Below are 72,089 nucleotides of genomic sequence, written 5' to 3'. Positions count from 1 at the left end.
TTTTGCTCTCCTGGAGGCCTTGTTTCGCATACCTTCCCTCATGATATAGAAATAATTTGCTCCGCTTCACATTGTCCTCTTCCAGTAGCTGTGTTGTATAGAAGTTTAAAAATAGCCCAGCCCGGCACAGCTCAGCTCAGCTTGGTTCAGTTCATTTTGTAATAGCAATGTGAATCATCCTCTACTTTCATCTCCAAGATTCAGCCAAGCATGGCAATCTTCATTTTCCTCCCCACACTCTTTCTTTTTTTTTCTCTCATAGATGTGCTGATGTTTGATATGGAGGAAGGAGCTAAAATGGAAGGGAAATTAAGACTGGAAGGTTAAGTAACCTTGGCCGGGTTTGACAGGCACAATACTGCCGACATCTGATTAGAATCCATACTCTCAGACAGTAGCGCGCTGAGGTCATTTACTGTATATATGTGTGGGTGGTAGCAGTTGGGGGGGGGGACGACTCGCTATGTAGAAATGTGTGTGTGTCTGTATTTGTGTGTGTGCAAATAGGCGTCAGTCCTTGTAAACAGTTGGAGGTTTATAAAGAAAAAGCTGTGAAGATGAAAGACACCCCCCCTCCGTCCTCGTCACCTACCTCCTCCTGCAAATTCGCACACATGCAAACACACACACATACACACACACACACACACTCTTTCTTTTCTCTGGCTCCATGTCTCTGTGTCTCTCCCACGTCCTCATACAGATTTACTGTCCCCTCTGTGACCAATTACCAGGGCCCAGTGTGTCGCAGAGATGGGGAAGAAGCACCGTGAAGCCGAGCCACATAACGGTGCCGTTGCTCATTACCGGAGGGCCGAGACAAGTCGCCGCGATGCTCGCAACACGAATTAACGCTCGCATCTGACGTGCCGCATGCCTTAGCACGCCACTAATCAGCCCATACACACACCCACACACTGATTGGTTTCATGCTGGATGTCAGCTCTGCCGTAGATTGGAGAGCAACATGTACACACTCTCACAAATACGGGGTGCTTGAAAAGGAGACAGTGCGTTAGCATGGTGGGGTGGGGAGGGGGATACCAAGGACTTACATGGCTAAAGTTGAACAACAATGTCCAACTATATGAATCAAAATCTCTCTTTTCCGAAAGTGTATAGATATTGATTGCTAAATAACACAAATTGTCATTTTTAATGGTTTTTGACATTTGGCAGGCTGCTACAGAAAGCCTCTGACAAGCAGCTACGCCAATTAAATCTGACACTGATACATGGAGAGAACCAGAGGACATACAGGACTAAGAAAAAAGAGGAGTTTTAGAGAGAGGCAAGGGTAACCTATAACATGGAGCCCTGGGAAGGGACTTTACCTGGACTATGTTTTGGATCTGTGTTTAAAAACTCAAGGGCGGCAGAGAACGAGGGCTGAGGGACACGGGGTCTGTGGAGAAGTCCGTATTGATTCGTCATGATGACAATTGTCAAAGAGCGCTGTGGTTCTACTAGGAATAAAAGTGGGACTGAAGTGAAAAGGGAGCGAGTGTTATGGCTCGAGGCTCAGCTGACCTTCTAGCGTTGTGAAGGAGACGGGAATGCGGGGCTGGAAATACATACTCTCTCTCGCTCTTGTCATAACTGCTCTCCCTTGTGCTCACTCTACCGCCATCTGTGGTGCCTCAGCTCACCTCCCTGCTTTTACTGTTGACCAGAGACAGTATTGCACAATATGGAAATCCCACCGCCATCCTTAATGACAGCGTGCAGTTTACAATATGCACGCTGTCATTAAGGATGGCCCATAAGAAGATAAAATGGTAATTTCACCCAAATGTAGACATTTTTTCCTCTCTGTGGTGAATGTCGTCACCAGTGGTTTTAGTGTTATTTAACCAGATTCATCTCCACCGCAATCAGTGTCCCCACTTTCCTTGATAATCAACAGACCTCGATGTGGACTATGCACATTTTCTTTTTAACAATCTGAACACTTTAAGTTAAAATTTTGTTGAGGTTAAAGACTTTTAAGCTTCAAACTTCCTAGCAGGAGCTGTAAAAGGAGTGAGATTTATGTGAGCTGCAAAATACAAGTTAAACAAGGATAAATGTTTTCTAAATAACTAGTTTATTTATAGTCAGGGAGCTTCATATCTCAGGCCAGTTATGACTCGTATTGAAACAGAATCTGGAAGCATCATGTCTTGCTGTTAAAAGAGCATGTGTCACATGTATATGAATCGGGGGCTCATTAAGTTAAATTGTAGATGATGTCATCAATTTTTAGTTTGTGCTTATTCTAATATTGCTACACTAAATCAACGTTTGAAATGAACTCAATTATGATTAGGTTTATATCATCAATAGTCCCAGCCCTAGACGGACGAATGATATCTTAAAACCTGAGAATATTAAAAAAACCTAACTACACTGTGACTGACCATGAAAGGTATGAGGGAAGTATCCCTCTTTGTAATTTCACTGTACGAAGTCTTTTACTGTGTGCGTGTGTGGTACAGTAACAACTCTTCTAATTGGTAACTATGACTGACAGCAGTTTTTTTCTATTCCTTCTGCTGCCTGATACAATGAGTTTTCAAAGAATATTATAGAAGGGTGTCATTACTGTGCTCCACTTTCACTGAGACCTTATACACACAAACACACAAGCAGAAAAAAACACGGCAAAAATATAAACACACATACGTTGCTCTCCCACCCCACCTGCCATGCCCACAGGGTAGGTTTGTGTGTGTGTGTGTGTGTGTGTGTGTGTGTGTGTGTGTGTGTGTGTGTGTGTGTGTGTGTGTGTGTGTGTTTATAGCAGTGTGGCAGCAGTCTTTGAGCAGCGACATCTCTGATTCCCAGAGGACTTTGAGACTCGAGCTGACTGTGACTAGAGCGGCTGTAGGAATATAATAGCACTATTTAGCCTGCAGCACTGTGGTCACACACACACACACACACGCTCAGACACACAAACAGCCACCCTTGCTGTCTGTGATAGACAGATCATATATTTACCATCTTCATCCCTTGTGCTCCTTCAGGAGTCTTTCCCCTCTTGTCTCCCCAACAGATTACACAAACCAAACACAGACACACACACACACATACACCGTGACTAAGTGATAATAGAAAAACCTGAAGATAAAGTATTAACTACGCAGTTTCTGCCACTGTCTTCCACCTTGAGTTGATGAATATGGTACAGTTTGTGTTGTTCATTCTCGCTGGGTAAATGATAAACCCTTCTGGGGTAAGATGGTGTTCGTTAAAAACACCAGACTGTTACGATAAGGTTGTTTTATTTGCTTCATCATCATATTTGGTATTAAATACAAGCGTGTGCTATTAGCTGCAGTGCTCTGATATTTACTTTTTAGACGTTGCATTTTGAAAAAGTATTACACTAACTGGATTTTATGTTTTTAGTCTAACTGTACAGGCCCGATGAATGTTGTGTCCTGTCTTCCTCCCCTCATCTTCAGGCTTGGCAGGTGGCCGCCTCTCTCTGAGCCTGGTTCTCCTGGAGGTTTCTTCCTGTTAAAAGGGAGTTTTTCTTTCCTACTGTCGCCAAGTACGTGCTCATAGGGGGTCATCTGATTGTTTCTCTGTATCATTGTAGGGTCTTTACCTTGCAATATAAAGCACCTTGAGGCGACTGTTGTTGTGATTTGGCGCTGTATAAATAAAATCGAACTGAATGTGGTTTGACTATAGTAACTAATTGGAAAGCTGGATTTAACTTGTCGAAGGAGAAAATGTGTATCTGGGGCTTTTATGAACTCTACACTGAAAAATAATTCAGAAATGAGAAAAACATACTCGCTGCAGTCTCATATTCTTAGAGGTGATGTTAGGTCCCATTTTTAAAAGGCAGATTTTTTTCGGACTTTAAAAAGTTATCCTACAATGTTATGTACTACCTGTACAGGGGAGAAGTACTGCTGACCTCTGGTAAAACCAGTGTAAGAACATCTTCTGTCGTTACTGTAACAGCAACGTACTTGCACACAGTATCAAGTTTGGCAGAAACACTGTCAAAGCCTGAAGTAGAAACACAATCACACGCAAACAAACATGCATTTTCATTCACATACACTCACTCACTTTGGCCCAAGGTGGATTTCTAGAGGTGCATATATGTACATATATTTGCATGTTTAATGAGTTTTGGGAGATCAAGCGATCCAAGCGGCCCTTTGTGGGTATTTCTTTCTTTCTTTCTTTCTTCCCTTCGTTTTTTTTTTTTTTTTTAATTTGTGTGTGTGTGTGTGATTGTGGTAGGAAGGGGAGTAATGGAGGGGGGTCTCCATGTAAATATCACCCACTGTGTGTTGGCACCCGTCGCAGATGGTCGGGGGCGAGGGCACCCTGTGGGCACAGGATACCTATTTCTGTTTATCTGTTTTGTGTGAGACTGGGAGGCACAGAGAGTGTGACTCTAGTTTGTGTGTGTGTCTGTGTGAATTCATTGCACTCTAGGTGTTTGTATGTGTGTGCTTTTGCAGCATATTATTCTGTATATTCGTGTGTCTCTTCTGTTGAGAAGCTGGCCGTGTGCGAGGGTGCAGTACATGCGCGTGTTTGCAATTCACTGAATATTTGTTTACTCTATGTGTGTGTGCGCAGTTTTATGTCTGTGTTGATGGAAGCAGTGTTTGTGTGTTTGTGCAGACATTTGCATGTAAGCTTGCTGCAGTGTGTGTGTGTGTCTGTGCATGTGTGTCTCCCAGCATGCAGCGTGGCTATGATGGCCCTGTTTTGGATGATTGATGTGTTGGAGGGAGCAGTGAGGAGCCCAGGTTGGGCCAGAGCCTCAGTCTGACACACTGCTGCTTCCCTGCTGCTTTACATATGTAGACGCAGCAAGACTCCTCCTCCCCTCCCATCTGACACTGCTTCACTCTCTAACACTGCCAACAATCGCAGGTTTCTTTTTTTGGAGGTTTTATTTTGAAGCTTCTGTTTATTCCATGAGAGTAGACTGAGCCCTGTGTGCCGTTGTCTAGCAACTTCCTGTTGCACATTTTACACCTGTTAGTACAACTGCAGACTGAACTGTTGGGTGGGAAACCTTATTATTTAATATTCTGTTATCTGTGAAAAGAAAATAACATTTAACAGACAATGCAGCAGTTTTGTTTTTTAAATTACAGATTTAATTTTTCTGTTATATAAAATTATATGAAGTTAGACTTGATAAGTCTTTTAAAATGGGACCTCATTTCTCGCTTGATAGTTTTTATTCTTAGAGTCTACTACGGTAGCTTTGCATAAATCAAAGCTTAGAATAATCTTCATTGTTCTTGTACTGGGCACTGGCCCCTCAGTTTATACGTCTGTCAATTTAGCTTGTCAGTCTTCAAGCCAACTTTTTCTTGATTGGCTTCCCCTCCTAAAGTGAGTGAGTGAGTTAATATGTTAATGTACTTATTATGATCACATACTATTTTAACAGTAAATATACAGTGGTGGAAATAAACCATTTCTCGTTTTTATGCTAGTATCATTTTAATTGTGAGAGACAGAATATTAAACAGAAATCCAGAAAAAAAACACATTACATAAAAGTCATAAAGTGATTTGCATTACATTGAGTGCAATAAGTATTTGATCTCCTACAACCCATCTCCAATTCTGATTCCCACAGATTGACTGTGTGCCCATGTGATACACAGATTACATCAATCAGTTGCTTAATTTCAGATACTCCTGATTAGGGCTGTTCGATATAACGATGATATAAAAGCCATTTATCGTTTCATCGCTATCGTTTGTTTCGTGGTGTCGCAAAATAAACTGTTTATGGCAATATTTTTTCATCATTTTGATGGTCACTGTAGTGGCTATATTTATTTCTTAAAGTTCTCTCTTTCTCTTATATTCAATATAACCACACTACAGACCGACATGCGCCTGTTTTCATGCGTTGTCGTTAGCAACAACGACGATAAAACCATGGCGTGTCCGCTTGTTTATTTTCCACATACGCCTTTCACAATAAAGCTCAAGATCCTGTTGAGACTTTTCAAAATAAACGGAATCACGTGAAACAGTATGAAGAGTGTTTACGGATGAGAAGCAAAAAAGAGCCGTTATGTGCTAAAAAATAAACCTTAGATGCAAACGTTGGAACGGGCTTTCCCCCGCAGCACACCGTGTAATAAATACAACGAAAACTGCGGCCGTTACAACTTATGTAGAAAAATATATAGTTTCATGGATTGGGTCAAACACTCGACTCCGGGTACATGACGCCCAGCTGGAAACACTTCACGCAAGTCGAGCTGCCCGAGATTCACAGAATTTACAGAAAATGTTCAATTTTTGTGATTTATATCGTTATAAATAAGACGATAGATGTCTTATATCCTGATCTCAACTCATTACGTGAATAAAATGCTAGCCTGTCCACAGAATCTGCTTCTTCCACCACCATGGTCAAGACCTGGTCAAGACAAGATTGTACACCTGCAGAAGGCTGGAATGTGAAGTCCATCAGCAAGAAGTTTGGTGAGAAGGTAGCAACTGTTTTAGTTGCCACCTTCTGCTAAAGAAGAACCACATTAAGGTCATGGAGTGGTCTAGCAGGTCTCCAGACCTCAGTCCTATAGAAAATCTGTGGAGGGAGCTGAAGCTTGTGAAGCAGCAGCCAAGAAACCTAAAATATTTAGAGTTTCTGTAAAGAGGAGTGAAAAAATCCCTCCTGAGATGTGCAAACCTGGTGACTAACCACAAGAAACGTGTTACTAGTGTACTTGCCAACAAGGGTTTCTCCACCAAATACCAAGTCAAGTTTTTTGTGGGGGATCAACTACTTTTTTCATAATAATACTAATAAATAAAATAATACTATTTTCACTCAGTGACATGCAAATCAATTTATAACTTCAGATTTTTGGTTGATATCCTGTCTCTCTCTCCACTAAAATAAAACTAGCACAAAATTACAGACTGTTCATTTCTTTGGTAGTGAGCAAACTTACAAAATTAGCAGGCGATTAAATCGTTATTACAAGTATTTCCCCCACTGCATGAGAGAAAAAAGAGTGAAGGCATAATTGGTTCAGATTAAAGTGAATCTATATTTAAAAAATGTGGAAACACATCTCAGGAAAGTATTTTATATCATCACAAACTGACCATTTCTTGGCAGAATTAACAAAGCCATTTATTTAGAATTAACACCCATAGTAACAGTGACTAAACAAACATCTGCCACCTGCAAAACAATCAGTACGTATTTGTAAAAAGGTGTCAACTTTTAAGAAGGAGAGGATGGTGTAGAAATGGTTGGAGAAATGACACAGCAGTGATGCCTAATGTAGCTGCTAGCGAGCTTTGCTTTGATTCAGAAATTTAACACGGTGCAAAGTCACGTCCTTTCTCAGAGGAGCTGTACTTTTAAGAATTATGGACTTGTGGTGAAAGTATCTTCCAGGTGTATGATTGTATAAATGTGGAGCGGGGTGTCCTGGAAAGGAGTTGATACTTCCTCTGGGAAGAAGCACTGAAAACATCATAAAGTACAGTTTTCTTGTCTTTTCTTTGCATGTCTCCATTTAATTGTCTTTCTCAGTGATGCTCTCCGCTAAATGCATAATTTGTCCTCTGTTTTTGTTCTTTTCATCTCATTTTGTCTATCATCCTCCCACTCTCACCATCTCTCACTGTTCCTATGTTGTTTTTTTTCACAATTCCACTACCTGTGTATCAGCATCTCTTTCTGAACTCCTTCCTCATCATTCCCAGTCACCGGGTCTCGCTCCCATCACCCTGACACTCACCCGTTTCGATATCCTGCCATCTCTGGCCCATCACTAATCCCCCTCTCCAACTTCTTTTTGTCTCTGTAGTTTCACTCTCTCTCTCTGGCTTTTGAAATCCTTCCACTTTCCCCTCTGTTCCTCTACTTCTGCTAATCCTTTCATGTTCTTTGTCTCCCTTTTGTCTAAAAGTCAGTTTAACATCTTTCTATCCTCTATGCCCCGATTTTGTCTCCACATGTAGTTCTCACATTTTTTATAACATTGTAGTTAAATATCATTTTCATCACGCCTTCAGTGTAATAGCTGGATGACTGCTTCTTAATTTTTGCCTTATCTTCAGTTATAATGAAGATAAGGTGCACTTATAGTTGACCCCAAATATGTGCTTTACAAAATGATTACAAAGTTATGGAACTCACAAGCATATTTTATGAATTCAGGAACATAACTTTATGTGTAAAACGAACTTCAGCTCAATTAGAAACAATCTGGAATTTGAAATATTTGACTCGTGAGGTTTCCCGGTGACAGCAGGGTTGCAGCTCTTCAGAGAGCCATGTCAACCTAGTAGAAAGTCCTGCTGGGAGGCGGGGAGGCGTGCAAGGCATATCGATCCACCTGTAGCATCCAGCTGTTTGTTTACCAACAACAAATCAATGCAGCACTCAGCTGGGGGCTGCCATGCCTGGCCTCCGATCTGCTCTGAGCACTCTCTCACACACACACACACACACACACACACACACACACACACACACACACACACACACAAACACTGCGTAGAATATACAGGCAGAGAGGCAGACTGGACAGTTTCTTTTAATTATCTGTGGGCTGAGCTACAGAAAAGATTTCGTTTTTCCATTTTTTATCCAAATACTGTCCTGATTTATGAATAAAATAATGATTTGATGTAATTGAAAGTGGAAGTCAGAGAACTGACATGACAGAGTGAAAAAGATATTTTTCACCACCCTTTGTAGCCATAACTTGAAGTCATAGTTTTCCGTATGACTTTATCAGTCTCTCACATTGTTGTTGAAGACTTCACTCTTCTTTGCAGCATTGCTTCAGTTCATTGAATTTTGCAGGCATTCGTTTATGCACAGATCTGTTAAGGTCCTGCCAGGCATTTTAGTCGGGTTAAGGCTGGACTTTGACTGCGCCATTGCAACTCTGTTGCTGTTGTAGATTTGCCGGTGCACTTGTGATCCTTGTCCGGTTACTTGACCACATATGGGACAAGCTTTAGCTGTCAGACAGATGGCCTCATGATTAAATCTAGATCTAGGTCTGTATGGCAGTAGTCGACAGTTGGTTGACCAAATGACTGCAAGGTATCCAGGTCCTGTGACTGAAAACGAGACCCAATCATCACACCTCCACCACCATGCTTGACAGTTGGACAAAACATCACATCAAACATCTCCATTTTGGTCTCGTCTGTCCAAAGGACATAGTTCCAAAAGTCTTGCGGTTTGTTCAGATTCAATTTTAAAAACTTAAGATGCGCTGCCATGTTTTGTTTTGCTTTTTAATAGAAAGAAGAAGCTCTTTCCTGGCAACCCTTTCAAACAGGCTATATTTGTTCAGCCTTTTTCTAATTGCAAGTCATGATTAGCATTTAACATGCTAAGTGAGCTCTGTAGAGTATGAGATGTAGCTTTTGGATCTTTTTGGACTTTCTCTGCGCATTGCACGGACTGATGCTGAGGTGAATTTCACTGACAGCTGTCTAGAATGTTTTCCACTAATGAATACTGTTTCTGTTTTTGGAATGGTGACTTCAGATTGTTAAAGAAAATGTTCTTATACCACTTGCCATATTGACAGGCAGCAACAGTTGCTTCTCTAAGATCACTGTTGAATGCTCTTGACCAGCTCTTGTAGGGATGAAGTTAATTTTTGCCTTGAAAATTACGGAATGATTCATCTTGTACCTTTGGAGATTACAGACCTCAACTTGCACTTTTGCTGCAACACGCTGCATTTGCTGCTGTGACAGTCAAAGGCTTTTCGTTGTAAATTAAAGGTCACAAGTCTTTTGTGTTGTTGTGTACAAGTTTTAAGTACTAAGTCATCAGATTGAGCTGTCACATGATCTCACCCCCACCCACCTCTAGCCAAAAACATCCCTCAAAACAGCTGAACAGTTGGCATGTCGATACTCTTTGTGGTTGTTTAGAGTAAATGAATAACTTCTGTCCTTCACTTAAACTCTTAAACTCAATTAAAAAATAATAAATAAATAAACTAAAAACTGTGGATGTGAAATTCTGGGCTGAGACTGATGCTTACAGTAACAGTATTCCTTATTCCTTCTTTCCAGAAGATATCTTCATTATAAAAAACACATTACTGAATATCCATCCACATTATACACTCAAGGTTGCCATCGAGTTTATTTTTGTATTGTTGTATGAAGACTTTATGATTTTGTAATCTACACTTTGGTTTTAACACATAAGCTCTTCCTGCCTTAAAAATGTGGGTTGATTAAACAAAGTAAGAAGCGTTAGTTCACAGTTTTTATGCTTTAATAAATGTAAAAGTAACGGACAGAGACTCTGGGGAGTTTTATCTCTGTAACAATGCATGCTGGGAAGTCTGCTACTATGTTTATTCTCTTTCTTAACCTCTTGAGACCAGAGCTTCTGTTGGGACGCATGTGCAAAATCCGATGTAAGCATCTGGGATTAATTCAGCTGATATGAACTAAAGTTAGATATTTAAATTATGCCAGAATGGATCGGTGTATTCCACTAAATTCCTGCATGATAATTTACGATCAAAATCCATTTCATGTTTATGTATACCATTACTTCATCACCTTTTTATAAGAGAAGTCTGGCGCTTTCCTAAAAAAAACTTTTTCCATCATGAAAAGGTTCATCCAATAGTTTACTGTAAGATAAATTCTCAGTTTAACGATTACATGCTTTATTCACATACTGCCAGATCTTCTCATTCTTTGCCTTTGGTTTTAGTATTGCTGTGTTTGGACATTTTCACATAAAATATTGATTGACTTGTTGATCGATTGATCGGTTTTTTGGTGAAATGGTGTCTTTGTCATGGTGATTGTTTCCAGGTGACTGACCGCAAGGGCACAGTGAGGAGCTGCGCGAGGCCAAGTGAAGAGGAGGCAGCCGGAGCTCTACACAGCGTTACACTCATCCTCTATGGCACCTACCACCCACACAGGACCACGCACGGTATGTGAAAACGGCAACCGGTACACTCTGAGGTGGGCACGGAGGCTGAGTTACTGTAGAGGTGTGACATGTGTGCTGGACGTACTGCAAACGATGCACAGAGTTAATATAAAAAACAGGACAAGGAAAAAATAATACACGAGCTAATTAAACAATAGAAATCTGAAAATAGATATAACATGTGCTATCCTTATTATTCCAAGTTTCCTACAACCATCCACTCCCACCACCACCTGCCATCCCTGCTCGTGTGGCTGAGGCACCGCAGTCAGAGGAAGTCAGTGGACTGACCACAGGGACTATGATGTGTAATTACAGCGTGACCCCTGGCTGCCCCTTCTCAATCCCACCCGTTCCTCCACAGTGTGTGTCAGCTTCCCTGTTGCACACAACTTACACACACACACACACACACACACACACACACACACACACACACACACACACACACACACACACACACACATCTTGTTAGCCACACACAGCATAAAGCCACAGCGCCTTCCTCTGTGTCCCTGTCGGGGGTTTCAGGTTTGTTAGACTCACCGAGGCATGCTGGGAGAGAGAGACGTACCCAGACTTTCTTGTTGATCTCTGTCAACAGGGGTTCACACTGGTCATGGAGGTCCTGGAATATCACTTTTTACTGATAGTCAGGCAAAGTCAGGAACCTTAACCAAAGTGCTGTCAAAGTTTAGATTTATTTTAGATTTATTTTTTTCCTCGCATTACATCCCTGTTTCAGCCCAAATTAGGAAGAAGGTGTGTTTTTAGGACATAAAAGTACTCAAGCTCAGTTATGGAAAAGTCATGGAATTTCACCCGAGGGCCGCAGTGGGTATCTCCTCTCTTTTTCTGTGTGTGTGTGTCTTGCTCCGTTGCTCACTCGTCTCTTTCTGTCAAGATGCTGATCTCTCTGTTGAGAAATCAATGGCTCCCCCCCTCTTCCCTCCTCCCTCTCTCTTCATCCATCCATGTATCCCTCCCCATGCTCCTGGATCTAACCCAAGTTCAAGCTGTTAGTCAATCTGCTGTCCACACACACACTCACTTCATTCACAGGTTCTTACAGTGTTGCTATTCCTCAGTCGTATCCCCAGTGACATCATTCTGTAGTGGGCCAGTTAGCCACACTGTGCCCTGAGCATCACCCTCAGTCATGACTTTGGATGATTCTAATTTCCAGACTAGCTTGTATTACGCTGTGTGCAGAATAGATTAGAGTGCGTTTTCATATTTTTTATAAATAGCTTTCCAAATCTGTCTGCTAAATATGAAGTTTGTCATAGAAACAGTAAACTTAAACTTAGTAAGATATGAATTTGTATGTTTCAGACTTGATTGTACTTAATATGTGTACTTTTTAAAGTAATTAATGAGTTCCCTGTAGAAAGTGATATGTTACACTATTACATCATCACAATACTGACTGCAAAGTTGATGAAAACTAGCTGCACAAGAAAATTATCATTGAAACAGCACTTCAACTGTAGATTTGTCCCAAAAATGTCTCTCCTCTGCGTGATCCTATAAGCCTGTTGATCTCTGCTTTTTGTTACCTTTTAAAAATTAATCTTTGGCAGATGGCATCAGCATCACCCTGGGTCATGTGGTCTTTAGCTGCTATGTTTGTGTTAGTGTATAACAGACTTCTGCAGATTTTAAATGCCTTTAAGTCAGCGTCACTACTACCTAGGCTTGTTACTTTTTACAGGGAGGGATTTGCTCTTGTTCTGACACAGAAGAATTATTTAGGTTGCATGCTGATGATGGGTGAAACCATGGCTCACATTTGGCATTCTCACTCATCCTGAACATGTATGGATGGAGTTTGAAGACACAAAATGTGTCTGATTTCTTGGAACGATAAAATAACAAATCTTTATGCCACTCACAGAAAAAGAATATCAGAAGCAAGGCCCAATAGCAAACAGGACCATTGTGGAAAGGTTATTTCACTCTTAGTTAATGATGATGATAATTATAGCAACTTACTGATGATTTTGAGATCCCTGGTGTCATAAAGAATGTGCAAGAAGTGATTAAGATGAACAGATTTGGGTCACAAATGATTTCTGTTACTTACTTACAGCGCGTACCCTTAAATATACCGAGCTACATTTGCTAGACAGAAGCTGTGCTATTTATAGTGGTGGCAGTACTGTAATGGACATGTTGGGAAGTGCTGTTGCTGTTCATCACATATTTAGTGAATAAGCATTTCACTTAAATTGTTCTCTGCCGTCGTCCTCCGTGTCTGTTTGATGCTGGTTAGCCTGCGGATGCCTCCAGATGAGCTTCACATTAATGATGTGTAGAATGAAGCCAGTCTGGTCAGTCTTTGTGATGCGGCTGTGTCTCTGCTGGCGTTTGTGAGGGGAAACCGCCTCTGTATGTGCGCCTGTGCCTCTGTGTGTGTTTGTTTGGTGGCTGTGCAGCAAGTGAAGGTAAATTGCTGTGATTATGTGGCAGTAATTGAACAGGGATGGTGTGCTTAATTGAGTTGTTGTTTCTTGATGTTTCTCTGTAGTAGCAGGAACCACCGAGCTGACAGGTGCCTCGTCTCGTCTCGCCTCGCCGGGATGAGGGCTTTTTTTTTCCTTCCATACTATAGGCTTTGTTGTGTCTTCTTTAAAAAATATGTGTGTGTGCATTTGTGTGTTTGTGTTTAAATGTTCAAGCAGGTAGAAGAAATTATGGGGTTTGTGAGATGGTTCTGTGAGCTTCTACAGGTTATTTACATAATATTTGTACAGATTTATGGCTTTAAATGTATGCCTCTGTATATGAGTCTGTGCATGCGTGTCTTTCATGTATGGGCTCTATGGAAGAGGGATGGTGTGCATGCATCCTTGTTTCTTTGCATGTGCTGATTCTGTGTGTGCATGTAGCTCTATCTGATCTGCCTCCTGGGCTCTGTGGCCCAAATCAAATGGTAGGAAACATCAATTTCACCATTCCGTTTTCCTCCTCCCCCTTCCTCTCCTCCTATCTCCTTGTATAATTTCTCCTCTCTTCTTCCCTTCCTCCCCCCTCTTCAGCCTCTCCTTCTCTCCTCCCCTTTTCGATGTCTTTCTCTCTGCGGAAGTGTGATTACGTTGCTCCTCTGAGCACCAGTGATCTGAGGGTTCAGCATGTTTATATGTGTGCGCGTGTGCGTGTGTGCACGCGTGCTTGGTGACTGCTTGGTGATCTGAGCAGCCCGGCGCTGGGTATTGTGCAGTGCAATTCACGGACGATGTCTCCAGATGAATGCCTCCATTCACAATTACAGCCTCTCCATTAGCTGCAGCCCTCACCGCCTTGTTGTTGTCTTTTCTTCCTTCGCTGCAAAAGGGAAAAAAAAAAAAGAAAAAGCAATTAAAGCAGGACAAAAACAAGCTAGAAGAACACAAGTGATGTACCTGGAAGAGAAAAAAAACAGCAAAGGCAGGGGGAGTTGGGAGTGTTTGAGAGGTGGGGGGCTGATTCTTCAGTCGGGATTCACACTACACACTATCTCTGTTTTATTCTCAAGGAAAGCTTGTGGATTTATTTGAACATTTGTGCATGAACTCAGTCCCCTCAACTACAAATACTCTGTCAGATATATATTTTTCATTTTGCTGTTTGTGCTGTAAGTGACTCTGTCCTGCAGTTTCATCCTTACAGGGATCTTTTAATACACAGAAAGCTGAGAAGCATCCTCTAAGTTGAGGACAGACTAGTGCTTTTTATGTGTGTGTGCCTCTATTACTACAATATTATACTCTGTAATATGATAGAATACATGCTTCCTGCTTTTTTTCTTTCTTTTTTTAATTCTGCAAAATGATTCTTACACATTCTTTGATATTATTAATGCAAGGAACAGATGGATATGTTGTGTCACTGCGCTTACTTATTCTAACTAAAGAGGATGATGTCAGTGAGATAAATGGAAAGGCTGGATTGCATCTTCATGCAGGGAATCCCTTTTGAAGGGTAGACAGTTTGAGTCTGACACTGAAATGGCAGAGTCTGCCGCTAACAATGAAAACTCCTGCATGACTCTCTTGGCTCACAGTGACCCCTTGGTGGGGTGAAGGCAGTGAGTCTGTGTTGCAGTATCTCACCGAAAACAAAAAAGTACTGTAAATTTTCTTGTTGAGTAACAGAAGTATAAATTCAAAAATCTGGTTTTAAATCAGCTGCTGCTGATTTTAATATCAATCTAAATAAGGGCTCTTTGGAAGAACAAGAACTCCTCCTGCAAGTAAAACCCTGCATATAAAAATATTGCACAACAATGGATGAAAATAACAGTTTGTAAACTGTAACAAAACAGGATTGACTCGATAAAATCTTCTGATGTATGTGCAAAATGAAATTGCAAGGCAAATATCACCCAATATTATTTTAGCAAAACTGCCTGAATAACATTTTTCTGCTACTAACCTCAGAAATGGTAAATGGACTGGTTCTTATATAGCGCTTTTCTACTCTATCTGAGCACTCGAAGCGCTTTATACAACTTTTTCATTCACCCAATCACAATTTTCTAGGTTTTCAGTGCTACCTAACTAGCATTCATACACATTCACACTCCGATGAATGCATCCTTGGGCAAGATATTTGGCATGCAGACTGGAGCACTTAGTAGGTGACCCGCTCTACTACCTGAGCTAGAGCCACTCCAGCACACTTTATGTATTTACAGACCACAGAACCGTTCCTGTCTTATTTTAAAAATGAAATAGAAACATGTTTGGCATGTACTGTAGATAGAAACATAGGTAGTGAGGCATACAGCAATCTAATTGTGCTTCTATTTTTAACTTCAGAGGGACCCCTGCAGAGTGTTGTGTCCATGGGGTTGAATCACCCTATCCCTCATGGGTGGTTGTTCCAGAGGGACCAGTCCCCTCCTATGGACCTGCTGCAGTGGATCTACCAAATGGAGAGGGAGAAGAAGGTGCGAGCTGCTGATATCGCCATGTCACTAAGAGGAAAGGTACAGTATGGCGCACAGAGCTGGAACACAGACTCTCCACACATCACAGGCACCATGATTTACTGTTCCAATAAATCACTTGCGTCGCCTAATTTCCTATGGATTTCAATTTCCCCCTGGACATATCTGCATTGATCAACTTCAGGTATAAGGATGTGCCAGGCGTCGCTCACTGTGACACTGAAGAATGGCTCACAGATCTCTGTCAAGGGTGTTTCTGTGTGTGTGTGTGTGTGTGTGTGTGTGTGTGTGTGTGTGTGTGTGTGTGTGTGTGTGTGTGTGCGTGTGTGTGTGCGTGTGCGTGTGTGTGTGTGTGTGTGGATAGGGGGTAGAGCCGTGGGATTTGTGCACATGCAGCATTTCTATTGAGCGCCGTCGTCGTCACTGTCGAGGCTTTAGGATACAAATCCTTGAGTGTGAGTAATAACATCTGAAAATGTCAGAATCATACAGGCAGAGATAAGGATCAGACAGTTGAATCGGGACTCCAGATATTGTTATTCCCATCATATCTGCTCGTAGTCTAGGCCTGATTATGAGGAACAATTAAATATCATTCTGGCTTCTCCAACAGTTGTTACTGCAGAAAAAACACCAGGGTATAACGCTCCTTAGAAAATTAGACGACATTTTGCGGTCTACTTAATCATTGCTCCAGCCCCAGCGTTTGAGCTGAAACAAATTCACAAGCCCCTGTCACTGTCCTTTATGCTGCATTATCAGGCCAATTACAGCCTTGACAGAAGTGTGCCGCCGGACGACAGGTAGCTGTTTGCATGCACACATTGCTGCCCGACGTGTCCTTGCAGGGGTACACGGTCCCCGGGCCTGTAGATGAGTTTTGAGCCGGTGTTAGGAGGCAACGGCAAGGCCTGACAACGTCTTTACCCCGAGTTCCTCCCCTAGAGGCAGATCTGAATGGATTGCAGAGGCAAGGAGGAGAAATAAATTGGAGAAAAGGATAAATCGATGCTTGGCGGAGAGGCAAACAGACCTTCCAACCCCCGGCCCAGAGACACACACACACATGCACGCACACACACACGCACACTCGTACCACAGCGTGGCTTTTTTTCCTTGGGCTGTATTGGATTGGTATGCAGAGCTGAGGAGAGAGACGCTCAGAAAAAGACTTGGCCTACAAATGATGTCCTTTGTTTGATCCATTAGGTTGGGGGGGGGATTGGTTGGTTGGGGGTGGATGGGGAGGGTCGTCCCACGGAAGACGGTGGAAGGGCTGGGAAACAAACGTCTCTGTCTGTGAGCCTCTCCCTCTCTCTACTCACCAGCATCTTCTCATCTCAGAGAAGAGAGAAAGATCAGCTCGAGGAAAAGCTAGTTGTCGTCTGTCTGCGGTGATGTGTTGGAGGGCAGAAAGGATGCAGTGTAGGTGTGTGCGCCTATTCGCTTGAATATGCTAAATTTACCAATCTGAAGCTTTTCATCTGGAGGTTGTTTTTATTCTTTTTTTTGTGGTCGTGGATTTTTCTATTTGTTCATCGTAGTTGTCGTCCTTGCTCTTGGATAACAGTAACACTGTGTTCACCACCATCATTTCTGATCTGAACTGGGAACTCTGTGACACAATTACAAAACAAACAGTCTGACAGATATCTTTGGGTTTTCATTTTAATATGTATATATTTTTTTTTAAATAAAGCAATCAAGGTTGATGCCAAAAAATTTTTTGTTAATTGAACAATGAATGATGTTAATACACAGCAAACAACATAAACCCGAAGTTGCTGTTGCTGTTGAATCGTATTACCTCTGCCAACAGGTAATGTGATCGGTTGAGTTGGTCTGTTTTCACGCAAAGTTATTGCAATTTTATTTTTTTGTTTGGTGTTGTCAAGAAAATATCACAATCTGGTCTCTGTTCTAAGTTCTTACTTTGGAACGGGTTTTAGCCTTAGCTGAGGTTTGCAGCATCACACTGCGCTTGTGTGATAAGTTATCAAGGCATATAAATACTGCAAGACTGTAATATAACATGGCAGTGCAGAGAGAAACACTCTGATGTAAGAAACAGCATCATGAGTTTGGACTGGGTGCTTCATTTGTTTTCACCCATGTTAGCAGCATAGCGGTATGAGCTGAAAGGTCAGTAGGGCTGGGAGTCAGTCCACTGCTTTGATCCAGACCCCAAAAATATATGCGATCAACTACAGGACGGATTGATGATGATTATGTGCCGAAATGTTTGTATTCTGTCTGTTTTTCTATAGCATTATCATCAAGCCAATAATTTAAGGTGGCAGGTTCACAAACAATAACCTACAGTAGAAAATTAGCCATATTCCCGTTAGCCTCATTTGTGCTTAGCAAATGTTAACGAATTAGCATGCTAACAGCGCAAACTTAAAAAGCAGGTGTTCTCCTTTCTGAAACCCATGTAAGTTGCAGCAAGTTTCCATCAAGCCTTCATATTTAATATTATGAATGGATCTGCGTGTATGAGAGGCTCTTTGATGCCCACTACTTAGAGCATCAGGCCAACATAACTCTAAAAACCGATTCATAAGATGCTCTCAAATCCAAACTTCAACCTCCTTCCAGTTATTTATGCATCCATTTTGCTCCATCACCCCTACTCTGGTCTGTACTCTACGCTATTTCTGACTCTTTTTGGGAGGCATGCATTTTTCTGAGCTCTCCACCAAGCAACGGCACACAACGCCATTTATTTTAGCTTGGGAGTTCTCTTTTCACTCCGTGTCTTTTTATAGTTTTGTCGTTCATACTGTACTCCCCGCTGTGCTTCTATTTTCATGAATGCTGTGAGAAATAATTGAAAGCACCGTGTATGGTGCCGTCTGTTGCAGCGCTCCCACTTCCTCATGCCTTGTAAATACTGTATCACTAAAACCCCCGCTGTAAGCTGCCGGCTCGGGATTCCTCACAACTCTGAGACGTCAACACTCACTGAAAACTTGAGCCAAGATCAAATCGTAACCAGAGCCTGAACGTTGCTCCTGTGGACAGAGCCAGCGTTTGATTGATTTCAAATTCAGCTGTTTGTCCTTGCCTTTTTTCTTGCAAAAACAGAGTTGAATTGGATTCCTCTGAACAGCTCGTGGCCCATTTCCTCTGTGTGTTTTCTCAGCTTTTTGACTTCCATAAGGAGGGGGAAAAGGATGTCAAAGGAGTCGCGACTCCTGCTGCAAGTGGTGGTGGTGAGAAGTGCAGCAGATGGAAGCCCACAAGGAGCCTTAACAAGAATAAATAACGTACCATAGCTACTAAAAATAAAATATTGCTTATTAGAAATTAGAGTTTCTCTACTGGTTTTGCACATGAATGCAGCTTGCTAGTGTAGCCGAGTGCTGCTCAGCCTGTAAAGACATTGGTGTCACGGTGAGGAATAACTTTAAGAAGCTGAAAAATATGGTTCATTACCAGGTTGGAAGAAATCTGCATTATGGGAAATGCAGGAATCAGTGTATTTTCGCTTCCCTCACACAACAGAGCCATATTTTGTACATATTTTGTTTGTCTTTAACATGAAACATCTGTTTCATTAACCAGATGGGAAAAACTCGAGGAGACAGACCGGTTAAGTCGAGCCTGACATCTAGTTTGGCTTTCAAGGTAAGCTGCAACCCCCACCAGTCCTAAAACACAGGTTATTTTTATAGTTTGGGTTTTTTGTGCTTTTTCTGTTAGGGGGGGTGAAGACTGAGGAGTGGAATAGATGAAGGGAAAATGATTTGATTTAATGAATTCGAGGAATGTGAGTTTGCACGCTAGACACATGGCACTCTGCCCATTTGGCCACCAGAATGCTTTATTTTTTTTTTTCATAATAGATATGTGGTTGGTCTTTTTGTTTTTGTTTTTGTTTGTTTTTTAACAGCTGAAACAATTATTTAATTGAATTGGCAACTATTGTGATATTCAGTTAATTAATTAAAGAGATTTTTCCCTATTGAAATGTAACCCACTCAGGTACAGCGTTTTCGATTGTAGGAGAATTTTCATATTATAAAATTACCCAATAAGTGAACTGAAGAGCAAAATCAGACCCTAGACTGCTATCTTATGACTATTTACACTGTCCCACAGATACTTGACACACATGTTGCCCAGAAAACAAGACCTACTGTTGAGAGGGAGCCTCCTGAAACCGAGACCTTCGGGGACGACGCGGATGAGGAGCGCAGGTCCTTGCCCTCACAGAAGATCCAGGATGTCGGCACAATCAAGCGTTTTAGATCCAACAGATGACGGATCTGTGAGCAGAAAGGCATGAGAGGGGGCGGGGCAGAGGGAAGGGAGTTAAAAACACAACCATGAACCATAGTTTCGTAAAGACTGTAGTTTTCCACAGTGCAGAAAAGCCAGTTAATCATGAATCAAGTCAGCGTACTGTATTTTGACTTTGTGGCCTCGGTATCAGCAAAGATGACTTATTGTAGGTCGGCTTTGAAACCCACTTTCTCGCCTACACAAACCCCAAAACCCTGTTTCTGAAAAACAAATAGCTCCAGCAGCGCTCGTCTCCGCCCCCCAACCCCCGATCCCACTCCTGGTTTGCCTTCGGAAGTAGCAAAGGTTAGTGGAAGATATGTTTGTCTTTTTCCACTTCAATGAAGGGTGAATTCAGCTCCGTGCAATAAGAAATGGATTACCCCGTTCATTAAAGGGGGCTGCGTCACTCCTCATTGAGTTGGACAAATAACAAATTAATTCCTAGCCGCCTAATTTCTCTCTGTTCTCCACTGAATTCCCAATAACGTCGAATTACTGATCACAGCCATGTGAGCTCTCTCAACTTTCTATCAGTTCATTAAAATTTTTGCCACAGTGGAGATACTGCTGAGGAGGATCTCTTCCTTTTTTCTTTTTTCTTTTTTTCCCATGCATGCTTCCTTTAACACCACAAGCTGTATACAAACAGAAAGCAAGTGAAGTGTTAATATTAGGAGATTAAAAAGACCAGGAAGCGTTACAGAGAAAGTTACTTTCACCCCGGGCGGTAAACTTTTTTTTTTCTTTGCCAGTCTAGTGCAGGTCTGTTGGTGGAGGTGTTTTGTAAAGTAGCAGTAGTGTATTGACAGGGCAGTATTGATGTTTCAATTAGAGCAGCGTTACATAGTGCTCCAGCATGGTAACACGGTGCGTCTTCTGCCATCTGCTCTGCCTCCACGTCTGACGAACGAGGCACGTGGGGCTAATCGAGCCGCACATGAGCGATGGGGCTGCGAGATCTTCCGCGCACACACTCGCGCGCGCACACACACACTTATCCTGTACACACGTCCTTATGCAGAAAAATAAGGGGGGAAGGACGATGGAGAGCTCCTCAGCCCTGCTGTTTAAACAGCCTTCAGAAAGCCTGTGATTCCTCGCTTCACATGTGCCACAGGAGAAGCCAGCAGGTTATTTCCCCGACAAGAAAACGGGCAAAAGCGCCAGATGCACAAGTTAAAAATCTTCAAAAAAAAAAAAAGAAGCTCATCTGATAGAAAGAACAAAAAATAAATAAATAAAAGAGAGAGAGAGATCAGCTTCTGCCAGGTTTTCTCGTGCTGGGACAGCCTGAAATAACAGTGTGTATTATGCCTGGCATTATTGCCTGCCAAACCACACGAATCAAAGACCTCATTGTGTGGATTACCTCGTTAATCTGTTGATGCCATTGACTAGTATTGCAGGTGCTAATGTGCCAGGTTTTTTTTCCTCCTCTTTCCTCCTCTCTTCTCTTATTGGGGAGGTGTAGCGTTAGGTTTGTAATCTGTTTTAAATGCTTTCTGGGGAATGAGACGCACTGAAAGCCAGCCAAGAGAGCTCTGCTATCATGGAGCGCTTTCTCTTAATACAGCACACAGAGGGGGACAGACTGACTGAGGCTGTGGCGCCTGTGCCAACGGGGACGAGCTAGCGAGCTACACGCCCCACGCCACTTGTTGAAATATATGACTGCATGAATAATGAAAGAGGAAGAGGGAAGTGGTATTGCTAGAGCAGTCCCACAATGACATCCATCACAGGAATGCCTCATTGCTCCTCTTCTTCTGTTTCCTCCTGCAAAAAGAAAAAAAAAAGGAGCTCCAACTTGTGTCTCTTTGGAGACGCTAACGGGAGCTGAGCTCAGTTGCCTGCCCGAGCTGATAGACTTTAGAGGTGAAACCAGAAAGAGAGGAAGATAAAGAGGCAGAGAGAGAGAAAGACAGAGGGAAAGGGGACAGAAAGAGAGGTAATCCTTGCTTTTTTTTTCAGCTCCCCGGGGTGGTCTCTTCATCCAAGGCCTCAAAGAGGGACAGAATACACGTCCCTGCTACAATGAAGGGGACCCACAGGGGATGTTGCTATCAGTGTGTGTGTGTGTGGTGGGGGTGCAGCTTTAAGCAGGCCTTTGAGTGGCCTAATTGCATTGGAATACAGCAGTCTGAGAGCTGGCTCAGATCACGGCGGGCTGCTGGAGGGGTGAGCGCCCGCACCTCGACAGCCACACTCAGCAAAAGAGCCCCGGCACAAAGCACACAATTAATGCTGTCCCTCTCGTTAACTCTCTCCCCACTTTTTGTCCTCTCCTACTTTTCTCTCATTCTCCTCCTCCTCACCCCCATACCTTCGTCTCTCGCTCTCCTCTCCCTCTCTCGCTCCTCCCTCCCGCCTCAGTATGTCGTCACTCACCCACTGTATTAATCCTCCCATACAGCCTGTCAGTCTCCCTCGTCTTTGATGCACACAACAATTACAGTAAGGATGAAAGGCGTGGGTCGGCTCTCGTTATGCAAGATTCGAAACGGGCCTTGGCGAGAATTATTGACATCCGAACAGCTAATCTGAAATAAAACTCTGTTATTACTTCGAAGGAAGTGATCTGTGCTCGCTGCATATATTTCTGGCTGTATATACTCAGGATTAGGGGATCTTATTTTATTGCATAAATTAAAAATAAGGCATGTACTTTATTTGTATTTAAATGAGCCCACACTGATTGTATTCTTCTGATCTGAAGGTTTTGTATCAGTTCTGCTATCAGCTAAAGTCAAGGCAGCTGATAAATGCAAAGTAAACAGATTTCCATTTCATCACGATTGTTCCCCAAAGATGACACCACGGTAGAGCAATAATGCTCCAGCGGGGACTGTTTGTATCTTTGCTGCATTAAACACAAAGCTGTTACAATCTAAATGTGCTTCATTGGATTTTATCTTTTACAAAGAAAGCCTGGATATCATACAGGAATCTAGAGGTGTATTATATTAGAGATAACCGTGATATTTAAAAAAAAAAGATATATCAATATTGTGCTAGTAATTCATAGGTGGTAATGCTGCAAATAATTGTTTTTTTGTTGTGTGTGCTTTAGTACAGTTATGTAAACATTTGTCCACTGGTATTTTGAGTTTGTTTCATTTAAACTATGAAAAGTCATAGATTATTTTCAATGATAACATTATTTACATTACTTTAAAAATATATTTTCTACAGATGTTACAGTATTGTTTCTATATTTTATTATAAATCATCAAACTAAATTCTAGTATTTTCTGATATTGATTAGACTTTTAAATACAAGGTAAAAAAAACGAATCAGATTTTCAAATATGAATATCTAGTGACTGTTTACGGCTTCTAAGGTAACCATATGAATCTTTTTGGATTTTGGACTGTCGGCTGGACAAAAATAAATGTTTATGACGGGAATTAAATTAATTTAATTTAGCAAGTTGTTCCACACATAAAGTTCAGCAGCTTCACTGAAGGTTTATTTTAGACTGAAATTTCACTGGAAAAAAAATTAAACAAAACAAGTTAACCTACTGGACACAAGATAACGCATCTGCATCACCAAGAAGCCTGTTTTCAGTGAATGGAGGCTTTCAAATCACATCACACCAAAACTGCATACTGAGTTGTGATTGGCTTTCAAAATGATGATGTCATGAATTGTTTTTTTATACTGTGCATGCATATGCAAGGCAGGTTTAAGGTGAGCACAGCCAAACCTAACCATACCTGTCAGCACATGGGTGTGAAAACCTTCCTACTGCACACACACACACACGCACACACACACACACACACCCACCCCACTGTGTTCTGGGCTGTTTGTGTTCTGGAAACTGATAAGTAAGTTTCATTAGTTAAGACTGTGAAAATAATCATGATTACAAATTTCTTTCTGAAAGGTCTGACACGTTAAGGTGCTGTATCCTCTCTCTGCAGTGGGCGGTGGACATACTTTTCATTACACGGGTTAATATAATCGTTCTTTGGCGTTCACAGACAGCGAAGAGTGATTGGGCCTCGCCTTCCTCTCTCCCCCAGTTTGGACCCCAATGTCCTCGTCTTTAAATAGGACTCAGCGGACTGAGATCGTGGAACAATCAGTGATTTAAAAAACATATCATACTCAACAAGCCCCTCCTTTGATTTTCTTCATTACACGAGCCGTGTCTTAATAAAATCAAATTATTTCCGCTCACAGGACGCTTTCTGGTGAGAAATTGGCAGAGGGATGTGAGCTGATGTATGGGGAGACAGTCGCCTAATTAGAGCGTTAGAAATTGAATCTTTACAGCACACGGGTCATATAATTATCCTACTGTTAATTTAACGCTTACATTCTCTACTGTTCATTTTTATTCCCTTAAATGCAGTTTGGCAGCGACCCTCACTGCGTCTCGGTGCATGAGAGGAAAGGCAGCGTGGCCCCTAACGCTGGCCCCTCTGTGTGATTGAATAACTACGGACCCTGCAGTCCAAATAACAAGGCTCGCATCATTTATGCATTGTTAAGCCACGTAATTGAAACGAGCCATAGTTTGCATATTACGCCATTAAAATAATGTGCTTTGCGTTTCTCCCAACACGACTATTTAAGCCTGTGTGGCGATGTGGTAATTCCTTGAATTACAGCCTAATTACCACAATGTTCTTTTGATTTGGCCGATTTCAATGTTACACCACAATAATGTTCAATATTACCAGAATGAATTACTGAGCCGTGCCTGGAAACTTTTTCCTGGTATGACTTAAATCCTGGCCTCTTCATGTGCTGTCGGTGCAGCTGGATTCACTCCTATGAAAGATTATTAGCCTCTGAAATGAGATCCATTAAAGGCCCAATCAGTAATACTTAATTGAAGAGCCCGAGTGATACATGGAATACGAGGATTTTGCGTGTGTTTTTGCTGTTCATCATCACTCGCTTTATGCTGCTGCGTATTACTGATGTAAACAGACCATCAGAAAGCATTGTAGCAGTTGTCCACTGTTTATCTCCGCAATGAATCAGGGCTGATGGCAGTTTTCTTTCTTTTTGAAAGTTTGCTGACAAAACATGTATTTACTATACAGCTAACAGTCTCAAATGTATTCTAAGTTGGTTACGTTACTTGTCTTTTGTTCATATTTTGTGGCATAAAAGATCAGAAATGAGAATTTTGGCCACTTAAGCGACATCAAAGCGCAAAGAAAAAGTTGTAGTACAACTTAAATCAGCATATGAATTGAAACTGCAATTCAGGTCATAGAGAAGCGACATTTTGCAATTAGCACTTGCTCTTTGTTGGATGGCCCTGCATTGTTCCCAGACCTTTGTCTATATACACGACATGTGTTCCTGTGTGAACTTTTTGAATAAATTAACATCACTAATAATGATTTGTGAGCGTGAATATTCACCATTTGTGTTTTCGTTGCACGGCTAGAATTTTTTTTTTTTTTTTTTGGGAGGGGGGGGGTGAAAAGTATTTCTTTGATAATTGCTTTTTTATTGCCTCTTAATTTTACTGCAGGTCCAAAGTTATTAAATAAAATGTTTAATTACAGTTTGAGTCATTTGCATACTTTGAAAGTTATAAATTGTGGATATTGAAGAACTGCCTGCGTTGATTTATAGGTTTAATTTGTGGCCAGTATGTATGACTTTATTTCTGGTGGACTGAATTGTTGTAGGCCATAGACTAACCAAAGGTACTGTTAATTGCACACATGCAGCAGGAATCATTAATGTCTTCTAACATGCAGAATTACTGCCTCAGAAGTTAGAAAGTTAAACATGTGCCTCTGCCAGTGAAAAATGTCCAAGATGTGTTTGTCATTTTTTTCACAGTTTGCTTTCTCTCAGCGGAGTGTGAGGAGCAGCTTTTAGGACAGACATAATCTCTCTCATCTTTTTTTTTTTTTTTTTTGCTTTTTCTAGCCCTTTCTCCCTCTCAGGGCCCTGTGCTCTTTACTCCTCCCTCCTTTATCCCTGCAAAAGCTTTGTCCCCGCAGTAGAGAGCCTCTCTAAATAGAGGCCTTTAGATAGTCCGGGAACAGGGGTGGGGGAGAGCTGCAGCGATGCAACTGCTGTTGTTTCATTTACCTCTCCCTATGGCAACCAGCAGCAGTTGGCCAGGAATGTCCCCTCTCTGGACAAAGTCCTGGTCCCCGAAGCTGACACTGGAGGGTTGGGGGGGGGACAGCTGAGACAGGATGGAAACCTGCCCTCCCTGCTCTGGACTAGAGGCCTGAGTTTGGACTTAATCCTCCTCTTCACTTCTTTCTAGTTTCACTTTAGTGGATGACGAGCAACCAGAGAAGGTGTTCACACAATATTAACTCTGTAATCGTTCTATATAAGACCTGAAAATAATTTTGAAATCTCTTTTAGTGAAGTGAATAAGCCTTCAGTACAGTTGCACCATGCTCTAATGGCCCCATATACAGGTTCTTTACAGTGTTGTAAACAGCCATTTAGTCCCTCATAATATCCTTTAAACTGCATGTAATAAGGGCACACTGGATAGAGTTTTATGTCTCTCTTTTTTTTAATCACTAAACTTTGCAAGTCCTCCATGCTATATATGTATAGAGAGAGAAAGCCATAACTTCAACTGGGAGGGGGCTTCCTTCTTTTTATCAGCATGTAGCCTCTCCCACCAAGACAGACTTGTAAAACTCACTTTACAGCCTAGTTGGACACAAAAGTTGATCTGTTTACTTTATGGGCTGTTAAAAGTTTTAAAGTCAAGACAGCTGACCGACATCTACATTTACAAGCCTTCGGTGAAGGGAAAAAATATACTAGTTTACACTTTTACAGGAAAGCGTCAGTGTTTGAGGAAGTGCAGCTTGAATAGCCGATGCTTTTAAAGATCCCAGTCCCCATTACCAGCTGCAAAAATCACCTGAGACTGATGCCAGCTAATGGCACACACCTCAGTTTAAGCAGAGCGCAATGTTTTTACCTGAAGACTTTAAATACATTTCAGTCTGCATGGCAGCAAATGTTCAAAAGTTTGTTAACATTTTGTTACTGTCTTTTTTTAAATAAAATCAAATTGTTTAAAACATGCCTGAGCTCCTTTCTCTATCAAATATTTCACTTTAGAAGCTTCTTGTGTGACAGATTTGTTACATTTAGTTTCATTCCAATATATGTCATTATAAAAAGTCATTATAAAAAAATGATTGGCTCATCTAAGATATATATTCATCCTCGAGGAGAGACAGCGCAATATGATGCATTTTTCCTGCTTACAGTACACAGACAACTCTGCACGAACAGCAGCAGACATATGAATATGCATGCATTACAACGACAAGCAGAAATGTTGCACTAAAACAAAGATGTCAGACGGAACTAAGCTTTACTGCAAATGTAGACTACACAAAACGCCGTCTAGTCCTTGATGGCACTGAGGGGGGAAAAGTTATGCGCAAATCAGAAGGGTTCGCACTTTTTCCAGTATTTAATGCCATAAATGTGCATAAAAATCTGAAGTCCACCTAAATTAGGGATTGAATGGTTAAATACAGAAGAGCTCCGGGTCTCCTGGAACTAGACTCCCTGCAGTCTCAGTCTGGATAGAACGAGATTATCAAAGTAAATGAACTGGATCTTACAGCTGCGCTGCTGATCCCGGTGCTCCGTCTCCCCATGCTGCACTCCGGCTCTCCGCTTCCACGGGAGCCTCGGCTCTCACCTCTCCAACAAAGACAGTAGTGTTTGTTGAGACTTCCACGCGGCCAATCGCCGCGCCGTTGCCCCTGGTAACCCCGTCCATCATCCTCCCGTACCCAATGAGCGGCGGGGGGCGGGGCGGAGTCCAGGTGCGCTTCGGCGTCCACTTGGCAGAGCGCCTGGGAGCCGCCTGTGGGCAGGAGAGGTTCTGTCAAATGCGAGGTTCCTTTAATAAGAGCGACCAGTCCGGCTCCGAGAGTCATGGCGACCGCAGCGTCTAACCACTACAACATTCTCACCTCCAGCGCATCCATCGTGCACTCGGAGCCCGGCAGCATGCAGCAAGCCACGGCGTACCGGGACGCGCAGAGCCTGTTGCAGAGCGACTACCCGCTGCAGAGCAACAGCCACACGCTCAGCCACGCACACCAGTGGATAACGGCGCTGTCCCACGGAGAGGGAGCCCCGTGGTCCTCGAGCCCGCTCGGCGCGGAGCAGGACATTAAACCCGCGGTGCAGGGCGCCCGGGACGAGATGCACAATTCCAGCAGCAACCTGCAGCACCAGTCACGGCCGCCCCACCTGGTGCACCAGACGCACGGGAACCACCACGACGCCCGCGCGTGGAGAACCACCACGGCGGCGCACATACAGAGCATGGCGACGACAAACGGCCAAAGCCTTATTTACTCTCAGCCGGGCTTCACCGTCAACGGGCTCATCCCGGGCAGCGGGCAGGGGATGCACCACCACAACCTAAGAGACAGTCACGAAGACCACCACAGCCCGCACCTCAGCGAACACGGCCACCCTCCGTCCCAGCATCAGCACCAGCACCGGCCGCAGAGCCACCACGACCACTCGGATGAGGATACGCCGACCTCGGACGACTTGGAGCAGTTCGCCAAGCAGTTCAAACAGCGCAGGATCAAGCTGGGATTCACGCAAGCGGACGTGGGACTCGCCCTGGGGACCCTGTACGGAAATGTGTTTTCGCAAACCACCATATGCAGGTTTGAGGCCCTGCAGCTCAGCTTCAAAAACATGTGCAAGCTGAAGCCTCTATTGAACAAGTGGCTGGAGGAGGCGGACTCCACCTCGGGCAGCCCGACCAGCCTGGACAAAATCGCGGCGCAGGGGAGGAAAAGAAAAAAACGGACTTCAATCGAGGTAAGCGTAAAAGGAGCTTTGGAGAGCCATTTTTTGAAGTGCCCTAAACCGGCAGCGTCGGAAATAATCGGCCTGGCGGACAGTCTGCACCTGGAGAAAGAAGTGGTGAGGGTTTGGTTTTGTAACAGGAGACAGAAGGAAAAACGCATGACCCCTCCGGGAGGAGCGCTGCCGGGGAGCGAGGATGTGTACGGGGACACGCCGCCGCACCACGGGGTCCAGACCCCGGTCCAATGAACTCTGCCGGACCGGCTCCTCCAGGACTTGTTTACCGTTTTAATTTATCCCACCCCCCAAGGTTATATATAAATCACTGGACTATGAAACGATATAGTGGGTGTTTTATGTATAATAGATTGCAGTGATTACTGACACAATATCTGCAGTGAATATCTGAGAAATGGAAAACGAGTGACGGGAGGACAGGACATTTTTTGTCCTCCCCTCTCGCAGAGCTGAAGGAACATAAGCCCGTGTTATGTTCTCCGAGGATACATGCCCAGCACTGTGACTCCAGACGACGCAGTTTCAAGGTGTAGCCCCTATTGTGTACTGAAATTATACTTGACGAAAAAAGGAGGGGAGGGGAAGAATGGTTTTAGAAGAAAAGCTTCCATTTTCCAGTTTTTTTTCTTCTTCTATTTTTTTTTAATATATATATATCAATTCCAACCTTTTTGGGGCTGTGCGTAAAAGGGAAATCAAAGACGTTTTTTTAATCTTTTATTTTATTTTCGTTTCTTTTTCTTTCTTTTTTTTTAGTTTTGTGGCTCTAAATTGTGCGTCCAGCCGTGATGGGTGTGTGGGTAGTGCAGTGGGAGGTCAAAGGAGCTGCGTTAATGGAGTAAAGTGGAGGCCGGTATAGGCTTCAGCCCCAGTGCAGTGGAGTCCAGCTGAGGGTGAGCATCGCCTGAGTCCCATCTGTCAGCCAGACCGCTTTTAATTATTCTGTGTGGACTGAGGTCACCATTTAGTTAAGAACACATTATTATTATTATTATTATTATTATTATTATTATTATTAGTGCACGTGCAGCTCACTGGTTAAACTCTTCAGTATAAATGGCCTGAGCGCAGAGATGTGGTAAATAAAAAGTGTGTGACCTCTATCGTGAGTCAGCCAGCAGTCTAAACAACAAAGTCCGTGTTTTCCACACAACAAGCGTTAAATATTATTATTTCCCCCCTCAGAGCGTCTCCCAGCTCCAGGATTGGGGCTCCGTGGCGATTGATTGGATTATATGGCACCTTTTTCTTTTTTTCTCTTTTTTTTCTTCTCCCCACAACAGGATGGGCTCCACACACACACAGATCTCGACACAAGCAACTCTCACAGAACAGTTTGGATCCGCTTTTGTAAATATTGTATAACTTTAAAAAGTCATCCCTCTTTTTTCTCGCTTTTTCTTCACTGGGGCACTTTTTCCCATTTTCTTTCATTTTTTTGTCCCCCTCCCCCCAAAAAACAAAAAAACAAAACAAAAAACAAAACAAAAATCACACACGAGCAGGTTGAGCTTCAGAGTCCATAGCCTAAACCCACCGCCTTGCACTTGTGTACCTTTTTTAAATGGTTCGGACTTTTTTTCTTTTTGTTTCTTTCTCTCTTTTTTTGGTAACGCGTTAATTTTGACGTCTAAAAATGTCTGCTATTTTTGTTTGTTTTTTAAATTCCTCTGAACTTTTATTTTGCATTATTATTATTATTTTTTTTTTTTTTTTTTGGCTTAATTCGCCTAGTAAGAGTTTGCTTTCGCCATTTTGCGCCCGCTCTGAAATAAAAACAGTGCTTTAAGAGTGAATCCACATAAATATAGCAGAGAAATGTCCACAAATAAACGATCTAAGGGGAGGATTACAAAACAAAATTAATGTGCGAATAATTTGTCCTCAAAACATATTTTAGTGGCGTTCCAAAAATTGCAGCATATGATCAAAATTATTATTATTTTACAATAACCATGCAGCCTTTTTGTTCGTCTGTTTTGCCTTTTTTATGTAACGGGGGGAAATTGCGCGTAGACATTTTATTTAATGTTATTTTTTTTAGTTTTGTTAATGAGATTGTAATTTATTCTGGGTGGCTTTTACAGAAGAGACAAAGGGTGAGATATATAAGAAATGAAGAGCCGAGAAGGCTTTTGTTTTGTAGGGGACGGGGTGACAGAAAGAGAGACCTATTTTTCTTTCTTTTTTTGTAATAGCGGGATTGCCACAGCCTGGACCGTCACAGCTAAATGTATATACATGTTTTTCTCCGTGCAGTAGCTCGCCTTTTTGTTTTATGCAAAGAGAGAAATCCAGGGACTTTTTTCCCCTCTCATGTGGAAACTGCTTTTCTTTTCTCCTCCTCTTCCTTCTCTGTGTTTCATTTGCAGAAAAAATAATAATAATATCATTAACAAGCAGAAACCATCATGGCATTGAAATCTTTCTTCCAGTAGCTTTAAAACCAATCGATCCAAGTCACAATTCACTGGAAATACAAGTTGTGGGATGTAGACCTGTAGCAATCCAACGCTGTTCTTCTTGCTGTTTTTGTTTAATTGCTTGTTTGTTTGTTTTGTTTTGTTTTTTGTTTTTTTTGTTTTTTTTGGGGGGGGGGGGGGGGGGGGGGGGAATAGGCTATGTCATATTCACTGGATGAACTTGGGGTAGATATGACGCAGAGGTGAGGAATGCCTGCAGGTGTTTCATCACTTGACACATGAACAACGGACTTGCACATTTTTAAATAACGGGGTTGATATTAAACAGCTTTTTTCCAACGTCGAGGCTAAATGTATTTATTTTATTTACACACACACACACACACACACACACACATGTATACACATATATATATTTCCGTGAAACCGAGCAAATCAGGGAGCTGCTGCACTGAGTTGCCTGACAGCTGTGCTGTTAAAAAATATGCTTCTTGCTTTGAGCCCATTCGTTTGAGTGGAATTAATGGCCGAGAGAAAATCAGGGTTGATGAATGGAAGATTGTGAGCCGATGATGTGTTGTTTCTGCCCCGAGGCTGCTTTTAAATGAACTGGCTTTGGCTGGGAAAACCACAGCTTCCATCTAGGGTTAAATTAGGACTTCCCAAAGTGGAGTCCGAGGACTAAAAAGTGGTCATTTTGGAGGGCTGAATCACGGTCCAATGCGGTAATCTTTTTCTTTTACTAATATGTGGACTTTTTCTTTTATCACGCAGGATTACACACAAAGATTGTGAGCAGATGTAGATGTTTTTATTTAGTTTTCCCCCCTTCTTTTGCTCCTCTTCTCCTCCCTTGAATGACGCTGTCTAGTTTATTTCTTAAGATAATTAATTAATCTAAGAAGACAAAAATGTATCTTATGAAGTCAGCTTTCAACCCTAAGCACAACTTTAGGCTGTCGTGATTAAATGAGGGTTAAAAGACTGGCAATTGAACGCATCGCGACGATGCTTTCCTGATTTCAGATAAAACCTGAACGCTTTAAATTTGTCCCGATGTGCTAACATAAAAAATACTAAGAAAAAAACCCCTCTTCTTCTGTTTCTTCTCTTCTGGTGACCGTGAGTTTGACACTGGTGACCCTGATGGCATTTCCCCCTTTCCCTTGAGTGAGTTATTTCCCCACAGTAAGCATTGGTGTGATGTTTGTGTGCACGTGTGTGAAAATCTAGCCTAGCTGATTATTATTACTATTTTTTCAAGCTTGGATCTGACAGCCAAATGCAAAAGTTCCTGCTTAAAAATGTGCGTGATTGCGCGCGGGCCTTGTGCCTGTCAGAATAATATTAATTAGAATCGGATCCGTTTCCTGTTCTGATGTCTGCAGCCTCACGAGCATGGATGAAGTGCTTCTTTTCTCTCTCAGAATTAAGAAGCAAACAGAGAGGTGGATTGGCAATCAGTAGCTAATAAGGTATTGATAGTGTTTATCAATAAAGCTGATCATAAAGAACTAAAAACCAATCGTGTGCTTTAAACAGAAAAATAAAAAATATGCAGATATCCTCTGATTCAAGGTGGGTGTCATTCTAATCAACGCTAATGTGCTTAACTTAACCTATACGAGACGATGATGATGTAATACCAGCTTGCCAGAAAGCGCGTCTTCACGCGTTTTTTTGATGTGGGAAGAAACACCATCATCACCACCCCCACTCACCGTTTGACCTGCCATTTGGACGCCTGGTATGAAATGACCCCGGCATTTAAAGCCCCCTCTGCAACTCTCTGATCTCTGAAGTAGACTTTTGTGAAGCTCTGTAATAAAAATAAATAAATAACATTTTAAAAAAGGAAAAAAGTGCGCCCTCGCGCCCTTCATCCGCTCTCTAGCAGATGCAATTAATAGCGCGTCGCGTTAATTACACCTTCCTTTTTATTTAGGTGACTTGAAATTTCCCATTAGGCTCACAGGCAAGGAGGGAAAGCTGCTGTGCTGATGCTGTGGCGCTGACTGAACCGAGCAGAGGAAGAGAAGCGGGAGGGTTGGGGTGGGGGGGGGGACACATGGTCGATGCTCTAGCGCCATCTTGCGATACCAGCAGGAGCCTCGGGAGGAGGTCGGGTCAAGTTTTCCTTTCACGACAGAAACGTGGAATAGAAGGCTTCTCTGTTCTTTGGGGATATTATGTTGGGATACTGTTGGGGTATTTTATTAAGTTCATATTCTTATGCCAATTAATGCAAGGTAAAAAAAAATAAAAAAAATAAAAAAAAGATTTCACTAAGCTGACAGATGAAAGTCAGGTTCATTGTTCATCCCTTTAACTGTCCGACCAGATGGAGGACATTACTTTTCATTCATAAAAACAAAACAAAAATGGGAAAAATTCAATGTGCAGAAATGTTAAAAGTTGAAAAGATGTTACAGTTTATTAATTCCATAAAATCAGGCTTTAATGTTAGCGTCCCCATGAAAGGAGGGAGTTTGTCCAACTACAATTCATAATTACAATTCAATCTAAATAAAAGTGCAGTGGAGCAGTTTTCCACTGGTTATATCTTTGCCATTCACAGCTGGCCAGTCTCTGTGTGGGGTTGACCAAAGTGCAAGTGATTCTTCAAGCCTCCACCAAGCTCCACATCCCTGCCCAGATTCGTGCTCACTGTGGGCCCTCCGCGTTAAAACTACAAGCTGATTGTGAAAGACTCTTTTACACAAGTATGAGTCAGGTTGTCATGTCTCACCTCCATTAGATAAGCCTCGTCTGTATGTAAACTTACCTCGACAGCATTGGAGGGTTTTGTTCTCTTCTAGTGACAGAACCAGTGTCTCCAGCGGTGGGCAATGAAGTAGGGGTGTACAGTGTGAGATTTAAGGAGCATCGCTGACTCAGCACGCTCAGCCCTGCCACTAGATGAGCATGTGCAATTAGTGGTTTTACTAACTTGCTAACAAGGGGGCTGTTAGGTGTAAGTGTGATTCGACAAATGTGGATACATATCAAAAAAGTGATACACAATCTCACTCAGATCACAGAAATCTAGTTTAACACTGTGTGTGTAACTACGCAATGTTTCAGTGTGAATTTCAGGGGTCTAATTGATTTTGAACACGAAGGTTTTAGCCATCCATCCCCTCCACAGTGATCTTCACTTAATGCGTTTGTACGAAGCATCAAACATCAGGGTCCATCTCTGAGTCCTGTGAGGACCAATCAGCCCAACAATCGCTCACTTATCTGTCAGTCTCTCTTTACTCACACCTCCTCCACGCACACACAGAAACACACACAGATAACAGTGATACAAGCTCACGAGCTGAACATAATTCCACCATTTGACATTGTTGTTGTTTCGGTTTCACTCAGATGCATCGCAGCTAATTACACTTTGCACACTTAAGCACACAAACGCGCGTGTGCGTTCATTTGTAAACGAGTTATTGTTTAATTATAACTTCACATGAACTTTGCTGATCAACGGGGCGAGTCGTGTCTCCCCTTCAGCGCATAATTATTCGGGCTATAATTGCTCGGCCTGTTTGTGAAACATGCTCATCCTTCAGCACGGCCATCGCACACATCCTGTGCCAGACCCACGCTGTGAAGGCCCGGTGTAAGAACAGGAAGCTTTAGGTGGACAAATAAAGCTTTTATATCGGCTGTAAATGTATCATTGGCCACATAAAAATTTTTTAACAGTGCCATTATATTTGTATAATCACAGAATTATTTCCAAAAAACCAAAAATTACCAGGGTCAATATTATTAGTCCCCTTTTTACTGAGCCATAGCACAAACCACTGCTGTGCAATGATGTGCTTCACCTCTGTATTGCTCTATGCAGTAAAAGCAATTTAAAACTGAGGGTTATCTTCCAATTTACACACAATATAAAAACTTCAGTGGAGAAAACATCATGCCAAATACAAAAGACATCTGTTTAGACTTGAGAAAAAGAATTGTGGATGCTCACAAAGCGGGAGATGGATATACAAAGTTATCACAAAGCCGCCAAGTGTCAAGAACTGGACTGAGATGTATCATCAAGGAATTCAAAGAGAGCCACACAGTACAGAACAAGCCTGGCAGAAACAGGAAGCGAAAAAACTTCAAAGACTCTGTAAAGCAAACTAGTGAGAGATGTGTCTGAAGAACCCAGAACAACTGCCAAGACATGAATGAATTACTTAGCAAAGTCAGGACTGTTGACGTAAAGAAGACTATCACTAGAATTCTGCATATAAGTGGACTGTGACGTGGACAAGAGAAAGAAGACACATTCAAGCCAGACTGAAGTACGCCAAGGACAACCTGGAGAAATATTATGCTTACTGGAACTGTGTCCTTTGGTCAGATGAGATGAAACTAGAGCTCTCTGGACACAGACACGCTGATTATGTTTGGAGACAGAAGGAAAAGACATACAATTCAAAGAACATTGCTCACAGTGAAACATGGTGGTGGGAGTGTTATGCTGTAGGGATGCTTCAATACACCTGGAACTGGGAATCTCATCAAGGTGGAAGGAACCATGAAGAAGCATATGTGAAGATTTTGAAAAAGAAAACCTCATGCAGGCAGCAGCAAAACTGGTTCTCGATGGATGTCTTGACAATGAGCCAAGACATACATCGCTCCTGCAGAACTACCTCCAGAGGACCAAAGTAAACGTTACTGGCTGGCCTTGGATCTTTTACTTAAAGCTTGTTCCTCTGCTGCCACAATTAGTGCCTCTGCGCTGTCTTTTAGTCCAGCCACTGGTAGTATTTAGACATTTATATTATATTATATTATATTATATTGTAACCTATCCCCACAAACTGCATGTCTTTGGACGGTGGGAGGAAGCCGGAGTACCCGGAGGGAACCCACGCAAACACGGGGAGAACATGCAGTTTGTGGGGATAGGTTAATTGGTTAATCCAAATTGCCCATAGGTGTGAATGCGGGAGTGAATATGAACGCGAATGGTTGTCTGTCCCTGTGTGTTGGCCCTGCGACAGACTGGCGACCTGTCCAGGGTGTACCCCGCCTCTCGCCCTATGACAGCTGGGATAGGCTCCAGCGCTCCCTGTGACCCTGAAAAGGATAAGCGGAAGCGAATGGATGGATATTATTATTTTATTTAATAAAGACAGATACTCACACAGGAAAAGTCTAAAATTAAAGTGGATTACAGTTGTAGTTCAAAGCTGAAAATATTGAAAGAGTAAGACTAAACTGTCTACTCTCTAAATTCACACACACTTTGACTTCTTTCTCTGTTTATTGAGAGGAAAACAAAAAAAAAAAAAGCCGTGACTAAGGCCAGCATTTGCAGGCAACCCTCTGTTTTAATAATGTAGATGTCACTTTAATACATTTTTAATCATCTGTGCCACCAGGTCAAAGTTGGTGTGAAATCTGCAGGATGGCTGTTTGGTTCAAAACAAGAAAAACTGTGTTGTTCATTTCGAACGAGGAGACCCGAGATAATGCTGACGGGTCACACTATGATTAGAGGGATAAGAAGGGAAAAAAAACACTTCAGGCTCCTAAAAATTCTTCAAAGGAAACAATCTCAGCAAGGAAAGTCTCTCCTTGTAACTCACGTCCAACACTGAGGCCATAGCCTGCAATGAGAGGCCAGATTTTTTTTTTTTAAGTCCTAGAAAATCAATTTTCTGAAAGGAGACCAAAAAAAAAAAAAAAAAAGAGGGACTTGATGTAACAGGATAGAGTGAGTTCATTTTGAGAAACAAGCACCGCATCTCTTCAGCCAGCATCAGATCGGATCTCTGAAGAGTCACTGTGTGGTGGCACTTTGTTTACAATAATTAGGGCGAGGTATCACAGTTTGGCAACATGTACAAATAAAAACAGTTATCCTCGTGGATGCACAGACGGCTAAAGAAACAGTGTACCCCTGTAGCTTCAAAACACCACCCTGTTGAGTTTAGTGCTTGGAATAGATTTAAGAAACTGAGTGCTGACATTCAATATCCTTAAAAACATAACAAAAGTAATAAGCTTCAGACACAACGGTGAGGACTGCCAGGGATGTCTTCATTATTAGAGTCCAAGGAGGGAAACTAGAGAAGCAGCACCAAGCCACATAATGATGGGTATCACGGTGAGGTCTCCCTCAGGCAGGTCTGAGGCCTGTCGAATCCCAGCCTGAGGAGGGCTCAGAGGAGGTAGACCACAGAGAAGACTGTTTCTGCTGTCAGCTTTGTCCAGGTATGCTCTTGTGTCACTCACACCATCTGGAGATAAGGGGGGGGGGGAGAAAAAGGAACGGAGAGACCTTGTGACACCACTCCCTACCCCCCTCCCATTTACTTTTTAAACGCTGGATTTATTATTCAGGAACAATATTTCCATCCATATATTCCCCTTGCAGATTCGTCAAGCTATGTCTGTAGGCACTTGAAAGACAAATAAAAAGCTGAACTAATTGCTGTGGAACCCCCCCTGGATATATCAGGCTCGTAGAGGAGCGTGACAGCAAGAAATCAAGCTGTAGTGCAGAGCGGAAAGCCTCCATGAATCACGTTTGCATCCACGCTCGCGCGCAAGCACGCGCGGCGACGTTAGTGGCTGAGGAATAATCATTGGGGAGGCAGTCCAAATTAATACTTCAGCCGAGGCCGCCTCGTTCTCCGTCATTAGGGCACATTACAGGGCCACAATATACATCATTAAACTAGGCATAAACAATTCATTAAAAGGCCGTTAAGAAGACAAGCTAATGTCACTTCTCCCTGTGGTATTAATAGACTGTAAAATGGCAGAGGGTTAAGGCAAAAAGGATCATTCCGCAACGACTATCCAGTCACTCATCCTGACTAATGGCTCTGCTAGTTGTTGTGGATTCAGTAGACGAGCCTACTCCCCCCCCCACGCCTCCAACCCCAAATCACACTTAGACGACTCTCTTCTTAAGAAGCCCCAACATGATACAGCGGAGCAATTTCCATTTGTTTCGGCGGCAGTGGCGTGCTGTTCAATGAAGCTGAAGAATAAGAGAAAATAGAATATGAGCGAGTTAATGCCTTCGCAGCCACTTTGTTCTACAGTCAGACTGCTTACATCTCTGCTCCTACAGGATCAAAAATGAGCCACACACACTCAGTCATCAGCCTTCGGTTTATTTAAAACCTGGTGAAATTGAAGCACCGCATTTCATCACGACAGAGACACACAATCTCTTTACACAACAGTGGCTTTCACGCTGCAGCGGAGGGAGCGCCGCTGCAGGTCCTCCCAGTTCATGGCACAAAGGTTGATCACATATCCAGAGTGGGAGAAGAGAGACTGCATATTCATTAGAGGAAGAAAAAAAGAAGCATAGGGCCACCTCAGAAAAATACACCAAACTGCATCACTGGTCAAACAGTGATGATCTGAGAGTGGTGCTCACGTTTTAAATAGTTTTGCCTTTGCAAATTAATGCTGTTGCAGATAGTTGCTGTACAAAGTATAACAGTGACAGTGTTTTTATTGTGGTGCAGTAGTTATTACTGACATAATTACATAATTACATGATAGCAGGTCTTCGAAATGAGAGCTTTACCTGGATAAATAACAATTAAAAAAAAAAAACCATCAAAATGTATTAAAAATTTGGGTGGGCTGGGCAAAACTGATGCATTAGTGAAAGGCCTGGTGTGCCATACTGTTACCACACCTGTTTATAACAAAACTGGAAATAAACCAAGTATTAATTTCCCACTCTTATGCAGCAATTTAACCATACCCACACCAATAACAAGACTGGAAGATCGATATGTGATTGACTTCTGCGCAGCCAGGACCGCTCTGGGTTTAGCCTAGCTCAGCACAGAGACTGGAAGCAGGAACAGAGTAGGAAGTCATTTTTAAGGTGTTTAGAAAGGTAATGACTGTAGCTGCAGAACGCAAATGTCGCTGCCATATTTATTTCTTAAAGCTTAAACAACTGGCAGATGGGAAAATATGTACATTCTCTAACATCGATCACTGAGCAAATCTGAATTTCAGTCTTTTTTACGTTTCTGGAGTATTTTGGGTTACCGGGGGGCAGGTTGCTGATTGGTCTGTAGGCCCGCGTGATTTGAGGTTTAGTGGACTAGCATTGCACAAACTAAGGTAAACTAAACTAAGGCAAAGACGTGCATTCACTCTTACTGCTAAGTCAGACTAAAGGCATGTTTTCAGTCTTTATGCTGAGCCAGGCTAAAAACACATTTCCACTTCATGTTAGGCTAGGGTAAAGGCATACTTTCAGTCTTAGTGCTAAGCTAGGCAAAATACCAAAAAACCCAAGAAACAGTTCCCCAAATTGTATATTACCATTTAAACATCCACCAATAATGAGTATAAATAACATTTTCATTGCCGAGGGAAATATAAATAAACCATTTTTTGCATATATAGCTCTATATTTTGCAATAATTAACATGGCTGATATAAGGTATATGGCACAGAAACTGGTCAAATATAGGTGTGAGACTGATGACGACCAGATTAATGTGTTATTACTTTGGTTGAAGGGCATTAAAAAAAAAAGAAAAAAAAAAAGCGAAGCACTTCACCACAATCTAAACCACTTGGACAACATTCAAACAGGAGCATAAGGCACAAATATTGACTAGTAGCATGTGCTTCAACTAAAAATTCAAGTTTGTTTCAAACACAAAAATGCTCTTCAAGCACTTCTCCCACACTGCAGCCTTGGCTTCATATATTACAAAAAATAAATAATCAGCAGCAGTACATTTTTCATACAATTACTGCAACATTCAACACTCAATAAGCTCTGATTAACGTCTCTGTTACGCCAGCGCAAACTGACGATTTGTGTCACGTGTGTGTTTGTTGTGAGCAACACCAAAGCCCGGTAACCTTAAAGCTAACTCAAGTCTGGTGTTACTTTCTGTAAAGATGTCCTTTGTGCTGGTTTCTGGAGTAAAACATGTTTTTAAAAAAAGTGACATTTAATGAACATGAGATTATATATAGCCCCTGAGTTTGAGGACAAATACTGAGGTCACATATCGTACTTACACTCGTTACACGTTAACATTACGTCCTCGGCTTAATTTACAGCACTCCTTCTCAGCGGTGGAATTTGATCGGAGTGGGTTATGTAGTCGGCTGCAGTCAGACAGCAGTGACAGAACTCAACAGGAACGACAACAGAAACAGCACTAACATTATGACACTGCAGAGGGCCTATCTTGCACTTTCAAAGAAGGTGTTCTGCATTTGCAGCTAATTTTAATGCCTGGGCCCAGCTCTCCAAGTTTCATGAAACTCAGCTTGTGTAAACTTGCTGACAGAAAAACAGCACTGAAAACACTCCCCCACCTGAGCTCTCACCTCGGCGGAGGAGCCAGTGACTTTCAAACTTGGGGAAACAAAACTTTAGCCTAAAGGCCCCAATTTGCCTACGCTGAAATGTTTACACAACCTATGAGGTCTGAACAAAACCAATTAGCAAGCACCCCGATTATTAACACTTTCTATTTCATTTAGTCCACTGAATTGTCTGATGTACTGTATACAGCCAAACACATTCAACTGCTTCAGCTGCAGATGACTTTCTCTACAGTATTCCAACAAAGGCCTCTAGTTAATAACTACCCCTGTATTTCTTACTTGTTAACACTCGGACTTAATATAGAATATTACTACATTCATCTGAAGTGTCTGATATGTGGTGACACATTAACAGCTGCCCAGGTAATACAGTTGGAAATTCTTTCATATTATCCTAGTAAAAATATTAACTGCTGGACCAAAAGCGCCTAACTGAGAGTTGGAGAGGAAAAGATTTTTAGATTTGTTTCATGTCATCTTAAATAAGATCTTCATTACTTCTCTGCGCTTTTATTTCAAAAGAGTCAGTGTGCATATCTTTTGAATTTGATGCCTTTAGGTGTTTTCTGTACTCCTGCAATTTTAGAGCATGTGGAAATGAAAACAATTTTTTCCCCATTGATGGAAACATGCCATTGCTAAATCTCTAGTGCATGGACATTTAATGATGATCCTGCAGTTTGTAGCAACACATATTAACTTGTGATAGTCTCATTAAAGTAAAAAAATAAAAGAATAACACTAACCACAGTGCATTGCATCTAGTGCAGCTGTTTTCACCTTTAAAGCCCCTTTGAACACAACACCATCCACTATGATTCAATGAAAGTGAGTGAATGGTGATAAACACCACCGGAAAGACCTTCATGTACAAACCAGCCTGTTCATATTCCACAATCAAACAAGGCACTGACCAAGGCCCTGATATGTAGCTAATATTATTATGTGAAGTCCAGTAACAGGTAAGAATGCTTTGTGTTCCATTTGTTTTCCTAAAAAGATGCTTAAAAGAAGTTTTCTCTCAAATGTTGCTTTTTTCATGTGTGATTTCTAGTGGTAAGGCATATTTCCTTGCCGTTTGTTATCTGGCAATACATACTGTAAGTGCTGATTCATATTGTGGGAACATGTGGCAGCTTCACTGCAACAACCCTGATTTAAAAAACAAACAAACAAAACCCCCACCCAAAAATACAAGTGTCTTATGTTGTATAATCCTGCTCCTACAAATCTGTAGTCATTTAGGTTCACTAAATCAGTAAAGCCAGTAAAATCCTCCTCACCCAGTCCCACCGCTTTTTATACTGACCGCTAAAAGAAGATCTCGTCCGTGATACAAGCAGAGGCAGGTCTGCAATCTCCTCCTGCATCTGACCTGCCTCTGAATCACTCTGGGGCAGTATGTGCTGACCAGTACCTCCCTCCACTTGCTACATCTCAGTAGTGGGAAATGAGCCAATGCTGGGGTCACTGAGTGAAGCTTTTCTTGATGGCCACATTGGGGAAGAGGCCAGAGAGCTCCTGGACGATGCGCATGTCTATCTGTGAGCAGAAGGAGACGTCCAGGAGGACAAGCTGAGGACACGACTGGAGGAGTTTCTTCAGTGAGGCGGCGCTCACTGACCGTGTACCTGTCCGGCAGACGTATCACAACAGGGACACGCAGAAGGTGAAAAACACTTCACAAAAAACGCATAAAAAATAAAACAAAACACAGAGCTGTGAAATAAAAACAATGATATTTTTATGTCTGGCTACTTCTTAAAAAGGAAACTGCGTGTGTATTTTCTTTGTAACTGAAGTAAAGTTCCTCTCTGCCTGTTCACACAGATCATAGAGTCCAGATCAAAATCATTTGCACACCTTCCAGCGAGTCAACCACTGAAGCACATCTGAAATAACTAAAGAACTGACACATCAGCATAGCCTGACTAACACTGAAGCTACTGTGCTGTCAAAAACACCAACTTATGCAACTGGAACTAGAGTGTTACTGCTATGGTGTGCTGCTGTAACTTTGCTTATTGAGCACTACTGTATAGCAATATTAAGCTGATTATTTGAGTTTGTGTTCGAGGTTAACTTGAAGGTTTTTTCACCCCTCAAATGCTACACTGGGAATGGGCCTGCTGTGAATATGATAAGTGAACGATGAGCTAAATCAAAAATGCAGTTGCCCAACTGACAAAGTCTCTTATAAAAAGTTAAGTTGTGGCTATGCTGCTCTGATGGGGAGCTTTATACACCAACGTGATGAAACATAAGTCATGACCGAATAACCACGAACTTGACACTCATTAACAAATGATTAATAAGGCAAACGTTTGTTTCCACATATGTGTGAGGGAGATCTTACCCAGAATGTCGAGATGCCTCAGACAGGGGCAGCTGGCTGCCAGCTCCTCTATGTCTGAGTCGCAGACGGTGCGGTTGGCAGTGAGGAAGAGCTTGCGCAGGCGTGGAAGGCTGCGGGCGAGGTGTTGGAAACATCCCGTACTGCTCTGCAGCGTGGGACACCAGCCCAGGTCCAGTTCCTCCAACATCCTGAGCAACAACAGAGCCAACAAGTAAACTGGGGTGACGCAAGGACAAATTTGGATATTCACAGAGAAACCATGCAGTGTCTCTAATGTGTAAGTGTTTTAACAAAAACAAAGCAATCGCAGAGGAAACTAACACCATTTCAGGTCCTGGACAATTTTACAACCAAAGATGTAATATGAGAAGAATCCTGAACTGAAAGCTATGAAAACTCCCCACCAAGCAAAAAGATGGTGGCAGGAGCAGAGAGGGGGGAGGAGCTTCCTGAAATCTTATTTTGGGGCAAAATTAGCACTTAAAAAAAAAAAAGAAGCTGTTATGAATGGTTATTTTGCACATGCCTGGAGTCCGCAGGTGTTATAAACAACAGTAGCTTCAAGTGACTACCTGCACCCTGAGACGAGCTCAGTCAGGCCTCGATCGGTCAGGTTTCTGCAACGCCACAGGTCCAGAGAGCACAGCGAGCGACAGCGAGTGGCCAGCATACTGGCTACAACATCATAGTCTTCGATCTGTAAGTGAGACAGGAGCATTTACTCTCTATACAATATGCAGCATTTGCAGCTCACAAGCAAGTTCCCAGAGGGACATTTGGACGATTCAGACCCGTTTTAATGTGCAAAACCACCCTCGTCGTATGCTGCAGTCGATTCAGATGTTATGATTTGTACACGTCGGTGTGAGCGATGTACGGGCAGAGGTGCTGTGATCTGTGCTCATCTACAACACTGTCACAATCCCAGGCTTTTAAAAATGTGCCTTTAGGATAACGTGAAGGAAGATGATGCTGTCAGGATGAGTCAGTCAATAGTCTATCTAATATATTCTGAACAAACTTTTGAAATGCTGCGATAATAAAAAGCTGATTAGCGGCATCACCCGGCTTGTGGCTCGTAACCTCGCTTCCTCGAGAGAGCAAAAGAACAAAGCACTAACGCGGAATACTTTCACCGTAAAAAACAAAAACAAAATAGTCTTTCAGGAACTGATTTATGTTTGCGAGGCTGTTATTGTTCTTTGGTGTCAGGTAATGCTGGCCATATTTCATTGTTTCATCCAAAGATGAAAGCAAAGAAATGCAATTTAACAACTAAAAACAGCCCGAGCAGATAACTCAGCTACAAAAATGACAGCAAGAACATTTCTCAGAGTTAGCAGTGATGGATATTTAAACTCTGGCAGAGAGAGTCGCTGCCTTTATGCACTTCTCTTGCCAAATGTTGCATAACTTTATTTCTGATGATGACAGTTATGTCTTGAGAAAGACCACAAGAGGATTTTCTCATGTATTATATCAATATTTCCATCAAAGTCATTCAACTTTTTTTAGGGAGTTAAACACACACAGATGCCCCATCATTATCATCATGATACACTAAACATTTATTAAAATGCCTCATTAATAATTCTAAAAGATGTTAATAATAAAACGTATTGTACTTTAATATCATCATACATATCTGTCCACAACAGTTGCTGTATACCATTCCCCTCATATTCAATGAGCCATCATTAAAGGAGTAACAGGAGAATGACACCGCTCTCACAGAAGTCTACAACTACCAACCAATTATCTTATCTTAGCACAGACTGCACAAAGATTAGCCAGTGACCCCATGCCAACCACCGGCTGTTAGTGAAAAATGTGTATTCCCAGACTGGTTTTCAAGTGGTTGTTGGCGTTTGCTGTCACTGGGTGAAATTGGTACTAAAGAGGTACACGGTGCTGCACTGAAAACTTCTTTGGCCCCCAGCAAGTTGCCATGGTTGACTGTAGTTTGCACGGAAGAAGCTTAATGTCACTGCTGTCTAAACATGGAGCAGTAGTGAAACTTGGTTTTGGTCTTAAGACGCACGTTTTTCCAGATCTCATTAGCGTTCTATGATTAGCGTTTGCAAATGGGTGTCTTCCATGCAAACACTAAGGTGAGCAATCGCAAAGAGTGCATGGTCAGCACCCTCTTTGCATCTGAATTCACTTGGCAACAGCCAGAAACCTCCAGTAATCACTCACTAACCAGTCAGGGTATACATATTTATCACTAGCCACTAGAGTATCCTAAATGGTGGCCAAATGGTGTCTAGGCCTGTGTGACTACAGCATTATGCAACAGTCACACTAAGAAAAACGGTGGTTGAGGTATGACCAAAATGATTGTGACCTTGTGCAATGACCTTGCAATCCTGTCACAGACAGGGACCAGGTCTTGACCACTCCCAGTCAGTTGCCATCTTCAAAGAGACTTTGGCGTGGCAAGATGGTGATAAGAGTGATTTGCCTATCAGTCTGTCAGCTGTGCTGTCAGCTTACTACTGAACTGGGTCAAGTTGGCAATTACATGCAATCATTTTGTGTTAATACAGTGATTAACTTGTGACAAACTGTCAACAATTGCAAATGTGTTGCAGTGTACATACTCAGAAATCAATATTAACTACTTACAGAGTCGAGCGAGAACCTCAGAAATTCAACAGAAGCAATTCCTCCAAAAATAGAGACCTTGCTGCTTCAGGACAGCGATTTAACTGCAATGTGATATACTGTAGGTGCTTAGCAAACCTTGACTTTATGTAGGAATATAACCAGAACGCACACAATTGGCCACCAGCTGACTGGCTCACACGCTGACTGCATTTTCAAACTGTTTGTGTTCATAAATTAAACATCATTTACTTGAAACCTTCACTAATCAGAGTGATTCCAGTGAGTTTGAATCAGGCCACCATTGTTTGCAGACAGGATGCCTTCCATCAGACAACCTGTGCGATCGCACAAGTGGGTACTGCAACTACTTGTAATCAGTTTTTAATGCAAAAAAACATTAAATTCAATTATATAAGCACAGATTTTTCCCAGTTACGATAAGATTGCTGTCCTACTTTTACTCCAGTGTGACTAAGCCATTTGCCAGGGATCACAGGGCTCTCTTTCATCTTCCTATCTGGCATCTTTTAGACAAGCTTCCAAAATGAAAGGTAATAGTTAAGATTGTAGCTTTCTTTGAAACTTCATATGTGTGCACATTCTCACCCTCACACAGCTCCCCAGGTTGAGGTGTCTTAGCTCTATGCAGAAAGTCAGAATGCTTAAGATGGCTGTTTGCTGTGGAGGAAAGGAGAGACGGAGACAGAGGTGCACAGGTGAAAACCAGGTAGGTAGAAGGAGCAAAAGAGATTTAAAACACCGGTAGCATCTTACCTGAGTGTAAATCTATATATAAGATAATTTAAAACAACATAGGTTTTAGTAGCGGTAACAAATCCAGTCATGTCACCTAAAGTTCCCGTTTAAGTAACTTCCTGTCTGTTACCTGGCACACCCAGCACTTTCAGGATTAAAAGGTTTTTAATAAAGCACAGGAAACAATTTTTCCACCTCCTTGTGGAGTGAAAAAAGTGAAAACGGAGGCCTCTCGAGCAGCACTACAACTAGTATATGGAGATATCAGAATTCAGTGCTGCAACTGCCAACACATGCACCTCAGCGGTAGGAGAATGTGTCAGACATGAAAGTGAAAGCCTCTTGTCTGCGTGTGCGCGCGTGTGCTCGACTCGGTGTAAGGCATTTTTATAAGTGCCTCTCTCCCGTAAGCTAGCCATTTAATTAGAGCAGTGACAAGGTAATGACAGCTGAGATGTCAGGGCCTCAAACAGACACACGGCTCGCTCTGTCTGTCCGGGTGTAAACAACCTGCAGCACGCTGCCTGGCTCCACCGCAGAAACTCTACACTGTCTGTTGCCCACAACGTCACTCTGAAACATGACAAACACTAGAGAAACGCTGAGGTGCACCACCAAAACAAGGCACAGTGATATTACCCACAGACATGCCTGAGCTTGAATACATGCGATGTATATTCAACACCCTGTAGAATCAGAGTTTACTCAGTTCATCTTAAATCTTTCTTAAGGAGAAATCATTAGTTTTTACATTAAATGCACATTTTTGGGAAGTTTTGTTCAAACCTATACTATATGCATGTTTCAAGTGAAACAAAGGAGGTCATCAGATGATTAACTAAACACGAAAAAAATAAGATTAAAACATCTTTAAAACAAAATGATGATCTTTTTTTTTTTATATTAGTTCAGTTACACAGGTGGACCTCAGACTTTATAAATGAGGAAAATGTGGTTTTAATTGCTTACAGATCCCCTATCACAGAAAAGTCATAAGTCATCAGTATGTTAATGCTGTAAAACCTGAGTTTCTGAAAGGGGGGAGGAGGCCAGTGGAGGCTGTTGGTAACAGTTCATGTGGCCTAGCAATGAAAGAGGTTATGACATGAGCTAAATCGGTTTGCACCAAGGCTTAGTGTAAGATAAAGGATTCGTTTGAACTGTGAATCATGCAAAACTACTCTAATACAGTCCAAGAATAAAAGTACAGAGTTGGCGATGAGCAGGTCCCCTTTAAGAAGATAAAAGCTGCCTCTGGCTGCTCTTTTATCTCAAGGGGTCGGCACAGTGGGCAGCTCCTCATGTTTGATTTGCCAGACGCCCTTTCTGATGCAAACCCAAAAGGCATTTTCTGCTTTATTAGATACAATTGATCAAATTCTGTTGCTTGAATATCAGGAAAAGTGACTAAATTCTCTGACCTTTCCACCGTGTGGAATCTACCTCTTGAAAATCTCTGACATTCTATATATTCAAAATACGAAAGATAATTCATTTTTTAAAAATCTTTTTGTAATTTTTTTATAACAGCTCAGCATCAATGGTGAATAAAACATTTTATACATTTAGAAAAAGGAGCAGTCTGCAAATTATAAACAGCCAGGGTATCGGATATATCATTAACCAAACAACAATTTGACCTGCTCTATATTTAAACAAGACAGATCGAAGTCCACGCGAATCACTCTGATTAGTTTCGCAGAGACACTGTTTGCAGCGCATACCTCTATCTTTGTTCGGTAAAGCACCAGCCTGCGGAGGCGTGTAAGTTTTGAGATGTGCGTGAAGGCCTGTGGGGGGAGACGATCACAGGAGGACAGGTTGAGCTCCTGGAGTCCAGGACAAGTCTGGGAGATGACCTCGAGACAGGCTTCGTTCAGGAAGTGGCAGCATGACATTTCCAGGCAGACCAGGCTGGGACCACAGGCCTTCATGAAACTAAGGCGGGAGATTGAGAGAAATGAGTGACAAGAGGCCAAAAACAAAAACGAACAAAAAAGCCATCAATTCCCCAGTAGTCCTTCATCCTCTTCTTAATTTATTTTTCAATCAGTTACAGAAGAATGTGTAAACTGATTTTCTTTGTTTCAGTATGCTCCTCCTTGAAAAAGTGCTTTTACTTCTATTGCTACTTTCCAAGGTCATTTCCCTGTTTGCTGCCATTCGTGGCCCGCTGATAGTCTGACCTGCTGAAGCCCGTCAGGGTAAGGGCTCCACGGTTGCCGGTCCAGGACAGGTTGAGCCTCTGGAGGAGGGTGCAGCGGCTCTGCAGGTGTCCCAGGGAGGCGTCACTCAGCCGGGCCCAGTAAGGCTGCAGACTCAGCTGGGTGTACTGTAGCGGGTCACAGCAGTGCTGGTGCAGCAGCTTACAGCTCTGGGCCAGACGGCAGAGGTCTGGCAGGGTCAGGTGGCTCAGTATCAGCTGGATGAGCTGTGGACGGGAGTCGGGGGAGAGGGGTTAAGATAGGAGACGAGGAGAGGAGAGGAGAGGAGAGGAGAGGAGAGGAGAGGAGAAATGGTAAGATACGAGGAGGGTGAGAGACAAGACATGTTTGGTCTTGTAAGAAAACATAAGCAGAAAATAACACATAATAGAGAACATTAAAGAATAGTGGAACCTAGCAGAGAAGAGAAAATAGTTCAGTGTAGAGTGGAGAATGTTAATTGCGTCCCCTCTGTCAGGCAGATCTAAATAGTGGTTATCTGGGAGACACAGCACCGATAGCAGGATCAGCGGTGAGCCGGCTTGTTTTGCACCGCATTCGTGTGTCTCTCAAAGAGAAAGAATGGTTGTGCGTGTGTGTGTCACAGTGGATTAACAATACACTGTGTTCAAGCTGGTATCAGCTGACAGATAATAGCTATATTGTGTTTCTGAAACAAACACACAGCGGTTGTGAAGACTGCTGTTAATGGCAGTGGTTTGGATAGGAGATAAGAGAACAACTATCAAGAGTACTGCTGGTGTTTTGAAGCTCGCCTCAGACAACATGATACATCTGTATGGCATGAAAATGACTGTGAGTGCGAGATCAAGAAAGTGCCAGAATGGTTCAACCCGCAGTGTTCGTGTGTGACACGTTTTTTTTATTTTTTACAACAACAACAAAAAAGTGCACGTGTGCACACATGCTGAGCACATATAATAAGGAAAAAACTTGATGTGCATAAGGAAAGCTTTAAAACACTTCAAATAATCAGCGTTGCAAATGTTTTGTGTGCAGAGAAATGACTGCAGCACCTTCAACCTATATGTAAGACTAGTGCATGCGACTGGAACATCTTCAAAAAAGAAATTTTAGATATTGCAACTTTCAGGCAGTAATTGTAGAAGTAATGAGGGCGGCAGCTGAGGAGTCAGGTTGGATCTCTGTGCTTGTCAAAATAGGAAGAGTGTGATAGGGAATGGTTAAACCTAATATTTATTAAAGAGGTACTGATCGAAAATACTCCTGTCTGTACCACTAAGCAAACAAGATCACATCTGAAAAATAAAATTTAAAAATGCAGTTTTATTTCATTGTGCGTATCTAAACTTTCAACCCAGGCTTGGATGACGCAAGCCTTCTGATTTGTTATTAAGGACTGTAATCACCTCATATGGCAGTTTGTCAAAGTAGCCATTTCCTGTCCTCTGGTGCTTGCCATCTCCTTGCCTGAAAGGACCTCCCACATCAGACAGCTCCTCTTCGCTGTCGCTCAGGTCACTGATGTCGATGATGGGCATTTTATAGAGAGCCAGCATAGGCCTCTCTTTTACCCCACGCAGGATAACAGCATCCAGTTCGGTGTAATAGTCCAGCAAAGAGCTGTTCACCTCTAGACGCAACAGGTTGGTTGGGAAGCCGATATGCTTTATTTTAGGGGAAAACTGGCGAGCCTGTGGAGTCAGCACCTTGGTGGGCTCACCAGACCACAACACCTCCCACCTGGACAACACAAAACATGTGCAAATATAAAAATAACATTCTTTAACCTATATAATGCTATTAAGACTACTTTGCACTACTCTAGGTACTCGTTGAAAGCAGCAGGAAAATACAGTCCTAACAATGTTCTTAAGCCTGTGTGTGGCATTGTGCACAACAGTGTTTGCCTCTTTATCTTAACATATTTCTAATAAGCAGAGACAGACGGATTTGCCCATATATGTTGTTGGATATGCCCCCATATGAAAACTGTCTTTATTACAGTAAAAAAAATTTTTAAAGCTGTGCGGTGTAACTTGTAAATTATGTTTTTACATAGCTTAGCAAGCAGAGCAGTTTTCCCTCTGTTGTTTGCAGTACTATCAGTACTTTATGCAACACATGTTCACAGGTTGTGAAACACATTGGAAAGTTACTAAATAACAACCCCATCATTGTCTGTTTTCAATATAAATCAAACATACAAATCAGGCATTTATAGTATTCTAAAGACTAATGATATAGTGATATCAAAACTTTACACTCTCTAAAAATCTGTATCAGGTCCAAAACTCCAGTGTTGATAAGATAAGATAAGATAAGATAAGATAGAACTTTAGTAATCCCTCGGGTGGGTTCCTCTGGGAAATACAGAGACAAATATAAATAAAATATACAAAGGGGATAAATAGAATAAATAGGAATAAAAATAGAAATACAAGTGAATTGCACATTTCAAGTATTGAGGTCTATTGCACCATTGACTATTTACAAAAAGTATTGCACAAGGTATTGTACAGTGAGGTGAAGAGGCACTACAGCTTAGTTGTTCCCCCCTCCTCCTTTGTCCTCCTGATCATGCACTCTTAAATAGTGGGACTACTTTGAATGGCTTTTAGCAGCTGACCACATCCATATTCCATCAGAATTGTATACCCTGACTTCTGTCTCACTTCTTTTTTTGCTGGCTCCCTGTGTGTCTCAGTGGACATACAAATAATCCTTACAAGCCAGAGGTTGAGGCTTCAGAGTAAAAGCTGATACTCTGCTCTCTATGGTGTCAATGACAATGTACCCCATTTAGTAATCTTTGCTCTACACGTTTTTAAAAAAAAATGTTTTCAATGACAGGGGCAGCCAATCAGAGGAAAGCAGGCTTGTGGGGGAGGGGATTCTATGACTTGTTTCGGACAGTAATGAACTGAGACACTGCACCAAGAGCAGGACCAAGGCAACATAAGGCAACACCTAACACGAGGCAGTAAACACCAAGCTAAAGCTGTAAAAAGTGAATAAAGATCCAGGCAAATCTTAAGACTTTATACAATTTTATCAGTTTAGTTTTTTCTAATCAAGGTAGCCTAAATCATTTATCTGCATGCAAACATGGCTAAATATGATTCAGTGCTCTCCTATACATAATACTGCGTCTTCAAGTCGGAACTAAGAAATTAAAAAAGCTCAGTCTCTGCATATATGCAGCTCCACTGTGCAGTGTGACTCCCTTGACAATTAGCAGTTAGTGCTATAGCAGGTAGATTGTTGAAGAAATCATCTAATCATCTAATCTTCGTGATAAAGAATTGTAATAAGCTAATCCCATTGCATCCTCTGCCAGGTTTCTGGTAGTTTTCTGGTGGAAATTCTGGCCAAGCAGTACTTTACTCCATGAAATGCCAACTGGATTTTATCCAAACACTGAAGCCTTGTTATGTAATCGAAAACTGTGCAATTTACTGGTATTGTAAAGTTTTAGAAATGGCATAGTGTGGAGGAACTATTGTTACCTGACATCAGTAGGCGGATTCTGGGTGAAAGGATTATGAGAGCAGGCCAGGATCTGGACGATGGCTCCAGGGTAATAGGTCTCAAACACCTCCACTGCTGTCGGGTAGACGGGCTCCTCAAAGCCTAGCTCAATGTAATCCTTACTGTAGAAGCCTTTAGGAGTGCGACGAAAAGGCAGCGGAGCACTGGCACACTGTTCCCACCACGTCCCATAAGTTCTGAATACAGCTGTCTGGGTGAAGTCCCCTGAGCTGGGGTAGACGTTAGGCACCCCTGCCAGGTTCCACATGGTGTAAGACATGCTATTCTCACTGCCATAGTGGGAGCTGAAGTCCAAAACCTCTTTGGCGTACTGCTCCACCTCCACACTGACTGGCAGTACCGCTCTCTGGCCAGATTCCACAGCCCGTCGACTGGTCAGAGCCTCGCCTCGAGTTCCACTCCTGGAGCGCCGCCGCAGACAGATATAGTAAAACATGCTCAACAGGGTTAACATAGGGAACTCTGGGACTGATGGGGGCAGTGGGGAGAAACGGAGTAGGAGGATAACCCTCCACCTACGGGTAGAACATTATCTCAAGCGCTGGGGATGAACAAAGCGCAGGATAGAAGGCTGGCTGCATGCATGACCTGTGGGTTAGGCAGAGACAAACAAGAGTGAGAAGAGCAAGACAGCAGGTCTAAGACACCACAGAGGGACCAATTTCTGCTTGGTCCCGATATAAACTTGATCATTTTGGATATCTGAATCCTAAATTTAAATGAAAATAGCAAGAAGCAAAAATACATTTTTGGCTGAATATAAATTGAAGGATTGTAAAACCAAAACAAAACAAAAAAACGTTCCATGTGGAGAAAGCGCTACTTTATGTTGTGCATGATTATACTAATAAATAATCAATACATTCAATACATTTCTTTGGGGTTGTCATAAAAAAAGACCTGCTTTCAACATAAGGTTTTTACATAACAGGACAAAAGATAAAATCATCCACCCTGTAGCAGGTCTTAAAATCAGATAAATGCAAGGTCAGGAGAACAACATCACATGACATATGACGCATCCCTACTCATTTAACAAAACTTAAGCCAAAAATACAGAAGCAGTGTGTGAAAGACTAAGCACATGCCTGGTTTCAGCAGCTTTTAGAGCCCTAATCATCACCCATCCACCGCCATGCATTACTGGCAAATATCTCCATATTAGCTCGTCTGTTTAAAGGACACTGTTCTAGAAGTCTTGTGCTTTGTTCAGATGTAACTTTGCAAATCTAAGCTGAGCTGCCATGTGTTGTTTTGTTTTTTTAGAAAGAAGAGATTTTCTCCTGAAATCCTTCTAAACAAGCCATACTTCTTCCAATTGTACCATCAAGCACAGTCTGACCTTGGGATGCATCTGCTGGGAGATACACTCCAGGGAAAATTGGCAACGGTCTTCAATGTTTTTGCACTTTTTTTTCCCCACTTAGAATGATAGACTTCAAATTGTTTGGAAATGGTCTTTTAACCCTTCCCAGATTGATGGACAGCAACAGTTGTTTCTCCAAGCTCACTGCTGATGTATTTCCTCTCTAGCATTGTGTTAACACATACCTGGCTTGTCCGTACCAGTAACCTCCCAGAGCTTCTGCTTTTTCATTTGTTAAACAAATAATGATGTTGTGCAATATGTAAAATGTTGTTGGTTATCTGAGGTTATATTTGTTTAAAAGGTAAGACTTACTAAGAACCATGTTTTGCAATTTGTGCTGATATAAAAAATTACGTTAATTAAAAGACAGGCAGCTTCTTCTTACCATGACTATACATGTATACTTACTTTTACATTTTGATGCTTTCTTGTAGACAAATGATTCATTTTTACACATTGACAAATTACAGCAAGAAGCTGGATCTAATTTCTAGCGATTTCTTCACTATTTTAACCACTTTGACACTTTCTGAGAAGAAGACTTGCTTATTTAATGAATACTTATTCTGCAAACAAACCAAGCACTTCTGCAGCTGCCAATCTTCGAAAGGTATAGCCTTGTACCGCTGCTTGCGTGTGGCATTTCTTCATAACTACATGCGGTAGTTTGTGGTTAAATGAAACACGGCAAGACATTTATCAAACCAAAATGCAAACTGTAGAGGTTAAATCCATGTTAACGCTTGACACCATCAGAAATCGCTAGCACTGACTACAATATTCAGGTTTCAAGACATCCTGGTACTTAATGGTGCCTGGTAGCCGCAAATCAAGAGTGGCTACATGATACCAGAAACTTCTGGGTCTGGTGCCTGACACTCCTGCCTCACAGGTTTTCAGTATCACAGATTGACCCAGCTGTAGGCTGCAGTGAGCAGTACACGTTTGCCAGGGACATCCTGTGCTTATGTGTAAACAAACAAGTAGCCCTACAAGCAATAACAGGACACGAGTCCCCACCAACCCTATATTAACCGCCTTTAACATTAAAAAACAATTACATTAAAGCCAGTGATGTTTAGACAACAACCACGTTTTGATAAAACTAAAATATTAGCTTTAACTGTACACATGAAATACTAATAATACTGTAAAAAAATACTACAGTTCTGACAATAATGTGGCCTTATTAATACTGTACGGGAAGAGAAAAGGAAGTGTAGCGTTTTCTGTCTTGCCAATGTAACCTTTGATATTTCATTGTGCATTTGAAGCTAGCTAAACTAGCCCTCCAACCTTGCTACCTTTGAAGGCATTTCGACATTACATTAGGTAAACGAATTCTGACATACGTAAGCGTACTTTAAGCCAGCTGCCAGGAAGAAACTGTCTTTTCCCAAGTCCTTGTTCAATAAACTGAGCAGTCTCCCACAGCTAGTGCTGTCAGTGTTAGCTAACGATAAATAGTTAGTGTTAGGTAGGCAGCTAGCTAGCAGACACAGGCTGAGCTGTCAAAACATGAACTGTTAGCTTCCGTAATGGTTGCTGTGCAAAAACCGAGCGATCAAAGAGGACAAAATTTACAGTGAACGTAGATCAATGAATCCACTGACGAGGAAAAACTCTCTTCCTTCCATAGCCGTTCACAAAGATTTCAACAATCAAACATTCTTGACGTTTACCTTGTGTTGCCTTCAAGTAACAGTCGGCCAATGCATTAACTCAGAGAGCGCACAGCACAGTCAGCGACATAATCTGGGTAACCCTTCATCTTTGTGTGTTTTAAGTATTAGAGAAGTATCAGTATTATTACTACCACTACACGAGTTATTTCTACAAAACACGATGCACTGGGGCGAGGCTCCAGGGGGAAAGTAATGCAATTTGGAAGACTGCTGCTTTTTTCTCTTTATCATTGCACCAGTGCGGCACTAAATAATTGACTGTGTTCAAATGTCGTGAACAAATGCGAAACATGGCCAATTTTGACTGTTTTTGTCAAAACGTGTGATTAAACAGGACGCGGAAACCTAAAAAAAATAGAAGTTACGTATGAACTTTAAATGTCACACTTTAAATGTACAACAAATTATCAACATCCGGTCGGCTTCTTTTAAAGCAAAGGATTATGGGAAAAGTAGTTCTTTGGTTTAAAACAGACACTCAAAACATTCACCCCAGTTTCATGGTTTTTAATACATTTATAGATAATCCAGCGTAATGTGTATTAAAACATACCATTAAAAGAATGGAGGAGTATAATAAGATTTCATTCTGTTTCAAGGCCATTCACAAACAACATAGATGTACACTATATACACACCCAAAAATAAAAGGTAGAGTTCGGTCAGCAATGGTGAAAATAATTCTTCAGCTTATTAAACCTTGGAGATAAAAAAAATTAAAACAACTGAAAAAGATTTTTTTTAAAAAATAAAACACACACCAAAGGAGAACCAGTCATGTAAACAAAGAAAGATATGAGGTATAAGGTAAGAGCTAATTAAACAACAAGGACCAAGATAAAAATGTATTCAACCTTTTAGACATATTTCAGCGTCCTAAAATACTAACGTAATGTAAGAAAACAGTCAAAGAGGGAGTACAGCCTTTCGCTCAAACACAAGAAAACACAAGCAAACGTGAATAATAACTCTTTCTCGTTGAAGGACCCATTTATTGGCAGGTGTTTGAGCAAAGGGGGTCAGAGGAGTTTAGGGAACACTGCTTGTTGCTCTGCTGCATCCAGAATATTGTTCCGCCATTGGGGCGTGTGGCAGTGGTGGCAAGGGGTTCAGTACTGGGAATGAGGTCACCCTGTACTGTCCTATTGACAGCAGGAAGTGGTGCAGCACCACAGCAAAGAATGCGATGTCTCTGCGCGCTGACTCTTCTCCTGGTCCCGTCAGGATGTGATTCAAGCCTCTTTGGACAGTGATGTTTCCAAGAAGTTCATTACTCTTGGCAGTATTAGTGCTTAGAGAGTAATGGAGCAGATTGATTTCTGATTTGCTCCATTAGAGCAGAAATGAGCTTAGTCATTTCTGCTCTGATGGAGCATGTGAAAATAGCAGTGGAGAGCTGGTCTGCTTTAGCTAGGACTACTTAGAAAGCCATTTTACTGAACTGCTTGGGGAGAAGTGCTTAAAGGTGGCAACCAGGAACCTTCATCATCACTATCATCACCACCAAAAATCTCCTGCTGGTGCTTTCTCTTTCTCCTGGAGCACTCTTGATCCTGCCGGGTGGTCTTGTAATTTAAAAGCACTTGAAAGCACCCGTGAAACTTTTAAAAATAAATAAATTAAAGGTACGGGAAAACATTTCTATAAACCTTTAAACATTTTGCCAATTTTCTCACATCTTCTCTTGGTTTTGTAATGCCACTTTATTTTTTAACAAGTAGCTGGTAATGTAGACATGGTGTACTCAAAAGGAAACAAAAAATAAAAAGCTAGCATGCCCACTGCATTTTCAAGAGTCGTAACTCTAATGAATGTACGCTACAATTTGTACAAATACTGAATATTATCTTTTGGGGCTGCCAGTCAAACTGAATGTTTTTCACATGCTAAAAGTCTCTTGTCTACAAAAGAGAAGTCTGTCCTCCACCATCTCCTCATCACCTAAACTCTTCAACGATAACAGACAGCAAACTTCAGCTGCACAGTTTGTTATGCAACAAAATCCATCAAGTGATCACAAAAAAAGAAAGAAAACTCGGTGTTTGCTGCTTGCTGTAGCGTCCTCATGGCAGTAAGTTTTTGGACTGCTTCAAGTGAAGTGTCCAGGAAGGACAAGTGATTTTCAAAAAAGAAAAAAAAGATGGTGCATGAGATGATGAAAGCGTCATGTCGAAGAAAATGTTTTCGCATTGCTTGGCAAACACTCCAAAGGCTATAAATACAAAGAAGAGTGAAGTCACAGTGGTGCTCTACAAAGGTTAAAGCAATTTGTGCTGAGCTATTGGTGGTTTAAGAAGTGTTTTATTTTTCCTGGGCACAAAAGCACACAGATCACACGTTTCATAAATCTGAAACTCAGCCATCTTCTTCAACTCGTGAAGCCCTCCTGCTGTAGATCGTTTGCTGGTTTTAAAACCAGCGGAGTAATAGACAAACAGTGATGTTGAGGGAAAAAAGCAAAAAACAAAACATATTCGCAGTTTGAAGACTCTTGATGGAAATCTGTAATAGACATCGAGGTTGAAATTATTGCTTCGTTATTGCATTAATATTAACTATGGGGAAATACATTACATAAAACCTAAAATAAATGTAGGTGCAACATTTTATGTTTGGTTTATGTAAGCGGACAGACACTTAAAAAAATCATGTAACTTCAACCAGAACCAAAGGCCACAGGCACAAGACCCAAAACTGCTAAAAAAAAAAACCCTCTAAAATTAGTTGCTTCTGATGTTCTTTCCTTCCCTATCTTCTATCTTATCCTATGCATTGCTTTGAAGAGTTACTTTCCTCCTGTATATTTGCTTCCTTTGATTTCACTCATTGGTTTCACCTGTGGTCTTTCTGCAAGTGCCTTGCTTTACTGCAAATTTTTCTATCAATCCAATAACAAGGGTCAGTATTGCAGATTCCAATACCAATACTTATACTATAGAGGCAGCTTATACAGGAGACAGCAGCATGATTTATGAGCTGAGTCAACATCAATTTGCAAATTATGAACACATTTTAATGACCACTAAATCACTGTGATTTTTACTTTGCACAATAATTAGTTGATAAAACAAATCACATCTTTCAGCTTTTCATGTATTTGGAAACTGGGTCTTTTGGAGAGCTGGAATGCAGCAGAGATGCAGTGTTCATCTCTAAAGCACTTTGGGTCAGCTTCTGTTGTTTAAATGTGCTATAGGCTATAAATAAAAAAGACACGGCAGTCACACAAAGGTTCAGTTGTTTATTATAGTGCAGGTTTAAGGCACATTTTTTCACTTCCAAAATAAAGTATACTAAAACAACCTCACACAATTCAGTGGGTTACAAACTGAGCTTAGGTGATAATGACAAAGTATCGATCCTATCCAGTTTTGGTATCGATATTATCAATATTTGGATCGATCCACCCACCTCTACATTCTATCCTGTGTGTACATGGTCTGCCTGTGTCTGTAAATGGCCTGTATTTATATAGATGTAGTGTCTCCACGTCTGTAGTGGGATCATCTCTTTGCTCTTCATTTGGCTACCTCTCAGTTCTTGTGCTGCTTTTGGGAACTCTCTTTTGGACTTTGGGTACAATGTTTTTTGGGTCACCCCCAAAAAACATTTTAATTTATTGTCTCTGCTTGTCCCTGCTTCCTGTATTTGGTTGCTCTCTTGTACATTGCTACATTGATATTGCACATAAGAGAACATGTATTAATCATATTGAGACCATGACAGAATTCAGTGTTTGGCATCACCTCTCATAAAACTTTAGTGATATTCCAAAATACACGCACACTCTCCACCCTGTATCCCCAGATAATTAAGAGCCTAATAGATCTTGCGTATGATGGCGGTCGCACTTTGGCTGGCATTTTGCATCGTTGAATGACTTGTCCAGTTGCTCAGTCTCTGCAGCACACCGAGGCTCTATTGTCAAAACCAAAAGACCAGAGTGCCTCGACACACCCGCAGGCGACCAATCATGAGTCCAGCTCTCATTAGCAGGCATCCATTGTGGGTGACAAGTGGAGATAATTACCTTTGACCACAAGAGCTCTCTTGTTCTCTCCCTCTGTCATAGAGACTCTGTCATAGAGTGTTATAGAGACTTTACAGATAAAAATATACCCCATCCTGCTAAATCTGTCACTTTTTTGTAAAAATAGGAGACTTGTCTATGGCTTGCAAGAAAGGTCCTTTGATTGTGATACTAATAGTTCTTGACCGTGATGAACAATTTCACTTTGACATCACTGCATTATATCTGCTGATGCTTGAACATGTTACTACAAGATCAGATTAACTTTCACAGCATGACATGTTTCTTAGCAAATCCTGTACTGGGTTTTCATCACTTTATCTTGATTGATCTCTGTCTAAAAGAAGAAGCACATCAGAGACAAGGATGCAAACCCCCCCACTCACCCACACACACACACACACACACACACACACACACACACACACACACACACACACACATATATAAAGACTACCCAGCCAGATTTAGAGTTAACAAGAAAGGATGATGTGAATAGGGGGCTACTGGGCATGCTCTGTGATTGACAGGCCAAGCTGCTGTCAGCTCCTCCAGGCAAGCATCAGCGAGCAGCAGTCCTGCTACTGTCAGAGCTCTGTTCTGGTCCACTGTGCCACACATACATATGCACATGGCCGAGCACCCACAAATGCAAATCAGGTTGGACACACACACACACACACACACACACACACACACACACACACACACACACACACACACACACACACACACAATCTATTATTTTCCCTTGTGTCACTCACACGCACATCCATGCACTGATACACTTTCTGTCCCTCTGCTGTGCCCCAGCTGTCAAAAGCCAGTTAAATAACGAGAGTGCTGCTCTCCTGCCTCTTTGCATAGAAGAAGAGAAGCTGGTTATTGCTTGTATGGAACAGAGTATGTGTGTGTTTCTTCCCAGCTGCAGTGTGGTCACCCCACATGGGGAACTGTCTCATGAGGCTGTAAGAGTAACCGAGCATGCCTGCTCATCCCTGTTTAGATTGGATACAGGGAGAAGCGGCCTTGCACTGTGGCTAACCTCTTATTTTTAATTCACTTCCCTGGAATGAAATGTAATATTGTGCACTCTGGGACTAATCCTAGAGTAAGGCAGTCGTAGAAGTTTGATTTATAAACGGATCACAAGTTACAGCATCATTTGCATCAGAAAGATCTGTTTTTGTGCCATGAGCTCTAGATGGCTGGACATGTATCACTTGTATATATTTAATCGACAGGTCAACATGTTTCAGGCATTACAGCCGGGAAAATGGTGTGGCTGAAGGACTGTGGAAACTGAGAAGCTGTATAGGATTGACAAGAGAAAGCAAGGTGCAGTGCAGTCGTTAGCAGGTTAAGATTTACATTGCTGTTAGTTGATATAGAGGTGGTGGCAGATTTGAGCGCAAACTAAACATGGAAATACCAGAAATTAAAAAAAAAGTGTCTTCCACTTTATATTGCAGTAACTGGTCACAATGTTGCTCTGAATGAAAAACTAATGTGAGCATGTTAACAGGTTAATGAGGTGTGGTTTAATGTGTGCAACTAATCTGATGATGGTTCTAGATGAATAGTTAAACACAGTTTGTCCTGCTACTCACATGGTTGTGTGTGTCATGGCGCAGTCCATCCCATAATAAGATGGGTGTAGCCATCAGGACATCATGGTGAATGTGATTGGTGGTTCTTACAGAAAAAATTCCAGGGACGCTACAATCTCATGTGGCGTGACTTGTCAGTCACAATGTTGGCCAGCTTTACTGTTCTTTTGACTCTAATATGGACCATAATTAACAACATGGACATGAATGTTTAATTCATTAGGACTTGAGTTTGCATAGAGCCTATGGTCTGTTTTACTCTATTTTACTTATTACTATTGAATTAAATGGAATTTCAATGCATTTTATCTGAAATTACAATTAAATTATATTTACTTACAAATGCTTATCCATAGATACTCAATAATAGTAGAAGTAATAATAATAATATAATTATAAGAGGTATTATAACAGGAAAAGAGATAATTATACGGTAATAGATTTTAAATGGTGTGTAACTTCAAGTATTTTATAAGAAACAAGAAAAAAATGATATTGTAAGTAATTTTAAGTAATCAGATTTTTATACATATTATCAGAGTACAACTGAATAGTGAAGAATCCGTCATGCACACCAAAAGAAGGTATAATTATTTAATAAGATTGGAAGTTAAGCTACTTCGTAATTAAGCCTACGGCCCTGTATGTACTGCACATTTACAGTGTAGGTTGGAGAAGTATTATTTTTGTGCTAAAATACATGGAAGTTTCTCACTACTTAAAATTACTCACAGTATAAATAAATCTTCTTCCTTGTAAAGTATCTTACGTTACACACTACTTACCATTTTTACAGTGTAGTCTGTTTCTTCTCTAAAATACCTGACATTACTCAAAGTAGCATAAAGTATAATTGTTTCTTCTTTGTTGTAAAAATGTGAAATTATACCCCTTTATGCTAGTGTATAGGTATTTTAAGCTAAATTAATAACATCTTAATTCTAGCAGAATTACACCCTTGCTGGGAGCCATAAAGTGCTACCAAATGATAAATAGTTTACAGTGTCGTTAAAATACATTGAAATTTGCAATGCATTTTTTGTTTGTTTTTAATTCTTTTCCTGTGCTTAAGTTTTAATCTGGTAAAAAATTATAACACCTTCTGTCAAGTACTGATTGACAGTAATAGTAATTACATGAAATTTTAACTGTGTTTTATTTATACATGACATGATAAAGCTTCAAGCATACTAAAGTATGTTTAATAACAATTTAGTCAACTCCATTAAGAGTCCATTATGACAAAGAACTTAGAGAAATCTAAATCTATGTCACAGGATGTAACCATATGATTTGAGATTTTAGATGATATTAATCATCAGTCACTCCGCCCCCTCACACAGCTACACCCATAGATTTTTCTGTTGCCTTGAGGCCACACACAGGTATAAAACTCCAAGACAAATCTAATTTCCCTGTTTCAGTCATTAGATGAAATATTTTAATATATTCTATCCACCTTGGTTTTCTTGTTACTTATCCAGACTTTCATCCTACAAGAGAGCGCAGTTTCTGAATAATCATACTGATATTTCATTCAGTAAGCACCAACGCTGTGTGTGAGTTAGGCTCTGAGTTGATGAAACCCACTTAACAGCCTGTCAAACCTGATTGTGGGATCCATTCACCCTCGCTGCCCTTGTCACCACCATCCACTGGAGCAAACCAGTTTATTAAGTTTCCTTTCTTCCTTTTAGACACTAAAACGCGCGTGAGCATCACTATATACCAAAACTATTACCTGTCATTATGATTTTAAATCTTGCAGCATCCCCATCATTCACTTACTCTTCTCTTCATTTAACTTTTCGCACAGCTCTGACCTCCGATCATAGTCTGTCACATGACATTCAGCTAAACTCTGATAACTTTGCCTACCAAGATGCTTTGAACATTTTCCACTGATTGCAAAACTTCTCTTAATGACAAAATCTGCAAATATAATTACTGCTGCAAGAAAACCCAGCCAGAGATAGCGGACAGAAGCTGTCATCTGCTATTGTTTTCTAGTCCTTGTCCTCCAACTGAACTTCACCGACCGACAGTTTAATTGGTTTCAGGGAATCGAGTGTGAAGAGGAGTCATGACCTTGATCTTTCTCCCCGATAAATGACTTTTTCTTTTTTTTTTTTTACGAACTATACATGCAAATATGCAGAATATGTGTGTTCGAGAGTTGAGAGGGAAGTAAACAGATACATATTGTCTCATTTTATTGTGTGTTTAGTGGCTGATTAGAGGCCTAATTAAATACAGTGTTAGTGAGCTCAGAGGCAAACAGAGGAGACACTGACCCTGCGACTTCTAATGCACCCTGGGGATCAGCTGAACAAAGAGAGTAGATGCACATGGGAGGACAGAGAACATGCATTCAGAGACTTTGAACAAACAAGCATCACCAGACCTTTATCACCTGAACCTGTCCTTAATTCACTCTTCAACCCGCACCATAAATATTAATAGGAGGGCAGCAGGAAACGAAGCAGAACTAAACATTAGATCATGGTGATGTTGTTTGCTTCAGTTCAGACCCGAGGGGTACAAAAGCACAATATTCAATATATAGGCACGAGGACCAATGTCACAACCTTGACATATACCCACAACTGACAACTCACCTGCACTGATTTCAAAACAGGATTTAGCAGAAATATCTGTAACGCTATCAGCAGCCAATCTCACTATCAGTTTCTTTCCATCTGATGCATTGATACAGCAAATGTTCACTTCAGAATAATATGATTATGTGAGAACGCTGCACGTTTTTTGCCCTTTGGTTGAACAACCCTGCGTTGTATACATTTTACATATATGTAGTGTTTGGAAAACATACAAAACAGCACAATCAGATGACTTACACAATCCAAATCTGTCGTTTGTTTCTGTTATTTAGTTTTGTTTTATTTCCTTTTAAAAGTTATATCTCAGGTAAGCCTGAAAACTGCAAATTGGATTATTTATAATATTGCAATTCTCACTAGTTGACAATAAGATTATTATATGTTACTGTATTTCTTTTTTTCTTTTCTTTTTTTTTGCTTCTGCTACAGACTGGATGTAAATGGTTTGTCTGTTTGTCATTGTAAACCGAATTACATAAAAAGTTATGAATGAATTCATAAACAAATTTCAGGAAACCAGAAATCCAGGATTCAGAAGGTAGGGTTTTTTTAATGTTGCAAGATGGGGGGAAATTGGACCCTTTCCATTATATTTTCATGAATATATATCAGATTGAAATAGGAAAACACAGAGAGACATCTAGACGTTCTCTAGAAAATGATCCAAACTAATAGAGATCCATGTATTCTTTACATTATAGGAATTCAGTTCATACATATTGTTTAATGATTTTTTCCATTTCTCTGACGTATGTATTTGAGGATCTAGGAAATGCAATTTGAAAAACAATGCTCAGAACTGAAGGAACATGTGGAGGCCAATATAATCAAGACTACATTTCCCACAGTGCAATTCAATACCACATTTTCACTGACTTAGCTGCCACTGGTAAGATCTCTTTCTTTTCTTTTCTTTTTTTATTCTTTCCTCCTGATTTTAGTTTGATCTTAGTGCAATTAAACAACCCCAGTTACATCATTAAAGCTGCTTTCTAAAACTTCAGACAGTTCTCTAAGGAGTCACATGAGACATGGTCATATCCACAGGCTTAGTGCTGTGAAGGTTTTTTTTAATTATTATTTTTGTTGAAAAAAATGTTTCATTAATTTTTGGGACTAAAAGCCAATTGGGAGTGCTTCCATAACTTAGATTGGTATGAAATTGCGGCAGGTAATTCAGTCCAAATGATTGGGTCATATTTGGGAATATCTGTGTCATGGTCTGGGTGTGTGGCTGTAAAATTCCATTGAAGGTCTGGACCTCCCTGGTATCCACCTACAGCCCCCCTCACCTGAAGCTGATTGAGGCAATCAGGTTGGAGATTTAATCTGCTTGCTGACACTGCTTCCTCGCCAGTTCGTCAACTACCCTATGTTGGTAACCAGGCCTCACGCTTCATGTTCATGAATCTCAAGTGCTCTACCAACCTTGTAATCTCGTGTTCTAGTTACTCCAGGAAAACTCCATCATACTGAACCACTCATCTTGGAAATCTGGTTAACCCGCCAGCTCTCGGAATCATCTCCTTGCCTCACCTGCCTGCCTTCCTGCCCTTACACCACCTCGGGACCTTCACCACTCAGGACAGCTGCCACACACCACCTAACCCACCTGGACCGCACCACCTCTCCCACAACGCTTCCATCTCCCACCTGCACATACTTACCTAATCACCAGCAGCTGCCGTTGCTTTCTTGGACCTGTCCCCTTGCTTGTCCCTCTCCCCTGGCCAAGACCCTAACGTGAACGTCATTTTGGTGTTAGTTAATAAACCTTTGGTAAACCCTTTACTCTGCCTCCGCCTTGGGTTTCCTGCACGTGGGTTTGATTTTTGGTGCTCGGCCTAGTAGGTGCAAGGCTTGGTATGTAAACCTTTTCAAATGAGAGATTAGCTACACCTTCTACAAACACAATCAAAGAGCATTACAATTTGTCCCAACAGGTGCTAAAGCTTGGCTAAAGAGTTTCACTTTAAAGCATTTGAGTCTTAACCCTGTGAGGTATGGTTCATCGCTGTTGATAAGCCTAGGCTAACAGACTATGTCATGTTTTTTGTCAATGTTTGCATCAAAGAGTACTTGAACTTTTTTCCAAAACATCCATTTTCCTTTTCTCCAAAGGATTCAAGTCCTGTTTTTGAAGAGAATCCAGCAGCTTGGGGTCTGGATTTTGTAAGATTGGAGCAGTGGTGGTCAAAGCTTGAAGTGCCACTTAAGGCGCTTGACTTGGTGCATGACAGCTATGAAGGGCTTGCAGTAGTCATTAGCAGCAGAGAAAGTGTATGACGTGGGGCTTTATTTCATTTTCTGGGGCAGTGAACGTAATGTACTGGTAACATAACATATAACACTTCTTGTGGAGAAAGTTTAACAGCTTACACTATGTTAAACACACACACAAAACCCCAACAATTTATTTGACTGTGATGTATAGAGAGAGTGAGAGGAGTAAAAGGGGTAAAGAGAGAAAAAACATAGGAGATAAATATGCAAAATTTATTTATTGCTGTACAGATATATGGTGCTTATCCCTGCTTCTCTAGTGCTGTTCTGTTGTGGTATTATAGACCTTATGTTGGGGGGGTTACTTTTTTTTCTTTTACATGAATTAGGAATATGTGTTGAGTTCACAGTTGAGCACCTCTCCATGCTCTGATGGTATTCTGCTTCTTTGCAATGATATTTCGCTTCAGAAATGCATGACCTCTTTGAGCATTCTCAGGACTCACAGGATTAGCATTGATTACACACCTAATCACACACCTAATGTGTTTCTCAGTAAATGTTAACATTTTGGGGATTACGCACACCCCACTTTTCAGTTATTTATTTTTGAAAAATGTTTGGAATCATGTATGATTTTCGTTCCACTTCTCACGTGTACACCACTTTGTATTGGTCTTTCACGTGGAATTCCAATAAAATTGATTCATGTTTGTGGCTGTAATGTGACAAAATGTGGGAAAGTTCAAGGGGGCCGAATACTTTTGCAAGCCACTGTAAGTATACCTTCAAGGTATTAGAGAAACTGGTTATGGAGCTCGAAGGGAACAGCCTTTCAAACAAGGCCCTGGTTCTCAGGAACAGGCTGTACAAGTGAACAGTTTTCCAGTTATGACACGGGAACAATATGTTTACTACTTTGAATATGTGTCCTTGTTTATTTTTTGTAGAACACTGGTAAAATTACAGTACACAGTGAAACTGTAGCATCCAGTGTTCACTTTTCAAGCCACGGCTCTTTTGAGAAACAGAAAGTGTCATGACATTTTTTCTTCTTTTTTTTCTCGTCACCTTCACCAAAGGGATTTTGAAGCTGGCAACTGATCTCAGGTGGTCACAAACCTGGTCTCAGTCATTGAAGCAGCTATTTAGAAAGCAGTCAGTTTGCAAGTTCATTGGACATGGTCACAGTAACTGTGGTTGTGCTGCGATGTCTGGCCACTGTTTTCCCTAGAATGATTGTAGCATAAGTTATTGTGATGTTTTGGTGATAGAAGCAAGCCAATGCTAATCACAGTTTAGGTCTCTTGGTTATGTCCTTGCAGGTTAAAATGTTGGAGTGGCACAAATAATTTGTGTGGCATCAAATTTGATGCAGAACAGCTGATTGTTCTGTAAATACTTTGAAATGTTTATTTTTTTAAAAAACCCGCCTTGGCTGCATTTTTAGGTAAACAGCTGCAAAAAAACTTCATTGTTTGCAAAACTCAGTTACTTTTTTGAAGAAGTAACTATATAATTAATTGCCCAACACTGGTCATTATATACTGTATCTTGCGGACAGAGAGTTACAGGACTCTTTCCCAGACCACAGACTCATATTCACAATACAAGTCAGAGCTTTATAAAAAAAAATTAAATAAAAAAAAAAGTTGTGTTTTCAAAATTGGAGTTCAAATTATTTTTACTTCCAATAGTGTTAACATACTACACAGGTCATGAACAAGATTTTTTTACATTTTAATTGTAAGTGGGCTAAAGCAGTTAATTAAAAGTAGTCTAACATAAATGCTGTAATTTGATTATTTTAATAAACCATGTCACTTGGATGGATTCGATGCTGGCGTGACCACAGTGCACATGTCTGCTGTTGCTCACAGTGGTCCAAAGGACCGCACAGGGAGTTTGTGTGTTCGCTCAGACACATGAAAAATTAGAGGGAACATTGATCCAGAGTGATCTGCCAATCTTCAGGCATGTTTTCATCAACCTTCGGGACTGTCTTGTCGGAAACTGACAGTCTCCCGCTCCTTTGTTTGAAGTGAATTTCAGTGAGACTGGCTGCAAACTCTCTACATCGCTTGCGAACATTTTTGACATCCATGCACAACTGTCCATACACGTCTCTCAACTGGCGATGAATTTTAAAGTGGTCCTTTTGCGTTCAAAAACAGAATAACTGCGCGCGCTTCGCACTTGGCGGTAGCGTTCAATGGGAGCTCTATTTTCATAGGGCTGCCAAGCCAAGATTGAGCATCCCAGCGAAGCCGTGCATGCTTGTTTGGGAGTGGAGGAAGCACCAATCACAACAGTGTGGCCAACAGCCGTACGAACAGTTTCTATACGTCACCACTGCTTTGGGAGACCTTACTTTTGGGATTGCCCTCATATATAAAATAAACTTAGCAGAGAATAATCTTGATAATCTAACCTTTACATTTTACATAAACAGTGGTTTCTATAAATATTCAACAGAAATGAAAAGCATAACAACAACACAAAAAACCATGTTCATTGCAAAATAAATTGTGTGTAGTTACAATAACATAAAAAAGACTATGGTTGACAAAGCATAACTTAATTGCGTGCAACCGATGTACATATGTTTTTAATGTTAATCCAACAGGTTATTTTTTTCAGTGTAGATGGGCCCTATAGTTTCTGTTTTACATTAACATGCAACATGCAGACCGCTGCACACGCATGATGTCCTAGACAACTTATCAAAACAGATGAGATTAAACTTTCATTTTACCTGAGGGTGCCTTTGTAGATACGATCAGAGATGTGGTAATACATGTAACATACTAACAATGTCAAGTGGGAATGATATAAATATTTAGCTAAAACCAGAGGTTTAATTATAAATGAGGAAGGACATTTGAGAGAAAACGGTATGGATGATGCAGTCTGAGGACGTGTGAAGGAACAACCACAAAACACCAATATTGTACATGGCAGGTGAAACGAATGGGAAGCTGTGGTAAAATAACCGTTTCAAGCCAAAGCTGTACAGATTGCAGCTCACTGCACTCTAACAGGTGTAATGAGGATACAGAAGGTATGAAAAGACCTAGGTACTGTACACAATGCACATGTCAATCTGGTGAAAATAAAGTACATGTAGAGGAAAGGCGATCAGTGCCACAGAGTGCACAGAAGCAGTGAGAGTGCAAAATATATCGACACTGTCACCTACTGACGCGGTCATTATCACTAATCTAAGATGAGGGAGGAAATCGTCTAAAATAAGCTAAAATATCACTGCATTGGCCACACCTTTGATTTCCATTTAGCTCATGTTGCTCCTGAGGCCCTTGAAGGCTATTTTTCATGCAGACCCCCTCCTTTGGTGCTCCCCCCCCCACCCCCACACCACCCCTTTTTTATTCCCCAGCCCTCTCATCCCCTCTCCACCCCATTGCCGCCAACAATACCCCTCTCACCACACCGCCCCACTCTCAACAGGCTTCTGTGGAATTTATTCAAATATTTTGACATTTCGCCTCCCCTCACTTCCCGAGCAGAAATGATTTGTGACAGCTGGAGATGGGTTCGGTCGGAGGAGCTTCATCTAACACCCTGCCTTCTTTTTTTTTCCTTCTCTGTCCTTCTTTGTAGAAGGGCAGATTTTTCTCTTTCGACTCCCCATCTTTTTTTCCCTTCTTTATTCACCACTGCTCCTGTTAGCTGGCACAGGCCTTGAAAGCCTCTCACCCAGTTTTTTTTTTTTTTCATGTGACTTCCTAGTGTGATAGACAAACTGGGTGATATTCTTCTATTTGTTGACATTTTGTGTTTGCTGTCTCTTTTTGTGCCTTTTGCTCAGTGCCCACCTACTGTTTGATCCTGGGCTGACACCATGTATTGGTAACATGGAGGGTAATCCTTCTATGAAACGCCTTTCATCTGACTCCTCTGACGATCGAGTGCAACAAAATCCTCGCTTGTGTTGCCTATAGACAAATATAAATAACACAATTTTTCTACAGTGTGATCACCTGCATGGTGTTGCGCAAGCTGGACAGTAAGGGAATGACACCAGCACTTTCAAGGTGCCTTATTTTCCCACATGCATTTCAATAGCTGATAAACTGATAGAGCATCAACATGAGGAAGCGGTGCATCAGCCAGTGCTGCCTGTGACAGCAGAGTGCGGACTACAGCGCGGTGCACTGACAACAAAGACTCCATTTGAATAATGCTGCTCATTAGTTGGGGGACAGGGCCTTTTTCTGTTGGCGCCTGTCCCTGGTCACTTTGCACCACTGCGATAGACAAACACGCACACAGACTCAACACCAAGGCTGTCATCCATCACCACGCTGGGAGAAAGGTAGGCGACGCTCAAGACAAATGCATTTTTCGTTTTTTTGTTGTTTTTTTTCCTCTGCAATGATTAGACATTTTCTCTTGTGGAGCATCACAGCATCCACACAGAGTGAAGAAAGTGATGCCAGCTCTCTTGTACTGTACATGGCGCAGACTGAAGGAAGCTATTGAAGAAAGATCTGAGATTCCAGCGGAGACTTGAGCTGTTGGAAATCCTTTATCAGCTCCAGTGTCAGACTACTGAAGAATAATAAACTTCCTGACTGACCACATTAAAAAAAAACAAAAAACAACGAATAGTCATTATAATCTGGCATCTGCATAAAATTAATGAGTTTCTGTCTAAATTATACTAAATTAAGTAGTTTTACTGTGTTTCGTTAATCTGTACATGTCCTAAAATTTTACCTCCATCTACTACAATCTACCGCCCCAAAAAAATGAAAAATAAAAAATTGCCATGAATACGAATCAAAGTCCAGTATCCAGGACTAAAGTTGGATATGCTTTTGCAAGGCAAGTGGAAACATGAAGCTAGCGTCAAAGACACTTCAGTCCCCACAGAGTCAAGTGAAAATGCCTAAAGCAAAAATAAGCATATTTGGTTTCCGTATGATAGGAGCTTATTGTTATTCATCATGAAGGGCTTGGCTAATTTGACTGACAAGTGGATGCTGTTTGGTTTTTTTTGTTGTTGTTGTTGTTTTTAAAAAGTAGTGAATTACTGATGGACCTTGCTGAAAAGCTAGCTCGCAACCACCACTAGCATTTATGGTTAACACCCTAAGCTAGCTCTGCCTGTACTGGGGTTAAGCTAGCTTAAACTGCCAGCTTAAATAAAAACAATTTTTTAAAAAAATAAACAAAAGAAAGCACAAAAGCAGGAAGCCAAAAAGAAAAGAAAAAAAAAAAGCAAAATAGTGTTAATAATGAGTGATTATTTTCGATAAGATCTTAGCGTCATTAGCTAATGCTAGCTGCATTTATAAACCATACCAGAAACTCTGCAAACATGGTTGAGGGGTCCAATCTAATAACACCAGTTAGTAAAGGTGAGGCTCAGCAGACAGCTGTGTGGGCGTAATGAGTTATAAAAAAAAAACCCCAAAACATCAATCTACCATACAGCTGTTATGAAGTTAAATAGATTCATACTCATTTAGTGCTTTTCTACTCTGAGCATTCATGCATTTTCTGCTGCAAGCCTCAGTCACCCAATCACACACACACATTCATACAAGTGTTTTTTTTTTTCTCTACCTAAGGGCCTTGTATAACATTCGCACACAGATTGAAGCTGATGGATGCATTGGGGGCAATTAGAGATTCAGTATCTAGCCCAAGGATACTTGGACATACAGACTGGTGTAGCCGGGGAACTGATCCACCAAATGTCCGCTTAGTAGATGACCCGCTCTACCTACCCACTCTCTGCCCAAAGGTGGAAACAATCCAAAGAAAAACAAAGCATATTTTTGTACCAGGCTGTAGCCATCTATGTCTTGGAGTCAGCCTGAAATTGCCATTCCAGGAACTGCAGTTTCACCGTTTGATTAATTTTACAACCCTGGAGGTTGTTGCTTGCTTCAAATGCTGACTTTGTGGTTCTTTTTACAATGAAACACTCCCTTTTGTTTTTACAAGAGCACTTGTATCAGTCATTTCAAAAAGTAGCACCAGACAGCTGATATCAATGTTTAGCTGCTCTTTTTAGGACATCTTTATTTGGACAGAGCCAGGCTGGACTAAGCTAACTGCCTGCTGGTGGTGGATTCATAACAGCATTTTCCTCACTATGATATGATGATAGTTTTTCTTTAACTTGACCTTTTTGAATGATTGCACTACCTCAGATGAAAATATATACAGCATGCACCATAGGCATCAACTGAGTATCGGGAAATCCATCTTCAAGTACGAGCACATCTCTGGTAGAATTTAATTAGACAGTGGTTTATCCTTTATGCAAATAAAAAAAAGATGA

General features: G+C 41.4%; 3 protein-coding genes across 11 annotated transcripts in view; 2 read left to right on the top strand and 1 right to left on the bottom strand.

Moving 5' to 3' along the window:
- LOC309717018 (PC3-like endoprotease variant B) overlaps nucleotides 1-23,271 on the top strand; it is a 232,501-nt gene extending 209,230 nt beyond the window's left edge. For 4 of the 5 annotated variants that reach the window (XM_082551213.1, XM_082551215.1, XM_082551214.1 and 1 more), the window contains exons 17-20: nucleotides 10,825-10,948; nucleotides 15,751-15,920; nucleotides 19,449-19,511; nucleotides 19,986-23,270. In XM_082551213.1, coding sequence (XP_082407339.1) covers nucleotides 10,825-10,948; nucleotides 15,751-15,920; nucleotides 19,449-19,511; nucleotides 19,986-20,147 — 519 coding nt within the window. In that variant the 3' untranslated portion in view covers nucleotides 20,148-23,270. Of the gene's footprint in view, nucleotides 1-10,824; nucleotides 10,949-15,750; nucleotides 15,921-19,448; nucleotides 19,512-19,985 lie in introns of all 5 variants that reach the window. The other variant, XM_082551216.1, reaches the window with a different exon arrangement.
- Nucleotides 23,272-28,009: 4,738 nt separating this feature from the next.
- On the top strand, nucleotides 28,010-31,547 carry pou3f2b (POU class 3 homeobox 2b). The gene has a single exon (XM_082550878.1). The coding sequence runs from the start codon at nucleotides 28,090-28,092 to the stop codon at nucleotides 29,233-29,235; it is 1,146 nt and encodes a 381-aa protein (XP_082407004.1). The 5' UTR covers nucleotides 28,010-28,089; the 3' UTR covers nucleotides 29,236-31,547.
- Nucleotides 31,548-38,547: 7,000 nt separating this feature from the next.
- Nucleotides 38,548-55,497, bottom strand: fbxl4 (F-box and leucine-rich repeat protein 4). Of its 5 annotated transcripts, none has more exons than XM_082551841.1 (9): nucleotides 55,287-55,497; nucleotides 52,193-52,823; nucleotides 50,093-50,426; nucleotides 48,684-48,928; nucleotides 48,222-48,435; nucleotides 46,348-46,419; nucleotides 43,704-43,828; nucleotides 43,132-43,319; nucleotides 38,548-42,406 (listed from the first exon to the last, which is right to left on the bottom strand). In XM_082551841.1, the coding sequence occupies exons 2-9, from the start codon at nucleotides 52,687-52,689 to the stop codon at nucleotides 42,243-42,245; spliced, it is 1,839 nt and encodes a 612-aa protein (XP_082407967.1). In that variant the 5' UTR covers nucleotides 52,690-52,823; nucleotides 55,287-55,497; the 3' UTR covers nucleotides 38,548-42,242. The 5 variants fall into 5 exon arrangements, with proteins under 5 accessions (XP_082407967.1, XP_082407966.1, XP_082407968.1 ...); XM_082551840.1 differs by lacking the exon at nucleotides 55,287-55,497 and adding an exon at nucleotides 54,957-55,280; XM_082551842.1 differs by lacking the exon at nucleotides 55,287-55,497 and adding an exon at nucleotides 55,218-55,280.
- Between the last annotated feature and the right edge of the window lie 16,592 nt (nucleotides 55,498-72,089).

This window comes from Aulonocara stuartgranti (assembly GCF_965226115.1).
Source record: "Aulonocara stuartgranti genome assembly, chromosome: 11".
NCBI classification, from domain to species: domain Eukaryota; kingdom Metazoa; phylum Chordata; class Actinopteri; order Cichliformes; family Cichlidae; genus Aulonocara; species Aulonocara stuartgranti.
This window is presented reverse-complemented; position numbering and strand designations above follow the sequence as displayed.

Bases quoted from the DNA above. Each gene is read 5' to 3' on its own strand.
- pou3f2b (XM_082550878.1), top strand. From the start codon at position 28,090: ATGGCGACCGCAGCGTCTAACCACTACAACATTCTCACCTCCAGCGCA.
- fbxl4 (XM_082551841.1), bottom strand. From the start codon at position 52,689: ATGTTAACCCTGTTGAGCATGTTTTACTATATCTGTCTGCGGCGGCGC. The intron at 46,420-48,221 runs GTATGCGCTGCA...TTTCCTCCACAG, and splicing joins TTTACCGAACAAAGATAGAG to CAAACAGCCATCTTAAGCAT. The intron at 43,829-46,347 runs GTGAGAATGTGC...TCTCACTTACAG, and splicing joins ACCTGGGGAGCTGTGTGAGG to ATCGAAGACTATGATGTTGT.